At 43.3% G+C, this 71374-nt stretch overlaps 1 long non-coding RNA gene and 19 other non-coding genes across 41 annotated transcripts; all 20 read right to left on the bottom strand.

Moving 5' to 3' along the window:
- Window positions 1-35562: 35562 nt before the first annotated feature.
- LOC120919695 lies at window positions 35563-35633 on the bottom strand. The gene has a single exon (XR_005744629.1). It is a non-coding gene; the product is annotated as a small nucleolar RNA SNORD49 (small nucleolar RNA).
- A 945-nt stretch (window positions 35634-36578) lies between these two features.
- Window positions 36579-63781, bottom strand: LOC120918505. Of its 22 annotated transcripts, XR_005744402.1 has the most exons (19): window positions 60316-60697; window positions 59129-59196; window positions 57669-57720; window positions 56450-56502; window positions 55437-55489; window positions 53985-54036; window positions 51910-51972; window positions 50325-50376; window positions 49735-49787; window positions 47164-47216; window positions 45714-45765; window positions 44537-44604; window positions 43283-43331; window positions 42252-42304; window positions 41683-41736; window positions 40972-41024; window positions 39913-39965; window positions 38869-38919; window positions 36741-37313 (listed from the first exon to the last, which is right to left on the bottom strand). It is a non-coding gene; the product is annotated as an uncharacterized LOC120918505 (long non-coding RNA). The 22 variants fall into 22 exon arrangements; XR_005744397.1 differs by lacking the exon at window positions 42252-42304 and having other exon boundaries at window positions 60316-60694; XR_005744389.1 differs by lacking the exons at window positions 40972-41024; window positions 41683-41736; window positions 42252-42304 and adding an exon at window positions 36579-36616 and having other exon boundaries at window positions 37261-37313; window positions 60316-60686.
- LOC120919714 lies at window positions 36748-36820 on the bottom strand. Its single transcript, XR_005744647.1, has one exon. It is a non-coding gene; the product is annotated as a small nucleolar RNA SNORD65 (small nucleolar RNA).
- On the bottom strand, window positions 37697-37769 carry LOC120919720. Its single transcript, XR_005744653.1, has one exon. It is a non-coding gene; the product is annotated as a small nucleolar RNA SNORD65 (small nucleolar RNA).
- LOC120919719 lies at window positions 39042-39114 on the bottom strand. Its single transcript, XR_005744652.1, has one exon. It is a non-coding gene; the product is annotated as a small nucleolar RNA SNORD65 (small nucleolar RNA).
- Window positions 40848-40920, bottom strand: LOC120919713. The gene has a single exon (XR_005744646.1). It is a non-coding gene; the product is annotated as a small nucleolar RNA SNORD65 (small nucleolar RNA).
- On the bottom strand, window positions 41163-41235 carry LOC120919715. The gene has a single exon (XR_005744648.1). It is a non-coding gene; the product is annotated as a small nucleolar RNA SNORD65 (small nucleolar RNA).
- Window positions 42129-42201, bottom strand: LOC120919712. The gene has a single exon (XR_005744645.1). It is a non-coding gene; the product is annotated as a small nucleolar RNA SNORD65 (small nucleolar RNA).
- LOC120919721 lies at window positions 42872-42944 on the bottom strand. Its single transcript, XR_005744654.1, has one exon. It is a non-coding gene; the product is annotated as a small nucleolar RNA SNORD65 (small nucleolar RNA).
- Window positions 44673-44741, bottom strand: LOC120919694. The gene has a single exon (XR_005744628.1). It is a non-coding gene; the product is annotated as a small nucleolar RNA SNORD49 (small nucleolar RNA).
- Window positions 46314-46386, bottom strand: LOC120919711. Its single transcript, XR_005744644.1, has one exon. It is a non-coding gene; the product is annotated as a small nucleolar RNA SNORD65 (small nucleolar RNA).
- LOC120919710 lies at window positions 47603-47675 on the bottom strand. The gene has a single exon (XR_005744643.1). It is a non-coding gene; the product is annotated as a small nucleolar RNA SNORD65 (small nucleolar RNA).
- LOC120919709 lies at window positions 49612-49684 on the bottom strand. Its single transcript, XR_005744642.1, has one exon. It is a non-coding gene; the product is annotated as a small nucleolar RNA SNORD65 (small nucleolar RNA).
- On the bottom strand, window positions 49920-49992 carry LOC120919718. The gene has a single exon (XR_005744651.1). It is a non-coding gene; the product is annotated as a small nucleolar RNA SNORD65 (small nucleolar RNA).
- On the bottom strand, window positions 52041-52109 carry LOC120919693. The gene has a single exon (XR_005744627.1). It is a non-coding gene; the product is annotated as a small nucleolar RNA SNORD49 (small nucleolar RNA).
- LOC120919717 lies at window positions 54579-54651 on the bottom strand. The gene has a single exon (XR_005744650.1). It is a non-coding gene; the product is annotated as a small nucleolar RNA SNORD65 (small nucleolar RNA).
- LOC120919708 lies at window positions 56327-56399 on the bottom strand. The gene has a single exon (XR_005744641.1). It is a non-coding gene; the product is annotated as a small nucleolar RNA SNORD65 (small nucleolar RNA).
- On the bottom strand, window positions 57078-57150 carry LOC120919722. Its single transcript, XR_005744655.1, has one exon. It is a non-coding gene; the product is annotated as a small nucleolar RNA SNORD65 (small nucleolar RNA).
- Window positions 59265-59333, bottom strand: LOC120919692. Its single transcript, XR_005744626.1, has one exon. It is a non-coding gene; the product is annotated as a small nucleolar RNA SNORD49 (small nucleolar RNA).
- LOC120919716 lies at window positions 60504-60576 on the bottom strand. Its single transcript, XR_005744649.1, has one exon. It is a non-coding gene; the product is annotated as a small nucleolar RNA SNORD65 (small nucleolar RNA).
- Window positions 63782-71374: the final 7593 nt, after the last annotated feature.

Raw genomic sequence — 71374 nt, 5'->3', positions numbered from 1 at the left:
GTAAAAAAAAAATTAGTATATTGCTGTTTTGTGCCCTTAGGAAAAATTGTGTAAAGCGCTGCAAATAAACGATTAAATAATGTTGGAAGCGACACGAATGTGCTATCTCCAATCCAAACGCTAGTTTTACCTATGTTGGTCTCCAGTGTCTAAGTTTTTGACAAGTTTCTTAGCATACACACGACCGAGTTTCTCGTTTAAAAAACAGCCCGATGAAGAACTCGTCGAGCCAAAATCCACTGCCATCGAGAAAATAGAGAACCTGCTCTCTATTTGCTCGACGAGTTCCTCGGCGGCTCCATCGGGCCAAAAATGTACACACGACCGAGTTTCTCGACAGAATCCGGCTCTTCACCGAGATTCTCGACGAATTCTGCCGAGAAACTCTGTCGTGTGTACGAGGCCTCAATGTGAGATCTGAGGTCTTTTTGACCCCAGAGCTCATATTAAAGAGGCCCCGTCCTGCTTCTTTCTATTACAAGTGATGTTTACATTTCTTGCAATAGGAATAAAAGTGATCACATTTTTTTTTTAAAGGGACAGTGTAAAAATAAAAAGTCAAATAGATTTTTAAAGCGCCCAGTCCCTCCGAGAGTTTGTGCGCAGAAGCGAACGCATACACAAGTCACTCCCACATATGTAAAACGGCGTTCAAACCACACATGTGAGATATTGCAGCGATCGTTCTAGTACTAGATCTCCTCTGTAATGCTAAACAGGTAACCTGTAAAAAAAATGTAAAGCATCACCTATGGAAATTTTGAAGTACCGTAGTTTGTCGCCATTCCAGGAGCGTGCACAATTTTCACATATTCATTTGTAAAAATAATTTCAAATTTTAGAATTGGCCGAGTCCTGTGCAGACTTCCTGTGTTATCTCAAAGAGTCTAACTAGCCCTCTTGGGGTCAGATTCACAGAAGAGATACGATGGCATATCTCCTGATACGCCGTCGTATCTCTGTGTTACGGCCGTCCTAACTATGCGACTGATTCATAGAATCAGTTACGCATAGCTAGCCCTAAGATCCGACAGGTGTAATTGACTTAGGCCCCGTACACACGAGAGGATCGATCCGCTGAAATTGATCTGCGGATCGGTTTCAGTGGATAGATCCGCTGGTGTGTACGATCCAGCGGATATTTATCCGCGGATATATTTCGGGCCGACCGATTTCCAGCGGATAAAAATTTCTTAGCATGCTAAGAAATCTATCCGCTGGAATCGGCTCCAGCGGATCGATCCGGTGGTCTGTACAGACTCACCGGATCGATCCGTCCGAACCCATCCCTCGCATGCGTCGTAATGATTCGATGCATGCGTGGATATCCTTATATGACAGCGTCGCGCACGTCGCCGCGTCATCATCGCGGCGACGGCGCGACACGTCACCGCGGTGTGAATTCGGCGCGGATTTCGATCCGATGGTGAGTACACTCCAGCGGATCGAAATCCTCAGAGGATTTATCCGCGGAAACGGTCCGAAGGACCGTATCCGCGGATAAATCCTCTCGTGTGTACCCGGCATTACACTGTCGGATCTTAAGGATGCAATTCTAGGCCGGCCGCTAGGTGGCGAGGCCATTGTGGTCGGCGTAGAATATGCAAATGAATAGTTACGGCGATTCCCGAACGTCCGCGCTGCCCGTCGATCTAACTTTACGTCGTTTCCGTCGAGTTACGCCGCGTAAAATTAGGGTTGAGCTCTAGTTGTCCTAAGCCATGTTAAGTATGGCCGTCGTTCCCGCGTCGAAATTTAAAAAACAACGTCGTTTGCGTAAGTCGTCCGTGAATGGCGCTGGACGCCATTTACGTTAACGTCTAAACAAATGACGTCAGTGCGACGTCATTTAGCGCAATGCACGTCGGGTAATTTTACCGACGGAGCATGCGCAGTACGTTCGGCGCGGGAACGCGCCTAATTTAAATGGTGCCCGCCCCATTTGAATTGGGCGGGCTTGCGCCGAGCGCATTTACGTTACACCGCCGCAAGTTTACAGGTAAGAGTTCTGAGAATCAGGCACTTACGCTGTAAACCTGAGGCAGTGTAACGTAAATCACATACGTTACGCTGCCGAGGAGCAACGTAATTCTATGTGAATCTGGCCCCTAATTCTTATCTTGGGAGGAGAGAACAATTCGTTCCTATATTGTAGAGATCTGAAAAAGGCAGTGGTTGAATAATTTAAAGACATTAGATGGACTGATACCACTCTATCCACAAAAAAAAAAAAGATTTTGTTAGCCCAAAACAGGGCTTAAAGGGATTGTAAAGGAAAACATTTTTTTTCATAATAAGCATCCTTTACCTGCAGACATTCCTCTTTTCACTTCCTCATTGTTCGTTTTTGCTCAGAAGTTGCTCTATTTCTTCTCTGTTCTGTTCACTTCCTGCTTGTCTGATTTTACTGACCATAGTGAAGGGAGGCTTTACTGCGGTGGTGGTCAGTGACGTGCTCACCCCCTCCTGGGAACTACATCTGTGTGGCAGGACGCTCTCTACGTGTTAGAGACTTCAAGGAGGTGTGAATTACTGGGCGTGCCGCAATGCATACTGGGAAATGTAGTTCTTACATGAACGAGCGCCGCAAACCAGGAAGTGAATGAGAGAACAGAAACTAGAATGCCGGAGGATTTTAATAGGTATTTAATAGGTATTTACTTGTTTTTTAACAACTCCTTTAAGAATACATGTCTGAAAGGTCAACAGGTATTTTTCTGTACTTTACTAGTAGGTTATGTCTACAGGACAAGGCTTAGACCACTTTCACACTAAGGCGGTTTTCAGGCGCTTTAGCGCTAAAGATAGTGCCTGAAAACTGCCTCCTATTCATTTGGGTGCTTTTACACTATTTTTTTAGGCTGTACATTATAATGTATAATCCATATTTGCAATCCGGTTTCCGGGTACTTCTCCCGTGGGAGTAGGCGTTTCCAAGCTGAGCCGCAATGTAATCTGGGCGTTCGCCCAGATGATTGATGTCTATCAGAAAATGTTCCCCCCAGCGGATAAGGCCCCGCCCCCCGTATTGCGTAGGCGCGTCACGGAGTTTCCGAAAGGAGCCGAACATGTAAAGGGGCGAGTCGTTCTACACGGCGCCTGCTCACCCACTAGGAGCCGTGTAGAGCTGACTGCGCAGGCGCCGTATAGAGCCGACTCGTAGCTTTACCTGTTCGGCTCCTTTCGGAAACTCAGTGACGCACCTACGCAATACGGGGGGCGGGACCTTATCCGCCGGGGGGAACATTTTCTGATAGACATCAATCATCTGGGCGAACGCCCAGATAACATTGCGGCTCAGCTTGGAAACGCCTACTCCCGCCGGAGAAGTAACCGGAAACCGGATTGCAAATATAGATTATAAGGTATGTACAGCCTGAAAAAATAAAAAAGTGCAGACTTTACATGCTGGTAGTATAAAGAATTTGGTCTTGTATAAATGTTATTTGGGTGAACCTCCGCTTTAAGGAGACTTTACAAGAAAACACTTTTCTGCTCTACAAAAAAACATATTGGGCCTGAAGAAGTGATGGAGCCCTCGCACAGAGCCTCTTACAAAAGCATTTGAAAAGAAACGTTTCTGGTGCAATTTGAATCTCCCCAGGGAAACACTGACAATATAACTTCAGGTACTTTGCACACTTTTATTCAGGTTCCTTTCTGTAATAAAATCCTTGACAAGAGACAATGGACTCCATTCACAAAAACAACTCGCAATCTCGCATGTGGTATGTAGGTGTTCCGGACACAATTTGCCTAAATATCGAATGTGATTCTGAAACTGCCTATTTACTATACCGATTTGTGGTATTTACTGCAAAACGCTCAAAACACTAGGTAAATAACACATGAAAAGGAATTAAACTCAGATAAATAATTACATGCATGTGGCAATTAATCATTGGTCCAGGTATTTAAGCTCTTGCCCTCAGAAATATTTACCCCCTTCATGACCAGACCATTTTTCTGCGATACGTCACTGCGTTTTTTAACTGACAATTGCACAGCTGTGCGACGCTGTATCCAAATAAAATTGACGTCCTTTTTTCCCCACAAATAGAGCTTTCTTTTGGTAGTATTTGATCACCTGTGCTATAAACAAAAAAAGACTAAGGCCGCGTACACACAGTCGGACAAAACCGATGAGAATGGACCGAGGTTCAGTTTCGGTCCAAACCGACCGTGTGTATAGCCCATCGGTCTGTTGTCCTTCGGTCTAAAATTTTAAAACATGCTTTAAAATCAAACCGATGGCCCGCTGCCTGATCGGTCCAAACCGATGGTTAGTACAGAAAGCATCGGTTCAAAACCCCGCATGCTCAGAATCAAGTCGACGCATGCTTGGAAGCATTTAACTTCGTTTTATTCAGCACGTCGTGTGTTTGACGTCACCGCGTTCTGACCCGATTGGTTTTTGGAACGATGGTGTGTGCGTACATCAGACCATCAGGCCACTTCAGCGGTGAACCGATGGAAATGGCCCGTCGGACCATTCTCATCGGTTTGGAACGACCGTGTGTATGTGGCCTGACAGTTTGGGAAAAAAAAACTATATTTTTCACTTTCTGCTATAAAACACATCTAATAAAAAAAATCCAACAAGTGTATATTGATTGGCTTGTGAAAAAGTTATAGCGTCTACAAGCTATGGAATTATTTATATTTTTTCACTGGTGGTGATCAGCGACTTATAACAGGACTACAATATTGCTACGGACAGTCAGACACTAACTGACACTAATATAGTGATCAGTGCTAAAAAAATATGCACTGTGACTGTACTAATGACACTGGCTGGTAAGGTGTTAACATCAGGGGCGATAAAAGATTTAACTGTGTGCCTAGACAGTACTTTTGTGTACTGTGGGAAGTGCTTTTACTAGGGGAAGGCATGGATCTGTGTCCCTGCTTTGCCAAAACAGGAAATGAGAGGAAATCACTCTAGAGGAAATCCCTGGTTGTCACCAGAACCAGAAGTCTTCATTGGAAAATGTCCCCTTTATTGCAGTTCTGGTGACAATCCAACAGCGATAAGGTTAAACAGGACAAATAGAGAGGGCGAATCTCCCTAATGGAGGCACAGACAGCACTAAAAACCTGATAGTGATTCTAATCCCTCTCAAGGCTATCCAAAACTAAAAATGTTGCTTTTAGTTATGTAACGGTCACCACCGTTTACGATATTCCCATTCCATCAACCACGACAGCTTATCTGACACTCCAACCATCCAACAGACACGATCCATATGGATTTCCCTAGAAAAAACGAGACAAGCTCCGTTCTCTGAGTCAAAATGTATGAATGATCTTTAATGGTTAGCTCTCAGCTTTTTATGCAGTACAGGCACATCACACAATGGGGGGGCTTCAATACACCTTCTCTTAGACAATGACATTCAGTTGAGTTAATTATTCCCCCAGACATTCCGTCTCCGACAATAAGTGATTCACCTGCATAAAACATATTCATTTACTAAACATAATTGACATGCTAATTCCCTACCCCTGAAAGGAGACATCTGACCCTTAGACTGCTAACTCACAACACATATCTATCATCAATAGCATCTTCACACAAACAGTGTTATTAGCATACATAATGAAAGGTCTTGGAGCAGACCCAATTAACACCTCAAAAGCGTGTGTCCTCACATTGAAGGAAACACTCTTATTGACCGGTTGGTGGTCAGAATGAAATCACCTGTACTATGTCTAGATCTCCTGCAATACATGAATTAACAGTAATGTCCCATCTCATGTAATTTATAATTAATATTTCCCAGTCACCCTATGCCCAAAAGGGGCATAGGGTGACCCTAGACCCAAGAGTCATTAGTGACGCTGGCACAGGAGTACCCCCCATCCTTCAAAAGTCTCTGGTTGTCACAGGTCATTCCGTTACAAGTTATACTTTAATTTAAAAAAAAAACAGGGAGTCTGGGTGCGTTTGTAATGAGCTTTAAAAACATTAATGCCATAGGTATGATGGTTCATGTTAGTGTTTGAATTATTTGCAAGTGTGAACTTAACCTTTGTCATCTGGGGTCTGTGCACTGTGTTACTGGTATCAGTGGGGGTCTGCATAGTGTCCTTAATATGAGTGGGGGTCTGTGTAGTATCCGCAGTATTAGTGGTGGTCTGCGTAGTGTCCTTAATATGAGTGGGGGTCTGCGTAGGGTCCTTAATATGAGTGGGGGTCTGCGTAGTATCCGCAGTATGAGTGGTGGTCTGCGTGGTATCCTTAGTATGAGTGGGGATCTGCATAGTATCTGCAGTATGAGTGGTGGTCTGCGTAGTGTCCTTAATATGAGTGGGGGTCTGCGTAGTATCCGCAGTATGAGTGGTGGTCTGCGTAGTGTCCTTAGTGTGAGTGGGGATCTGTGTAGTATCCGCAGTATGAGTGGTGGTCTGCGTAGTGTCCTTAATATGAGTGGGGGTCTGCGTAGTATCCACAGTTTGAGTGGTGGTCTGCGTAGTGTCCTTAGTTTGAGTGGTGGTCTGCGTAGTGTCCTTAGTATGAGTGGTGGTCTGCGTAGTGTCCACAGTATGAGTGGTGGTCTGCATAGTGTCCTCAGCATGAGTGGGGGTCTGCGTAGTGTCCTCAGCATGAGTGGGGGTCTACATAGTGTCCTCAGCATGAGTGGGGGTCTGCGTAGTGTCCTCAGCATGAGTGGGGTTCTGCGTAGTGTCCTCACCATGAGAGGTGCTCTGCGTAGCGTCCTCAGCATGAGTGGTGCTCTGCGTAGTGTCCTCAGCATGAGTGGGGGTCTGCGTAGTGTCCTCAGCATGAGTGGGGGTCTGCGTAGTGTCCTCAGCATGAGTGGGGGTCTGGGTAGTGTCCTCAGCATGAGTGGTGCTCTGCATCATGTCCTTAGCATGAGTGGTGCTCTGCATCATGTCCTTAGCATGAGTGGTGCTCTGCGTAGTGTCCTCAGCATGAGTTGTGCTCTGCGTAGTGTCCTCAGTATGAGTGGTGCTCTGTGTAGTGTCCTCAGCATGAGTGGTGCTCTGCGTAGTGTCCTCAGCATGAGTGGTGCTCTGCGTAGTGTCCTCAGCATAAGTGGTGCTCTGCGTAGTGTCCTCAGCATGAGTAGGGATCTGCGTAGTATCCGCAGTATGAGTGGTGGTCTGCGTAGTGTCCTCAGCATGAGTGGGGATCTGTGTAGTATCCTCAGCATGAGTGGGGGTCTACATAGTGTCCTCAGCATGAGTGGGGGTCTGCGTAGAGTCCTCAGCATGAGTGGGGGGCTGCGTAGTGTCCTCAGCATGAGTGGTGCTCTGCGTAGCGTCCTCAGCATGAGTGGGGGGCTGCGTAGTGTCCTCAGCATGAGTGGTGCTCTGCGTAGCGTCCTCAGCATGAGTGGTGCTCTGCGTAGTGTCCTCAGCATGAGTGGGGGTCTACGTAGTGTCCTCAGCATAAGTGGTGCTCTGCAACATGTCCTTAGCATGAGTGGTGCTCTGCGTAGTGTCCTCAGCATGAGTTGTGCTCTGCGTAGTGTCCTCAGCATGCGGGGAGTAGGCGTTCCTAAGCGAAGAGGAGTTGATTGACGGGCTGCTAAAGCGCGTCACGGCTTCCGAAAATACCCGAAGTGACACTCGGGTGTTTATGGCGCTAAACAGCGCCTGTGCCTGCCGTGTAGAGCTGACTGCGCAGGCGCCGTAAACACCCGAGTGTCACTTCGGGTATTTTCGGAAGCTGTGACGCGCTTTAACCGACCGTCAATCAACTCCTCTTCGCTTAGGAACGCCTATACCCGGAAGCGATCCCCGCTCGGAGCCGGATAACAAGGGCTCATAAAACGATAAGTAGCGAAAAAAAAAAAAGCATACTGCAGATGTTAGCAGTATGCTGGAACTAATGTCAGAGAGTTGATTTGGGGGTGAACTCCCGCTTTAAGTACCGAAGTTTGGCGCCATTTCATGAGTGTGCACAATTTTAAAGCGTGACATGTTGGGTATCTATTTACTCGGTGTAACATCATCTTTCATATTTTACAAAAAAATTGGGCTAACTTTACTGTTTTGTTATTTTTTTTAATTCATGAAACCATTTTTTTCCCCAAAAAAGGTGTTTGAAAAATGATTGCGCAAATACCATGCAAGATAAGATGTTGCAATGACCGTCGTTTTATTCCCTAGGGTGTCTGCTAAAAAAATATATATAATGTTTGGGGGTTCTGCGTAATTTTCTAGCAAAAGAATGATGATTTGTACATGTAGGAGAGAAGTGCCAGAATAGGCCCGGTATTGAGGTGGGTATAACAGCCCGGTATTGAAGTGGTTAATATTATTGTTAAAAATTTGTTTTTTTTTCTTAAAAAAAGATTACCAGAACTCAATTTTGTACCTTTTATACACCTACAGTGGCTCTTTGTATTAGTATTTTGCTTTATGTATTATAATTATTCTATTTGTATGTATGCAAATATGTATGTATGCATGCAGGTGCTGTATGTCAAAGATGTGACTTTTTCCTTTATAGATAAAACAGCAAATGATTTAAGTTACCTTACCAGAAAGCATAAATCTTCTTTATCTCCTAGGTTCACAGAAGGTTTAATATGCTGTGTATGTAAAGGGCCGCTCTTTGTGTAAACAAAGACACAATTGCTTCAAGACCAAGCGTTACTACGAGACACACCCAAAATAATTCCTGTGTTCATTCATGCTCACTTAAAGTGGTTGTAAACTCTGTTACACCACGTTTACCTACAGGTAAGTCTATAACAGGGCTTATGCCCCCTACACACAATCGGAATTTCCGATGGAAAAAAGTGACTTTTTCCATCGGAAATTCCGACCATGTGTATGCCCCATCGGATTATTTCCATTGGAAATTCCGAGGAATTCCTTCGGAGTTCAGATAGAGAACATCTTCGTTCTCCGATGGAATTCTGTCGGAATTTTGGTCAGACAAAGGTCCGACTGTGTGTATGGGGCTTTACCTGTAGGTACCTTGAATATCTCCTAAACTTGCACAGTTTAGGAGATATTCAGTATATGCGCTGCTGCTGATGTCATCGCGCGGGAGTGACGTCATCACGGCTCCGGCCAATCACAGCGCCGGAGCAGCAAACCTGGAATATGTCCACGCTATACTCGGAGGGCCGACACCAATCCAGGGCATCACTCTAAGGTATTTCATAATTGTTTTTTTTCTCCAAGGTTTACAACCTCTTTAACACATGCCGACAGGGCTGCCATCAGAAGGGTACAGGCAGTACACCTGTTAGGGATCCGGAGGTCCCCAGGGCAACCCCCCTTTTTATAAAAAAAAAAATAATAATATATTTTTATTTCATTTTTTATTAAAGGGCCATTTTTTTTTAAAGAGGTCCGGAGGTTCCCAGGGGCCCAGAGGCCCCCAGGGCCCCGGATGGCAACCCCCCTTTTTTTATATAAAAAAAATATATTTTTTTATATATATTTTTATTTTATTTTTTATTAAAGGGCCAATTTTTTTTATTTTCTTTAGGTGACCGGAGGTCCCCAGGGGCCCGGAGATCCCCAGGGCCCCGTATGACAACCCCCCTTTTTATTTATATATATATATATATATATATATATATATATATATATTATTTTTATTATTATTAAGGGGCCCAGAGGTCCCCAGGGCCCCGGATGGCAACCCCTTTTTTTTATAAAAAATAATATTTTTATATATATATATATATATATATATATATACACATATATATATATATATATATTTTTATTATTAAAGGGCTCAGAGGTCCCCAGGGCTCCATGTGGCCAACCCCCTTTTTTTTTTTCTATAAGGCTGTTTTTCGCATTGCAGCGTGGAGCCGCGGTGACGGTATAGCTGCGCTATTTGTAGCGCGGCTATACCGTCGTATTTACCGCGATATTCGGGCGCTAGCGGTGAGGTTTTAACCCCCGCTAGCGGCCGAAAAAGGGTTAATACCGCGGTATTACCGCGCTTTCCCATTGATTTCAACGGTAAGGCGCGGTATAGGAGCGGTGAACACACACCGCTCCTATACCGCGGTAAAGATGCGGCTAGCAGGACTTTTGGTGCGCTCCTGCTAGCGCACCGCTTCAATGTGAAAGCCTCCGGGCTTTCACATTGAACACTGCAGGGCATGATTTTTCATGCGGTATAGCAGCGCTATTTTTAACGCTGTACCGCATGAAAAACGCCCAGTGTGCAAGGGGCCTAAATGTTTATTTTTATTTATATTTTTTTTATTCATTTTTTTATTAAAGGGCCCAGAGGTTTATTTTTTTTATTTTTATTAAAGGGCCCAAAGGTCCCGGATGGCCACCCCCCTTTTTTTGTAATTTCTTTTTATAAAATTTTTTTTTATTAAAGGGCCCTTTTTAAAACTAAATAAATATATATTTTTTATTTATTTTTATTAAAGGGCCCAGAGGTCCACGGGTTGGCTACCCCCCTTTTTTTATATATATTTTTCTTTATATCCTCTTTTTTTTTTTGTAAAGGCCCCCCCCCCCCCGCTTCTCTGCTCCAGGGGGCCCATGCCTGAAGCTGTGTAAGGGGCCCCATAATTCCTGATGGCGGCCCTGCATGCCTTTGCCCCATGTTTAGGAGATAGCTGGGAAAGCTGGATCACATCTTACAGAGCAATTAGACACAGGATCTATTTTTTTCTATGACCTTTCGCAAATTGTGTGCATTTGGGGTCAATTTATGTAGTATATCTAATATGCTGTAGCTGTACAGCATGTCGTACCATACGCTGTCGACTCGGTTCACTCCTATGCGTTTATTAATGCCTTTTGCAGAAACATACTACATTTCATTTAACATTGTTTCCTATCTGACACGTTCACATCTATGCTTTTTACAGCCACTGCTTTTTGGAAAAGGCCATGGACTATTTTTTTAAAGCAAAACAGTGCATTTTTGCTTCAATAGACTTCCATGGAGAAACTGCAGAAAAGCATGTTATGTTTTTGCCACGATTTGCTTTTTCCAATCCACCCAACAACAAAAAAAAGCATAAATAATGCAAAACACTTCAAAAAATGTGCAAGAAATGCATCAATAAAATGTGTGTGCAAAAATGCAAATGGCACCGCAAAAAGCACGGCAGAAACGGATAAAAAACAAACTGCATAGGTGAGAACCGAGCCTTAAGCCACGTACACACGACCATTTTTAATGTCCTAGAAAAAACAATGTTTTTCTCAACGTGATTCTTGTCAAGCCTGCCTTGCATAAACACGATCGTGAAAAAAAATTGCTCGAGCAAAGCGCGGTGACATACAACACGTATGAGGGCAATATAAAGGGGAAGTTCCATTCAGATGGCGCCACCCTTTGGGCTGCTTTTGCTGATTTTGTGTTAGTAAAAGTTTAGTGAGAGACGATTCGCGCTTTTTAGTCTTTGTGCTTTTCAGTCTGTTACAGCGTGACGAATGTGCTATCTCTATTACAAACGCTAGTTTTACCAGAATGAGTGCTCCCGTCTCATAACTTGCTTCTGAGCATGCGCGTTTTTTTCCCTACACACAACCGTTTTTCACGATGTGAATAACGACAACGTGAAAAACAACGAGAAAAATTAGAGCATGTTCTAAATTTTTAATGCCCATTTTTCACGTCGAGAAAAATGCTCTAGAACCTACACACGATCGTTTTTAACCACTTAACGACCGCCGCATGTACATATACGTCGGCAAAATGGCACGGACAGGCAGAACGACGTGCCCACACGTCGCTGCCTAGACGTGGGTCGGGGGTCCGATCGGGACTCCCCCCGGTACATACGGCGGTCGGTAAGCCTCTGAGAGCGATCCGGGATGAGGGCGCGGCTATTCGTTTCTAGCCGCCCCCTCGCGATCGCTCCCCGGAGGTGAAGAACGGGGAGAGTCGCATGTAAACACGGCTTCCCCGTGTTTCACTGTGGCGGCTGCATCGATCGTGTGATCCCTTTTTATAGGGAGACACGATCGATGACAAAATTGGCGTCCTTTTTTTCCCACAAATAGAGCTTTCTTTTGTGGTATTTGATTACCTCTGCGTTTTTTATTTTTTGCGCTATAAACAAAAATAGAGCGACAATTTTGAAAAAAAAAATGAATATTTTTTACTTTTTGCTGTAATAAATATCCCCCAAAATATATATAAAAAAAAAAAATTCCTCAGTTTAGGCCGATACGTATTCTTCTACATATTTTTCGTAAAAAAAAACGCAATAAGCCTTTATTGATTGGTTTGCGCAAAAGTTATAGCATCTACAAAATAGGGCATAGTTTTATTGCATTTTTATTAATATTTTTTGTTTACTAGTAATGGCGGCGATCAGCGTTTTTTATCGGTACTGCGACCTTATGGTCCCACTTTGGACACTTTTGACACATTTTTGGGACCATTGGCATTTTTATAGCGATCAGTGCTATAAAAATGCATTGATTACTATAAAAATGCAACTGGCAGGGTAGGGGTTAACACTAGGGGGCGAGGAAGGGGTTAATTATGTTCCCTGTGTGTGTTCTGACTGAATGGGGGGTGGGACTGACTTGGGGAAATGACTGATCGCTGTTCATACATTGTATGAACAGTCAATCCATCATTTCTCCCCCTGACAGGACCGGGAGCTGTGTGTTTGAACACACAGCTCCCGGTTCTCGGCTGTAACGAGCGATCGCGGGTGCCTGGTGGTGATCGCGCCCGCCGGGCACGCGCGTCGGGACCAGGGGCGAGCGGGGGGTGCGCACGCGCCCCTATTGGCTGAATCGTGAGATAACATAATATTACATGATCTCGCGCAGCCGAGCCGAACTGCCGCGACTGGTCGGCAAGCGGTTAATGACCGTGGTATCACTGTGTTTGATTGGCCAGAAAACTCGCCTGACCCAAACCCCTTAGATAATCTGGGGGGCATTGTCAAGAGGAAGATGAGAGACACCAGACCTTACAATGCAGATGAGCTGAAAGCCACTATCAAAGCAACCTGGGCTGCCGCTTCCATAACACCTCAGCAGTGCCACAAGCTGATAGTCTCCCTGCCACGCCACACTGATGCAGTAATTCATTAAAAAGGAGCCACGACCAAGTATTGGGTACATACTATATGGACATACTTTTCAGTAAGCCAACATTTCTGTATTAAAAACCTTTTTTTTTTTTTTCATTGGTCTTATGTACAGTTATAATTTTCTGAGATACTAAATTTCAAGGTTTTCACTAGCTGTAAGCTTGAATCAGCCAAATTAAAAGAAAGAAATGCATGAAATATATAACTGTGTGTGTAATGAATCTATATAATATACAAGTTTCACTTTTTGAATTGAATTACTGAAATAGATTAACTTTTTGTTGATATTAAATTTTTTTTAGATGCATCTGTACTTACCTGTTTTTGGTCCTCTTCTTCTGGGGTCCCCCATTAGCACTCCTGGCTCCTCCTGCCTTCCAAGTGTCCCTATAGGAAGCTGCTTGCTATCAGGGCTCAATCCTGTGACTTGGCTCCGCCCTTACTTCCTCCTCACAGAATGTGATTGACAGCAGCAGGACCCAATGGCTCCCACTGTTCTTACTGAGTCCTGTGAGGAGGGAGAGAGAGCAGAGCTGGATCTGGCTGAGACAAGTATTTAAAGCGGAGGTTCACCCTCCAAATCAACCTTCCAGCATCCTTAACCTACATCAAATGTAAGAATCATAGCGTTGTCCAATTTTTTTGTTAATGGTCCGTTACCTGTATTTAGATGTGCTTCCTGGTTTCTATCCCAGCGGGGAGTGGGCGTTTCGCTACTTTCCCCGACGGCGCTGTGCATTGTGGGCGCTGTTTGCTATGTTCTGTTGCAGTGACGTGTAGGCCAATCAGATCACAGCAACCAAACTCTCTGCGCGTGTAGTCTCGCGCTAGCTGTGCTGTCATGTGACGCGGGAAGCGCGTCATGTGATGAGGGCGGATACATATTCGCCATAGTAAACAAAGGATCGCCATTACAGCCCTGGACTAGTGTTACATCACAGCGGGGCGTGTCCTTTTCAGGACACTGCCCGCCGTTGTGATGGCAACTGTGCAGTGTTGACGGCATGACTCGCCGTCAACACTGCGCATGCGCGGGATTTCGCGGTGAATGCTGGGACATCAGCATTCACCGAATCCCGGAAGAAATGCAGGAGGGCTTCAAGGTGCCCTCAATGAAGATGGCAATGTCCATCACTAGTTTTTATAAAATATCCTTTACTACAAAACAGCGATCGTGGCGGCTAAAAGATCGGCAATAGTAAGTCAAGAACTGTTTATTTGAATAGCAGCAGAGTAGTGTTAAAAAAAAAAAACGATTCCCAGCAGAACCACCGCTTTAAGGAGGGTAGCGAGCTGAAAAAGAGACCCAGAAGTTTTTTTTTACATTAATGCAGAGAATGCAATAAGGTAAAAAACACCTACCTTTACAACTACTTTAAGTTAGGTAGACCATGACAAAACTCTACTTTATGTGGAAAAATGGTATAGCATATACTGTACAGTATATTTCAGATTTTTTTGGGGGGGCTATTTATAAAGCAGTGAAGTTAATTTTTACAAAACATTCACTGGTGGTGACTTATTATTATTTAACCACTTAAGCACCTTTAGGCAGCTAAATGCCCAGGCCAGGTTTTGCGATTCGGCACTGCGCCACTTTAACAGATAATTGCGCGGTCGTGCGACGTGGCTCCCAAACAAAATTGGCGTCCTTTTTCCCCCACAAATAGAGCTTTCTTTTGGTGGTATTTGATCACCTCTGCGGTTTTTATTTTTTGCGCTATAAACAAAAATAGAGCGACAATTTTGAAAGAAAATCAATATTTTTTACTTTTTGCTATAATAAATATCCCCCAAAAACATATATAACATTTTTTTTCCCCTCAGTTTAGGCCGATACGTATTCTTCTACCTATTTTTGGTAAAAAAAATCGCAATAAGCATTTATCGATTGGTTTGCGCAAAATTTATAGCGTTTACAAAATAGGGGATATTTTTTTTTTTCTTTTTTTACTACTAATGGCGGCGATCAGCGATTTTTTTCGTGACTGCGACATTATGGCAGACACTTCGGACAATTTTGACACATTTTTGGGACCATTGTCATTTTCACAGCAAAAAATGCATTTAAATGGCATTGTTTATTGTGAAAATGACAGTTGCAGTTTGGGAGTTAACCACAGGGGGCGCTGAAGGAGTTGGGGTTCACCTAGTGTGTGTTTACAACTGATGGGGAGTGTGGCTGTAGGTCTGACGTCATCGATCGAGTCTCCCTATAAAAGGGATCACACGATCGATGACGCCGCCACAGTGAAGCACGGGGAAGCCGTGTTTACATACGGCTCTCCCCGTTCTTCAGCTCCAGGGAGCGATCGCGAGGGGGCGGCTAGAAACGAATAGCCGCGCCCTCGTCCCGGATCGCTCCCCGTGGGTTACCAACCGCAGCATGTACCGGGGGGGTCCCGATCAAACCACCGACCCGCGGAAAGGCGGGGACGTACATGTACGCCCATATGCCTGTACGTGCCATTCTGTGGACGTATATGTACTAGGGTGACCACGTGTCCCGGATTGCCCGGGACAGTCCCGCATTTTGCAGGTCTGTCCCGGGCACATTCATTCCAGTACAATACAGTGTCCCAGAATGAAACTGACACAGCCACCCCCCGGGCCAATCTGATGCCCCCAAAGAAGGCCGCCACATCACCGCTTCACTCACTGACAGTACTTGTCCTGGCCGGGAATGCCTGGAGGAGCACAATCCCACCCCCTGATTGTGATTGGAGAAATCATAAATCCCGCCTCTTGTGTCCAATCACTGTGCTCTGATTCGTTACAGCACAAGCTGATTTTTGGGAAGGGAGGGTGTCCCTGAATGGTAGTTTAGAAATGTGGTCACCCTAATATGTACATGCGGCGGGCGTTAACCGGTTAAAACACACACCTGGAAGAATCACCTGCAGTGAATGTTTGTTTAATAACAGATGTATATACACTCACCTGCCACTTTATTAGGTACACCTGTTCCATTGCTTGGTGAGGCCGGGTTCACACTGGTACGACAAATGCTCATGTTCATGACATGTGAAAATAAATGTTTCCCTATGGGAGCCGTCTTAACTGGTCCTACACAAGTCGGTCCTATTTTGAAAATGCTCCCTGTACTACTTTGGTCCGACTTTGGTTCTACTTCAGCCCATTGAATATCACTGAAGTCGGATAAAAGTTGAATCGCCATCTTGGCATGTGACTTCTACTCTGATGATCTTGAGGGGGAACTCAAAATAGAAACAAAAATGTCACCAGAGCTAAAATGTGGACATGTGTGAAAACAGAAAAAGGGGAGGGGGAAGTAATAGTCAATGGAGAGGGGTCTAAGCCTAGTGCAGCTGGATGATAACCATAGCTGGAGGGTACGGATCAAAACGCATCAATCCAGCGCTCAATGGGAAGAAAGAGCAGGCAGTCCCACAGCAGATGTAGAATAATAGATACAAACCAATAGATAAAAAACAGTCCTATGTTAAAATCAGGGAAAAAGAAGGGATGAGCTTATGGTGTCACCTGGAGTCCACTGAGCAACAAGGAGACGACAGTGTCCAGGTCGGGTCAGTTCTCTCACAGCGGGGGGTGGCCGTCAGTACACCTGCTGTGTAGTAGCCAGAGATGGAACACGCTGGCTGGCGTGTGGAGGGTGATCAGACGTGTGGGGAGAGCAGATGGGAGAAGCGTTCAGCGGGGGGATGGAAAGGTAACTCCGTCCCACGTGTGTCAGTGACGTCTGACGTGGGATGGGGAGGAGGCCGCGATGCTGCAATATGTGTCCTCCATGCTCCTCAATGTCTTCTCCCATCCTCTGCTATGATTGGATGCCTGATAGGCGTCCAATCACAGCGCCTGTCATTTCAGTCAATCAGGTGATGGATAACAGACCCGAGCACCTGATTGGCAGAGAGGCGGTTCAGTGTTAGGAAAGTGAATATTTATTTGTTTTTCTAACACAGCTGGGTGAACTGCGAGCGCCAAACATTGTGCTCACTGTTTACCTTTTTTGACGCCTATTAGAGCTATGTCTTTTTTCAACCTGACTAACTATGTAACTTCATGCTTCCCTCTGCTGGTCAGCTCTATATAGATGCTGATTTCTTTTTTCCAGCAGGACTTGGCACCTGCCCACACTGCCAAAAGTACCAATACCTGGTTTAATGATCATGGTATCACTGTGCTAGATTGGCCAACAAACTCACAGGACCTAAACCCCAAGCTCCCAAGTGTCCCTGATTTGAAGGGACTGTCCCTGATTTGGAGCAATGTCCCTCTGTCCCTCTTTCCTCCTCATTTGTCCCTCATTTTGGTCTGATCTATATAGTTGTATATAAAATGCACTTTATATCTATCAAAAAGTGTTTCCCAGTGCTAAACCTTTCATCCAAATTCTAAATTGCTGCATTTGTAAATGTTAAAAACCAATATAAAGGAATAGTAATGGTATAGACTTAATTTACTTTTTTTTGGTTAATTCTCCTTTAAGGGGGTGTGGCAGGGGGCGGGTCCTATGCCTACATACATTTGCTAGTAGGTGTCCCTCATTCCCATCTCAAAATTTTGGGAGGTATGCCTAAACCCCAGAGAATTTGTGGGGTATTATCAAGAGGGAGATGAAACAACAGACCCAACAATGCGGACGCGATGAAGGCCACTATCAATGCAATCTGGACTTCCATAACACCTCAGCAGTGCCACAGGCTGATTGCCTCCATGCCACGCTGCATTGATGCAGTAATTCATGAAAAAGGAGCCCTGACCAAGTATTGAGTGCATACTATACTGTACATGGACATACTTTTCAGTAAGGCAACATTTATTAAAAATCCTTTAGTGGTCTTATGTAATATTCTACTTTTCGGAGATACAGAATTTTAGGTTTTCACTAGCTGTAAGCCATAATAATCAAAATTAAAATAAATACTTGAAATATATCACTCTATGTGTAATGAATCTATATAATATGGATTTCACTTTTTGAATTGAATTACTGAAATAAATACATTTTTGGATGATATTAAATTTTTTTTAGATGAACCTGTATTGCATTTGTGTTCACCAAGACTAATGCCGCGTACACACGACCGTTTTTCAGGGTTGTAAAAAATTACGTTTTTTTTTTATGTCATTAAAAACGATCGTGTGTGGGCTCCAGAGCATTTTTCACGATGTAAAAAATGTCCATTAAAAATTTCGAACGTGCTCTAATGTTTCACAACGTTGTCAAAAATGGTCGTGTGTGGGCTTTAACGATGTGAAAAAAACGTGCATGCTCAGAAGCAAGTTATGAGACGTTCTGGTAAAACTAGCGTTCGTAATGGAGTAAGCACATTCATCACGCTGTAACAGATCGAAAAGCGCGAATCATCTTTTACTAACACGAAACCAGCTAAAACCGCCCAAAGGGTGGCGCCATCCGAATGGAACTTCCCCTTTATAGTGCCGTCGTACGTGTTGTTGTACGTCACCGCGCTTTGCTAGAGCATTTTTTTTCACGATTGTGTGTAGGCAAGGCCGTTTTAATGATCGGGTTGAAAAAAACTTTGTTTTTCTAGAGCATTAAAAATTTTATTTTTTACAACCCGAAAAACGGTCGTGTGTACGCGGCATTACTTTTGTGTATTTTTGTTGCTGAACGTTTTTGCTCAATAAAGCGTTGCGCTTGTATCTTGACATAAAAAATTAAAAAAAACTACGAACATTCAAATCTCTGGGGTCTCCGCTTTCTGAATATATCGGGTCGAATTCAGAAAGGAGATACAACGGCGTATCTCCGGATACACCGTTGTATCTCTGAGTGTGCGGGGTCGTAACTATGCGACTGATTCATAGAATCAGTTACGCATAGATTTCCCTAAGATCAGACCGGCGTAAGTGTCTTACACCGTCGTATCTTAGGCTGCATATTTACGCTGGCCGCTAGGTGGCGCTTCCGTATATTTACGCAATTAATATGCTAATTAGGTAGATACGCCGATTCAGAAACGTACGTCCGCCCGCCGCATTTTTTTACGTTGTTTACGTTAGGCTTTTTTCGGCGTAAAGTTACCCGTGCTATATGAGGCGTAGCCAATGTTAAGTATGGACGTCGTTCCCGCGTCGAGTTTTGAAAATTTTACGTCGTTTGCGTAAGTCGTTCGCGAATAGGGCTGTATGTAAGTTACGTTCACGTCTCTAAAGCAATGACGACTTGCGGCATAATTTCGAGCCTGCGCACTGGGATTTTTTCACGAACGGCGCATGCGCCGTTCGGAAAACACGTCAAATACGCGGGGTCACAGTGAATTTAAATAAAACACGCCCACATCATCCACATTTGAATTAGGTGGGCTTACGCCGACACACATACGTTACGCCGCCGTAACAAAGGGCGCAAGTTCTTTCTGAATACGGAACTTGCGCCCTAATTTACGGCGGCGTAACGTATCTGCTATACGTTACGCCCGCCGATAGATAGACAAATCTGAATCCGGGCCATAGTGTTTGAGGATTTTAACTAATCTTCAGGCCTAAAATAAGCAAAGAAGAAAAAATGCAACAAGGCTCTGGCTGCAAAAGCGTTAAGGCCAACATTAAAAAACAAAACTGCAATACCTCATTAAATACCATGGCTGGGAAATGCCCTGACCCTGTCTGTGAAGTGGCCGCATCTCTTTGATGTATACAACCTACAGCAAAATCTACATTTACAAAAAAAAGGAATGCTGTTGCCAGTAAAGGGCAGCACCCAGCTGCTTTACTTCTTTCTTGTAAACAAAGTGACTGGAATGTCCTTCATCTATATCAGACCATTATCCTACATGAGGATCTGAAATAGATAATAATGGGAAACCTACACACGCACAAAAATTGGCTTGGGATTCCTCCATAAATACAAACTCATCACTTGCAAGGTAAAGGCATTATGTGCTAGTAGGCATCACATACTAGCACATTATGGAATACTTAACTTAGAATAAAGTCCTCCAGTGGCACACTGTCACTGCTGAGGCTTCCATCTTCCCCCGGTCTTCCTCATGGGTTCAAGTGCTCAGGCCGTCTGGTTGGCCAAGCCGCAATGACATCACAGCCCATGGCAGAGAGCTCTGAAGGGATGGCACGGTTATGTGACATCACCAGCTGCATGCAGGGCGTGGATCTCCTAAACAGTACAAGTTTAAGAGATTCGCTGTATTTACAGGTAGGCCTTGTTATAAGCTTACCTGTAGGTACAAGTCAAAAATAAGCGTTGACTTAAATGAGGGTCTGGTATGGATGTCAAGGGGGACCCCACATAATCATGGGGGCCCTAAAAAAAAATTATACCAGACTTCTAAAAAGCAAGCAGCAAAAGGAAAAGGGGGGGGGGGGGCAAGCATGTGGCCTCCACCTTTTGAACCATACCTGGCCATATACCCTCAACATGGAGTGGGTCCCTGTGTTTCTACCTGCTGCCTGTTGCAGTGGATAGAACCAGAGTGAAATGGGTGACTATGTCTCCAATGGACCCAGTAGTGAGCGCAATACTGAAGACTCCTCAACCACTGTAGCTTTTTAGGAAAGCAAAGATCAAAGGTTTGAAGGTAAAATGTAACTCTTTAAGCTTCATTCACATAGGCCTGTAGTTTCTGAATGGGCTGTGTATGAGGCTTGAGACACCATTTGGCTGCATGCAGGCAGCTCATGACAGGCGTTAGTGGCTGTTCAGAGAGGCAGGGGCGTGATCTAGTAGTATAAGACATTTATTGGTGTGAAAAGGTGATTGTGTAAGTTGTCAAACCGTTAAAATAACTTGTTCTTTAGGTGGGTAACCTGTAAAGTCAAGAAGACGGTTAGGGGCTGATCACCTATACACCTGTCTAACTGTGACGAGCATCTGTGTCCGTACAGACATCATGTCCCCATACACTTACATGAGCTGTCTGCATAAGCCGCATAAACACAGACCAATTACAGGAAAGGGAAAGACGCCTCTAAGTGCAGTGGTTAAAAGATTACAGGCACAAGGGGATTAAGAACACTTACACGAGAGTAATAGGCAAAAGGAGATATATAGTTCTCATGCAGATAGCTGTAATCCATGTCTGCCTGGATGAGAAAGCCGTCCTGCAGCTATTAAGAGTCCCTGGCGACGTGGATTAGCAAGGTGAAGATGCAATGAGGTGGCCTGGGTTCTGGAACGCACGCGGTCAATGTAATATCAGGTGAACATGGTGGGCAAGCATGGGCGTAGGTCTGATGAAGGAGCCGTGCGTGCTTTAAAACCCCCGGGCCGTGGCCTTTCTGCAGCCGGGCCACGGGTGTGGGCGGGCAGCCAGCATGAGACAGCCGGGTGGCTGGCATATGAGCGTGGAGGTGGAAGAGATAAGTGGGCGGGCAAGCAGAGATGACCCTATCTGCCTCAATGTCGGAGGTGCGGCGGGGAGGAGAGAGATGACATCATCTCTCTCCACCCCAGCATCGCTGCTCTTCCGCCCTGTCAGCCTCAATGTCGGAGGTTCGGTGGGGAGCAGAGAGATGACATCTCTCACCTCTCTCCTGCCTTAACTCAGTCACCCTCCTGTGCTAAATGAACCAGTGCTGCCACCAATGCAGTGGCAGGCAGCATAGCAAGTAACATTCCACATCTTGTGGCAGGCAGCGTGGCAGGTGACGTGGCAAGTGACATTCTGCATCTGCTGACAGGCAACATGGCAGGTGATGTGGCAAGTGAAATTCCGCATTTTATGGTAGGTGACGTGGCAAGTGACATTCCCCATCTGGTGACAGGCAACGTGGTACATGACGTGGCAAGTGACATTTCGCATCTGGTGATAGGCAACGTGGTACGTGACATGGCAAGTGACATTCCGTATCTGGTGACAGGCAACGTGGCAAGTGAAATTCCCCATCTTGTGGCAGGCATGTGACATAATCTCTCACCGCTTTACTGCCTTCACTCGACCACACCTCTGTGCTAAATGGACTAGTGCTGCCACTAGCAGTGGCAGGCAGCATGGCAAGTGACATTCCACATGTTGTGGCAGGTGACATGGCAAGTGACATTCTGCATCTTGTGGCTGGCAGCATTGGAGGTGACATTCCGCATCTAGTGACCGGCAACATGGCAGGTGACGTGGCAAGTGACAATCCACATCTGGTGGCAGGCAACATGGCAGGTGACGTGGCAAGTGATAATCCACATCTGGTGGCAGGCAACATGGCAGGTGACATGGCAAGTAGAATTCAGCATCTGGTGGCAGGCGACTTGGCAAATGACACACTCAAGGCTCCCACTGATTCTGCATTATGGTGAGTTGAACTATTTTTTACTTCTATGTAATAATAGAAATAATGCATGTGCCGACAAATTGCCCACGAAAAATCGATTACCCGCACGTGACAAACCCCCTCCCCCCCCTCAATCTGGCCTTGGTACAATTTTCTTCCACGCAGCCGATCCCCGATGCCAAAAAGGTTGGGGACCACTGCGTTAGATGACTGTCAAACAAAAATCTCAACTGCTTTTATCTTCCGGTTTTAGAATATGTTCTCAAAAGAACCACAGTGTTGAAAATTTGTGCATTTCCCATCCTGGTCCTTTTAAAATTTCTAAGCATTAGTGGGGTCAAATCAGTGATGGTTTCTAAACACAATGAATGAACATTCTTAAAAAAAGTAAAAAAAAAAATCTGTGTGTAAACTGTATTGCCAGTATTACAGGCCGTTTTATATATATATATATATATATATATATATATATATATACATATATATATATATATATATATATATATAAATATATATATATATATATATATATAAAATTAAATACAGTTGTTGCTTTAACTTTTAGTTGGCGTCAAATATACAAAATAAGTTACCAACGAGACAGTGCCATCTATTTTTTGGCAACAGTGACCCCTGCTGGTACAAAGCTACAACCAATTTGAAATGAAAACCTATACTGAGACAAGGATGTAGGCTTCTATCACAGAGCTTTCTCTTTCAGAAATACCTATTGCCTGGCTGTCATGCCAATCAAAAAGCATGAAATGCACAAGACTAAATAAAAGCAACCAATGTAAAATATTCAGGTGGTCAATGGTGGTAACATCAATATGGGAAAGACACATGTAGGAGAAATGAAAAAGCTGCACAACCCGAAAACGGATCATATGGAAAGGTTTCCCCAATGGGGCTTTAAAACAGCAATGTAACAGGCGTCCACAGTGTGGACTTTGTAGGCCCCTCGGGGTGGACTCCTCTCTCCTGGGGAGGTGGGGGCAGCCATGAAGCGCTCTGGATCTTTCAACGGCTTTTAATATTTCTGGTCTCAAGATTACTCATTCCCCCTGAAGAGACCGCATACAGGTCAAAACGCGTCATGGTTCACACACCATATAACATTATGTAATACAACAATATGCATAATTGTGTTTGTTTACTGCATTGTGGAACACGTATTGTATTACGGCACCAGATTTTATATTCTGTATTTAACTGTACTATATCAGATAATTTTTAACATTCAGTTTTTTATTTCGTTATCAGAACATAAAATAACAAGTAAAGACATTAAGAAAAGTATAATAGGATTCACACCATTACAGTTACATAGTATAGCGAATGCATTTTTGATAAATACATTAAGTCAGTAGGATAATCGTGAATAATCCTTCAAATTCATATCTGTAAATTCAGTTTCTAGCTAGTAAACCTCCAAGAATAAACCCATTCACCCCTAGGGGAGCAAACTGTGAACAAGTCTATTCTAACATGAATAAAAAAAAAGGGAGAACAGGATCGTCAAGTAAATCAATGTATTCTAGCGAGTCAAACCAAATCAATTAGGAAACAAAATCAGCATAAGTCTCTGCAAGGAATAAGTCATACCAACAGGCTACCTAGTGGTAGTAAAGAATGAGCGTACAAGTCTTTTAGTGCTGTAGATGCTTTAGGATGCATGATCCATATATGCCAGTGCTTATTAAAGGGGTGGTTCACCCTAAAAACTACTTTTTCTTATTCCACTGCCCCCCCACATTACAATCCGATTAAGGCTCTTATTATTTTTTTCATGCTGTACATACCTTAGTACAGCATATTCACCCGTGCATCCGGGTTGCGAGTCCCGCGGGAGTGGGCGTTCCTCACATGCTGGTGATTGACGTTTTGCCCAAAAACTAGCTCCCCCCCGTCGCGTAAGCCGCGTCACGGTTGGCGAAAGGAGCCGAACGGCGAGTCGGCGCTATACTGCGCATGCGCATCGCCGTTCGGCTCCTTTCGCCAATCGTGACGCGGCTTACGCGACGGGGGGAGAGCTCGTTTTTGGGCAAAACGTCAATCACACACATGTGAGGAACGCCCACTCCCGCGGGACTCGCAACCCGGATGCACGGGTGAATATGCTGTACTAAGGTATGTACAGCATGAAAAAAATAATAAGAGCCTTAATCGGATTGTAATGTGGGGGGGGCAGTGGAATTAGAAAAAGTAGTTTTTAGGGTGAACCACCGCTTTAAAGTGAATTACGTTATCATTTTTCAAGTGCTAACAGTAATTCGTAGTATGCCTGGGTGTTGACTTTAATAATGACATCACACAGGTTAGGGGCCTCAATGGATTTCCACATTTTCGTTAGATTATTCATCACTAATATTCTGTATTGAAATGGGAAAGTGTCAAGGTCGATACCTAAAAGGGCCATAGCAGGTGATAGTTTTAACAAGTTGCCTGTGAGAGAGGCAATAAAGGTGGATATTGAGTTCCAGAAACTGATGAGATTTTTACAATTCTGAAAAGAGGAATAAGGAACCAACTTGATCCGTACAACGCCAGCATAGTGGTGATGTAGATAGATATATTTTAGCTAATTTGTAAGGAGTTAGGTACCATGTATTAAATATTTTCTGGGAGTTGTCCCAATGCTCTAAGCAGGATGTTGCAGTTTGGTTTATTCTAATAGCATTGCACCAACATTTATCCGAAAAGGATTGTCCTAAATCGCTTTCCCATGTATACATATTAGGGTTCTTCTCATATTTAGGATACTGAGAAAAAACTTTATAGAAGAAAGCTATACTTTTAGGTTTGTTAAGGGTGAGGTGTGACCAAATTAAAGATGGAACTTCAAAACCCTGATGTGGATTAAAGCTTTGCAGACGGTTAAGCTTATTTAACTTATCATCAGTCGTTGCTTTGTATCCTGAGGGAAGGTGTACGTAAAAGTTAAAGCCCTCAGCAATCCATTTGTTCATCGAGAGTTGGCCTCTACAGTAGTCAAGGGCTCTGAGCGGTATAGGTATATTTTGTAAATGCCCTAGAGCAGGCATGTCCAAAGTCCGGCCCGTGGGCCAAATGCAGCCCCCCCTGTTGATTCGGATATATATATATATTGTTTGTGGCCCCCAGAGCCACAAAAGATATATACCGTATTTATCGGCACTGCCTTAGAGGGGACAGGACGAGCGCCATCGGATTACATGAAGAGAATCTTCTGTTTACTCAGCAGCGTCTGTATTGGAAGTCCCATCTCCTGGGATGCCATTGGACGACTGTCCTGTCTATCATAGGAGGCTGGACTTTGTATTAAAGAGGCCACAGAGTAAACAAGATATTTTTCTGTTTGTAATTTGTCAGCACTCGTCCCGCCCCCCTCCGAGGCTGCAGATGGGCATTGATCAGGCTGCACTGATGGCAGTGGTAAAGCTGCATTCATGGCACATGTAAGGCTGCATTTATGCCACATGTGAGGCTGCATTGGTTGCAATGGTGAGGCTGCATTGGTTGCAATGGTGAGGCTGCATTCATGGCAATGGTGAGGCTGCATTCATGGAAATGGTAAGCCTGTGCGTGTTATACGCCGATAAATACGGATTCATTGGGGCCACAAAAGAAATATATACAGTATATCCAAATAACAGGCCCAAGCTCATCTCTTCACCACACACAGCCACAAAGGTAAGAGAATTCTTGTTGGGCAGTGTATTAGAGCTCAGACGAACACACTTAGAGCGAATTTTAATGGTTCAAAGAATGTCAGGCAAAATAGTCGGCCCTCACACATGTTCACTTCATCAAATCTGGCCCTCTTTGAAAAAAGTTTGGACACCCCTGCCCTAAAGCATGGAAGTTTGAGACAATAAATTTCCATGCTAACAGGGTAGCTTTAATGGAAAGCAATTTAGGAACTATGACCTTACGGAATAGCATGTAAGCCACTGACAGGGCAAATAAATCATTCCCCTTGGTGATTACTCTTTCAATGGATAACCACAGCTTATCGTCATTTGGGAAAAAACAGTATTTCATTTAATCCAAAAGTGTTGCGTAGTAGTATTTATGCATATCAGGTAAGTTCCTATCCCCTTTGTTTTTAGAAGATGTTAAAATATAGAAAGCTACCCTTGGTTTTTTGTTATTGCAGACCAGGTTTCTCAATTTAGTATTTAGAATCTTGAAGGTATTGGAATAGGTATGGACCTAAAAAAGGTAGAGTATCTTGGGTAGCGTTTGCATTTTAAATACTGCAATTTTGCCTATCCAGGATAGGTGCGTATGTTTTATATTTTGAAAATCTTTAGAAATCAAGTCTAATAACTTAGGAAAATTAGCTGCATATAGCTATTTTCTGCAGGAAATGTAAGGTTGATACCCTAGATAGGTGAACAAAGATGCATCCCAATTATAATTATATTTTTCTTTGAGGATGGTAAAGGTATCGTTAGATATATTCATAGGTAGGGAAAAGCTTTTCCTATTGTTAGTTTTGTAATAAGATACTTTACTAAAGGAGCCAAGTACTGATTGTAGCACGTGCTGGGATTTGTTGGGATTAGTTAAAGATAGAATGATGTCATCGGCAAATAGTCAAATTTTATGTATTCTATCACCTATCTTTATTCCTGAAATATTTTAAGTGGACCTAATGGTTTCCGCTAAGGGTTCAATTACCAAAGAAATTATAATGGGTGAGAGTGGGCAACCCTGTCTGGTGCCGTTTGTGAGGTTAAAAGTGTTAGACAATATTCCTGAAGTGGAAACTTTTGCTGATGGTTGTGTATAAAGTAGCATAATTGCTTCATGGATAAATCCTGAATATCCAAACTTCTCAAGAGTCCTGGGGATATAGCTCCAATGCACATAGAAGGCGTTCATGTGTTCTCAACATAGTTAATCAAATTAATCATACTTCTTGTGCTGTCCGGGGCTTGACGAACCTTAACAAAGCCTACTTGTTCAGAGTCAACCAGGTAAGGGGTTATTTCTAACAAACGATTGGCCAATATTTTGGCATAAATTTTAATGTCCGAATTGAGCAACGAGATTGGTCGATAGTTTAAAGGAGATGTCAAGTCTTTGTCAGATTTCGGGAGAGTAATTATTACCGCTTCTAATAGTTCTTTTGGGCAACATTTGGCTGTAGCTATGCAATTAAACAGGATTGTTAAGTGCGGAGCTAAAATATTAATGAATGTTTTGTAATATTCATTGGCTAGACCGTCATTACTTGATTCATGCAGTGGAAGGTCTTTTATAACTTTCTGGGTTTCCATTAACAATATGGGTTGATTTATTGCATCAAGTGTATTGGAGTCAATTTTGGGTAAGTTCACTTTGTCTAAGAATACTGTAATGTCTTGTAATGTTGGTTGGATAGAATCTCCATAATAAGAGAAATCTGCTATTTCTTGTGGGTTTATTAATGCTTTCCCAGATTTATTATGATGAATTAAACTATCAATTAGTGTTCTTTGGTGGTGACATAGTACAGAGGCCATCAATGACTGCCCTATTATTTTGGGAGTTATAATTCAATTTGTCATTTGAGGTATTTGTCATGGTTAGTTAATAAAGTTGACCTAAGCTCATTCCTTTTGTTGTTGAGTTTTTGTAATAAGTTACAACTATCTGGAGATTTATGTTCTTTCAAGATTAGATATATCTTTTAAAAAGGGTATTAAAGTTTAGCCTCTTATCCCTAGATGCCATCTGGATAGGGATATCCTAAAGGCTTTGAGTACACCACAGATTTGTAGTGGGTGTAGAGCCATCATTAAAATCAAAGCATTGTCAATTTGTTCTTCATCGCAAACACATATCTAGAGAGAATAGAAATGTATTATTCTTCCAAAGAGTTGATGTTAGGCCTTGTTGTAAAAGACAGCGATTGGTCCGACCAAGTGATATTATGAATTCGTACATTTGAAATTTTTTGGAAGAGCATTTTGTCTGCAATCAAGAAATACGTTTTATGTACATTACAGAAAAATGTGTAGTCTTTCAGTAGTGTGCAAACACCTCCATGGATCATATAAATCTTCCTCAGCGAAAATATTATCAGAACTCAATCTATTTGTGCTGTCTATTTTAGTATCTAAATTAGGATCCATCAAGGGCATTAAAGTTTCCACAGATAATATGCCCTTTCTGTACCTTTCTCAACAGCTTACGGATGAATTTTTGTTGATGCTCGTTAGGAGCGTAAATGTTGGCTATTGTGTAAGTAACATTGTCTATATTAGCAACTAGAATTATATACTGACCATAGACATCTATTACCAAGCCCAAAATGTGGAATGAGACTGTCCCTTTGATTGCTGTTAGAGCAGAAAATATGAGGGAAAAGACGACGAAAAATATTAGGTGCTTTATGCTTTGCAAAATGAGACTCTTGTACTCATATGATGTCACTGAAGTTTGATAGCATCAGTCCAGAGAGCTTTTCTTTTATGAGGACTGTTACACCCGTTGGCGTTCAGAAAGTTAAGTTGCAACATTTTTTTAAGGTGATAAGTAGCAGCGACATCCTATTGTGGATAAGCTAAGATACATAATGATCATGTTCCTGAGTGGAGAGACCAACCTTGAAGTAGGAAAAAGATTCTCATAGAACGTATGAGACATTTTGAAATACTGGGGAGGAAAAGCAGGATTTTGGGGAGTAGGTCAGACCTTTCCAAAACCCCTGCAGTTCAGTATTTGACAGTTTCTGGGATTCCTCCGATTTTTGATATTGCACCTGTCCTCAAAAACCAACACTTTTAGCTTAAGTTGCCTCAAAGTTGGCTCCAAATGGGAGACTACCAATTCATTACATGCGTCAGCAATATCCTCCATTTTCCATGTCATCGATTCTTACTCCTAGACCCATTGCCACATTAGTGTTGTGCATATATGACTGCACATCTTGTTAAATCACTCCTCAGTGACAGAAGCATTTCTTTGATATCTGTATCAAGTATAGGCTGTCCAGATGTGGAGCAGGTAAGCAGTTTATCACAGGGATTATTAACAGGTGGCTGATCATAATCAGGCAGTGAACTACTGGCATTTTCACCTGAGGGGGAAATACTTTACCTCTGAGGTTTAACAATTTCCTCCCCATGTCAGGGTCACACATCTGCGGTTTTCAGTGTTACCAAGCTCACTGTCACCGAGGCGTGCTGGCTGCTGTCCAGCATTCTGAGGTAAAGCTGTGCCATTTCTCCCCCTCACAGAATCACTATAAGGATTCTTAAAGACCCAATTTCCTGTGTCCTCCAGTCTCCCCCCCCCATTGTGATACTGGAATATCTGGAGTATAGTGTATCTTTTGTGCCCTCAAAACATTTAGTTGCTGTGTGCCGCTTCAGGGAAAGTGCAGATAGCAGCCATCTTCCTTCACTGCCAGGCCACGCCCCTTTCTACATTTTCTTGACCCTGTTACTTTGCCATTTTAAAGCCCCATTGGGGAAACTTTTCCATATTATATAGTGGTAACATCCATTTCTAAGTAGAATAGGGGTTAATCTGCGCTTAGGCTCTAGCCAGGCTAATATATATGACAGTAGATACTAGACAGATGTCTAATCAAATCCAGGAAAACCGATAAATAAAATAATCAGAATAATTGTAATAAAAATATTCAATAATCAGGCTGCAGCCCCCCAAAAACAAATCCCCATAGGAGATAGTAAAAGGACTGGATGAACGTGTGGAGGGGTAGTGGCGCTGCCCTACCTGCAACTGGGCACAGCAATAATTGTGAACAGTAACCCAAATGGGTGTGAGGTGATGTGTAGTGGTCAGTACAGTAAGTAAACCAGACCTGTATACCGACAAAATATTAGGTGAAAATACAATATTAAAAAATTATAACATAAAATGCCCCACCACATATAAATATGTGTTATGGGGTGGGGATATATGCAAATATCACTGGTAGGCTATAAACTAGCCTGTGAAGATTCCAATGTGCTATAAGTAAAACAATAATGCAAATACATATACATGTGACAAAAGAAAAGCATGTAGCCAAAATAAAAATGTGGTACTTATAAAAAATATATAAAAAATGTATATATAGTAATAGTCCAATAATGTGCTTATATAGAAAAAATATAATCCAGCAATATGGATGCGGTGAAAGTACTTTTTACAGCAATAATATGAAAAAAAGCCATCCAGGGGGTGATAAAGTCCGTGCTGTGATAGGTGCACCTGTGAAGGTGAGTGCTCAGGTATGCAGTAGTGGAACTTGCACGCAGTGTTCACGGTGCTCCCCCTTGTGGGTCCCCACTTACCAGAGGCACTAACCCCTGCAGGGGTAAAGTGCAAAGTAGTCAGCCTCGGACGGCTCAGTGGTCTCCCGTAGTTCCTCAGTTGTACTTGGGACCTCCTAGATGTAGTAGTGGTGTGTTATCCGAATCCAAGGTGGGTAGTTGTTTTTTTAAAACAGGATAAAACAGGATAAAAACAGGATATGACAAGCATTATCTATCACGCCACTTTAAAGAGGTCCACCACCAAGACCCTAGTGGTCTGATCTTTTACGGTATAGACCTTGTAAAAGATAACTGGAGGGGTGGTAATAAAACTACAGCTATTTCCCAGAACGAAACCAGCTGGATCTACCGTCTGGGATCACTGGCACCCCACGGGTTAAATAAGGACATTGACCTAAATTGCTTCCTGGCTAACCCCTGAATTATATCTCCAGGATAATTATATTGACATCCTCACATACTAATGTCTCCAATGCCTTATTCATTTATTTATTATTTCCATACAGCAATCTCTTCAAGGCCAATACCTATTCCCCCCAAGAGGGTATACACTATTTATTGACATACACATTCACAATCCCTATATTACGATATGTCTTTGCCTGATGTCTCAGCCTATATACCATAGATAATTGACGACCACCTACCTTATACATAGTCAATACACTATTATTTATTTATATTTTTCTCACCTTTATGCGCAGTTGCATCTTTTATATACACTTTCCTATATACCCCCCCTTTTTTGTATTATCCAGATGTAACTTCACAACACCTCTCTAAGAAGGCTAGGAATTTTAGCCTTCACCCAAGTGAAGCCACCTCTAACTAGTATCAACTTGTAGCTATTGAACCCTTTATGGCTACCTTTTGGGATTAGCATTCCCCTATGATTTTTACGTATGCATCTCCAGATGGATAGTTCTACCATGTCCCTAATAAACATACCCAATTATCTGTGCTGGTAATATAGCACATTGTATATATAGATTTTCTCCCATGGCCTGAGCTACCCATGATCAGTTTGGCTGTACCCCTTTAAAACAGGGCTTATGTTAATTGACCTCACGCCTGTGTCTCTAATATATATAAGATTGATACCTAATATTCAACCACCTTACTTTCATTTTATTATGTTTTATATATCTGTTTTTTGATTTCTGTAAAGAACCGCTAGTTAATGGCGCAAGTAGCAGATTAGGTTGCCTGTCTCTATATGTATCGAGTTTTACTGACTGTGGTGATGGCAGACCCGCATAAACACTGTGGATAATATGGCTATGATACAATACGGCCACAGTCAGGATAATAGGGCGTAAATATGCAAATAGGACAAACCCAAGGTTACACCTCCACTACGATCGAATTCGATGGGAATTCCGCATGAAAAATACGATTGGCTACCGCTGTTAGTGGGTGGGGGGTTTGCATATTGAAACCTATTATTTAGGCCACCCTCTGCTGGATGCGTGCACCCGCTTCTGAAGACGTATTACGACGAAACACGTGTAAAGCGGATACACGCAGACACGCACGCACTTCCGGTTCTAGCTGGAGTATCAGTGGAACGCACGCCGCTCCCAGGCGATAGCCGATACTTCCTGACATACCCAGTGCAGCGACGGAGCCATGCTAACAGGCTGTTAGCTGCTCCACAGATATCTTTTTGTTTTTAACAAACTTTTATCTCTTTGAGCAACCACCCCCGCTCTAAACCTATTTTTATGTTCATATTTTTTACTATTTTTTATTATATATTTTTCTGATATACCCTGCATGCTTTTGTGAGTGCTAAATAAACCAAGCACCTATTCCAAACATACCACGCTATGTCAGTGTGTTTTTTTCTCCGGAGGGCTGCTGGTTTTTAAAAAAACAACTACCCACCTTGGATTCGGATAACACACCACTACTACATCTAGGAGGTCCCAAGTACAACTGAGGAACTACGGGAGACCACTGAGCCGTCCGAGGCTGACTACTTTGCACTTTACCCCTGCAGGGGTTAGTGCCTCTGGTAAGTGGGGACCCACAAGGGGGAGCACCGTGAACACTGCGTGCAAGTTCCACTACTGCATACCTGAGCACTCACCTTCACAGGTGCACCTATCACAGCACGGACTTTATCACCCCCTGGATGGCTTTTTTCATATTATTGCTGTAAAAAGTACTTTCACCGCATCCATATTGCTGGATTATATTTTTTCTATATAAGCACATTATTGGACTATTACTATATATACATTTTTTATATATTTTTTATAAGTACCACATTTTTATTTTGGCTACATGCTTTTCTTTTGTCACATGTATATGTATTTGCATTATTGTTTTACTTATAGCACATTGGAATCTTCACAGGCTAGTTTATAGCCTACCAGTGATATTTGCATATATCCCCACCCCATAACACATATTTATATGTGGTGGGGCATTTTATGTTATAATTTTTTAATATTGTATTTTCACCTAATATTTTGTCGGTATACAGGTCTGGTTTACTTACTGTACTGACCACTACACATCACCTCACACCCATTTGGGTTACTGTTCACAATTATTGCTGTGCCCAGTTGCAGGTAGGGCAGCGCCACTACCCCTCCACACGTTCATCCAACATCCATTTCTTCCACGGCTGCTAAAAGCTGCAGTTTTACATTTAGCTCTAATGGGTTGTGTCACCACTACAACATCTACCATATCCAGGTACCATTACATTTAGAGTAGTACATTCAGTATACCATCTATCTTCAGTCTGGGGAGAAGCTTCCAGCTGTACCGTGTGTCAAGTCTCCTGTAGAAATCTGTTAACTCCTTACGGTGGCCACACAGACTTTGAAAAAAAAAAAAAAAGATTTTCCAGTTAATACAATTGCCGATTCTACTGTGCATCTGTTTAGATGCATTTGAAGACCACCAATTGGCATCTGGTTCTCATCTTTGACCAAGTAATTTGCTTCGTCTGACTAGTTCAGCAAAAAGCCGATGGGCAGGGCCGACACCACCCTGCCCACAATTCAAAATGATGGGCTCACAGCACCCATATACTAAACACTGTTAGTGTGCAAGCAGCCGTTCACTTTACCCCGCAATGAGTGTTTCAGAGAAAACGGCGCAATGAAGTGAGACACACAAGACTAATAAAGCCAAGTGCAAAGGTACCAATAAAGTGCCTCAGCACTTAGAAGGCCATAGTTTAAACTGCTCTCATGGCAACCGCCATGTGACTGACTGTTCTGGTAGTGTCAGAATGTGTGCCCCCCCCCCCCCAAAAGTCCTTAGCGTGTTCACAAGACTGCAGATATTTGTTAAACACTCAAGGACTGGAAGGATTTTCCCTTTTAATGACAAGGCCATTTTTGCGATACAGCACTGCATCACTTTAAGGCTCCATTCACATAGTTATGTACAAAATTGCAGTAATTTGCAAAGGTCAAAGTAAAAATGCCTGTAATCTGCCCAAAAAAAAAAAACTCATTTAGGCCAATATGCATTTTACATTTGTGGCTTTAAAAAAGCTGCAATAAGCATATATTTGTTTGCACAAAAGTTATGTCACCTACAAATTAGGGATAGCTTTATGGCATTATTGCTGATCACACCATTACTAGTAAAGGTATTTTTAGCAGGACTGCAACAAACTTTGGGAGCAGTGCTATAAAAACAGATTACTATATAAATGGCACTGGCAAGGAAGGGGGTTAATGCTGGTCATTGAGGGGTTAAATGTGTTCCCTGGTTAACTGGGGGGGGGGGGGGGGGGTGTACTTACTGGAGGTGAGATCACTGTTCCTGATCACTAGGAATACTACTCCCTCATGCACACTGGCGCCGCGGGTTTCCCTTTCAAGACTGCGCATGCCCACTGTATTCATTGCATGAACCGATGTACAGCGATTCATGCAATAGAGTCAACCTGCTGCAGTAATGACGGCTGCTGGTTGGCAAGCGGTTAAAGACAAAGTACATGAACAAAGGTTTCATATTTTAGGGTGAAACATGTTCAGAATTCTCCCTATGACTCAGCCACATCAGCGTTCAGTATACTACAAGTACCATCATGGCAGACGCCTTGTATGTCTCAAACTGCAAGGGTGCTGTCAAGTGCGCTCATTGATCTTCCTGCAGTTCAGTAGCTGGTCATACAGGAGGTACACATGCTCCTGGCATTGCACACATGATCTACTACTAATCAAAGGTGCAATGCTTTGCAGGCTTAAGGAAATGTAGACAATTTAGTAAAGCAGAAAAAGTTGCAGAAACAGTTACTGGTTATTGATCACATTTTTATTTATGAATTAATCAGAACTAGGAATCACAATCAAACAAGTCTTCATAAGATGAAATGTACATGTATTCCTAGATGAGAGCTGCTCCACCTATAATAAAAAGGAAACAGGCATTAGTACACACATCCAGAAACGATTTGATCAAGTATTTCATTTGATTACTCAAATGTTAGCCATATTCTGCAGCCATTAAAGGGTGCACAGATTTTCTGCACAACTGTCATTCTTCATTACAAAGCCTCTGAAGCACATGGCTAGATCTTTCCAACAGTTGTAGGATTCAGATATGGTTGGCTCTGCAACACTTCACATCCATGCCGACTTTCAGGAGCCTTATAGAAGAGAAACCAGCAGAACACATCTGTGCACCTTGTGAGGTTTGCTCCTTGCAAGCCAATATTTATTGTTGATGCAGAATAGGCTTTTAGTACCACCGAAATACAAATGTTTTCCAAACCCACATTGTAAAAAAATCAGGCACATGCATGCAATCAGTTACAGAGCCATCAGTAGTAGAATGTGTCATCATGACTGAAATCAGACAGGGATAACAAGCATCATTGGCTCACAAAAAAAAAAAAAAAAAAAAAAAAAGTGGTTATAGATGCACAATTACCTGACATGGCTTGACTGGTCATCTCTCGCTGGACCAACATCCACTACTGCCAGGCTTTCATCCTCCTGTAACAGGACAGAGCTAGTAAGGCAAGGAATGCATACACCATTTTCCAACACAAGTAGTCAATGGGTGCCAATCAGAATATGAGATCGTCAGTTATCGCATCGGACGGCACTTCCTATATATCTCAAATCTCATCATGTGACACCAACACATCAAAGCCACCCAAAGCCCAATTAAGCCCTGTCGTGTGGCAGTTGAGCTTGTTTGCTTGCTTTCTACATCTCAGGACTGCAAAACATACATGTGCTTCTTTGCTCCACCAACGGCCCCCAAGTAAGTGTGTAATTATATATATTATATCTTTTATTTATTTAAAGGGATATATACACTGGGGAAGGAATGTTCTTCAGGCTTAAGGATTTTTATCTTCATGCATGAAGGTATAATATATATATAAAAAAAAAAAAAAAAAAAAAAAAAAGAAACACACACACACACACCTTCCTTCTGTGATTTAGGCTCCCCTATACTTACAAGCCCAATATCACCCAGCATCATGACAGATCAGCAGCTCTCCCTCACAGGGCAGAATGATAGCCACAGGGGCAAATGGCTCCCAATACTATCAAATTCGGGGAAGGCCATGCTGTGTCTACAAATGCAGGCAGCATGGCTTGGATTTAAGCCCGCACAAGTACCCCCATAAGAAATGCCTTCCTGTGGTGGCACTTGAAGAGCAAGGAGCGCCAGCGGGGGACCACAGAAAATGGGTTGGGCTGCTCTGTGCAAAGCCAATGCACAGAGAAAAAAGTTAGAAACACTTTAGAGCCAAGAGCAAAACAAATCTTTAGCCCTGTAGCTCTCCAGTGAGCACATTACAGGTAATGAAAGCAGATGTTCTATGTTCTAGGGAACAAATGGTATTGGTTCCCAAGTAGACCCTTTTCAGAGCTCAGTTACATAAACTTGTGGCTTTGAAGAGCAATACGTGCGTGATATATATATATATATATATATATATATATATATATATATATATATATATATATATATATATATATATATATATATATATATATATCTCTCTCAATAAAAAAAAAATCTAAAGATCAAACAGGAGGGGGAAGTATACCTTAAAGCCAGGAATGGTGCAGCACGGCATTTAAGTGTTCCTTATGCAAGTCCCTGCAAAGAAAAAAAAAAAAAGTACCATTACTACAAGTTACTGAGCCACTGGGCCTAATATGTGCAACACTGGACCTCCCCCCCAAACTTACTAAACAGCAAAAGCATTTAATGAATGGAACTGGATGTGTGCTCAGAAAAACCCTTCTCACCACCAACAATCTGACGGTAATTCCAGCTCTTTTTAGGTTAATTTCATCACAGCGCACTCCCTATATCTGCCCGAGATCAGCCCTGCCAATAGAGCCAAGTACAGACCCCCCTGTGAGGATCAGTTATGGTGAGCCAATAACAAGGAAGTTACATTTGAGGGAGTTGTGTACAGTACACCTCCAGGAAGACATTTTACAGAAAATTCTAGTGTTGCATAATTAAAGGAATTGTCATTAAAATTTTTCTACAATGGCAATTTATTCCAAGTAATGGTCATTTTAACATTCCAATTTTTCCCCATAAAATGGAGTTGCCAATTAATGATTCCTTGTCATGTCTAACAATTTAAATGTCCACACTTGTCATTTCAAACAGCAAGCGCTTTGCTAGATGATGTCTACAGGCTCTTTCTACAGCTGTCCCAGGAGCTTTGAATTACTGAGATAAGAAATATCACTGATGACCTTTAGAAAACAGAAGGGGAAGTATACCTTAAAACCAGGAATGCTGTGACTTGGCATTCAAGTGTTCATTATGGAAGTTCCTGCAAAGAATAAAAAGTTCCATTACTACAATTTAATGAACTGGCCCAATATGTGCAACACTGGGGCCTCCCAACATGTCAGGCTGACCTACATGCGCTTTGCGCCACCAACTGCCCCAAGCATAGATTTAAATGGGCCCAACATCGGGAAAGAATAGTTCTACAGGTTTAAGGGTTTTTAATCTCAGGTAAAAATCCTTCTGTGATGTAGGAGCTCACTAGAATTACATGAGCCCGATCTCACCCAGCACTGTGCCCGGGGGCAGCGGCTCTTCTCTCCCTCACAAGAAAGATTAATAGCAGTGGGAGCCATCATTTAATTGGGCGATTATACACTTAAGCAGCAAAAGCATTTTTAATGAATGCTACAGAACTGGATGTGTGCTCAGAAAAACCCTTCTCACCACCAGCAATCTGACGGTAATTCCAGCTCTTTTTAGGTTAATTTCATCACAGCGCACTCCTTATATCTGCTCGAGATCAGCCCTGCCAATAGAGCAAAGTACAGACCTCTGTGTGAGGATCAGCCATGGATCTGTCACATGACTTCAGAGCCAGACTGTCCAACAAGCCACCACATAAAAGGCTTTTATCCAGGAAAGATTTTACACTGCCGAAGAACTAATTTTTTTTTGAACGAATAAACTCTTGGTAATCAATGTACATTGCAGGGATTTTGTTGCAGATTTCCAACTGTTATTCTGAAGGAATAGCTTTGTGTCCATGTGCAGAGGGTATCTGTGTCTGTAGTTTTATAATCAATTATCTGCTGTGCCTGCAGGGCTCCAATGGAGGAAAGCTGCAGGGTTTGCAAATATTTCGATGCGATATCCATTTGGTAGCATCTCAAATTATTTTTGCGGCAAGGGTGGCAAAAATTTGACTTGCATCTTTGTGCAGACTTCTGGGGAAATCAGTGAGCCAATCACACAAGGAAGTTACATTTGAGGGAGTTTTGTACAGTACACCTCTAGGAAGCCATATTTTACAGAAAATTCTAGTGTTGCATATTTAAAAGGAATGGTCATTTAAAGGGGTTGTAAAGGTTGGTTTTTAATTTTCTAAACAAGTTACTTTAAGCTAGTGCATTGTTGGTTCACTTACTTTTTTTCAATTTCCCTTCTAAATGTTTTTTTTCTTTGTCTGAATTTCTCACTTCCTGTTACTCCTCAGTAAGCTGTTCTAAATGACTTTACACTGCTCGGATGATGGTGGAAAGCTTACCGAGGAGAAACAGGAAGTGAGAAATTCAAAAGAAAACACATTTAGAAGTGAAATCGAAGGAAAGTGAACCAACAATGTACTAGCTTAAAAGGAACCAATTTAGAAAATTAAAGATGAACCTTTACACCCCCTTTAACATTTAAAATTTTCCCACGTCAATTCTTATTAAATTTGAGTTACCCTCTAGTACCAATATAAATGTCCACACGTGTCATTTTAAAACAGAAGATGGAAGTCTACAGGCCCTTTCTACAGCTGTCCCAGCTTTGAATTACTGTGATAATACCATCACTGATGACCTTTAAAAAGACAAACAGGAGGGGAAGTATACCTTTAAACCAGGAATGGTGTGGATCGGCATTCAAGTTCATTTTGGAAGTTCCTGCAAAGAAAAAAGTCCCATTACTACAAGTTAATGTACCACTGGGCCTAATATGTGCAACACTGGACCAACCCCCACAAACTTACTAAGCAGCAAAAGCATTTAATGAATGGAACTAGTGTGCTCAGAAAAACCCTTCTCACCACCAGCAATCTGACGGTAATTCCAGCTCTTTTTAGGTTAATTTCATCACAGCGCACTCCTTATATCTGCCTGAGATCAGCCCTGCCAATAGAGCCAAGTACAGAGCTCCCTGTGAGGATCAGCTATGGATCTGTCACATGTCTCCAGACTGTCCAAGAAATCACATAAAATGCTTCCATTTAGTCAGGCAAGACTTACTTTACACCACTGAGAATGTAGAACTAAAGATTAACTTTATTGGCTCAACACTTCTCTTGCTGAAGAAATTACATGGGGGGGGCTTTTGTTGGATTCCTACCTTTTGTTATGCTGAAGGAATAGCTTTGTACCCATGTGCAGAGTGAATTTGTATGGAGTGATTTTATAATCAACTGCTGCACCTGCAGGGCTTTAATGAGAAAAGATGCAGAGTCTGCATATATCTAGATGCGATATCCATTTTGATATTTGTGCTGCCAAAAACCTGACTTGCATCTTTGTGCAGACTTCTTGGGAAGACAGCAAGCCAATCACAAGGAAATTACATTTGAGGGAGTTGTGTACAGAACACCCCTGGCAGCAAGCAAAGTTTTACAGAAAATTTGAGTGTTGCATGTTGAAAAATAATGGTAATTTTTAACATACTAATGCCAATTTCCCATTACAGTGGATACCCTTTAATGGATTCCTAGTCAGGTCTAGTACCAATTTAAATATCCACGTGTCATTTCAAACAGCAAGCTCTATGCAAGATTGAAGTCTACTACAGGCTCTTACTACAGCTGTCCCAGGAGCTTTGAATTACTGAGATTTTAAGAAAAATACCATCAGTGATGACCTTTAAAAAGACAAACAGAAGAGGAAGTATACCTTAAAACCAGGAATGTTGTGTCTTGGCATTCAAGTGTTCATTATGGAAGTTCCTGCAAAGAAAGAAAACAGTCCCATTACTAGATATTAATGAATTTGCCTAATATATGCAACACGGGAGCCTCCTGCCAGCTTCCTACCCGTCAGGCTGACCTACATTGACTTTTGCTCCATCAACTGCCCCAAACAGATTTAAATTAAGGGACACACTGGGGGAAGAATTGTTCTACACAGCGGTGTTAAAGGGTTAAGAGTTTTTAATCCCAAGGTAAAAACCCTTCTGTGATGTAGGATCTCTTAGAATTACATGAGCCCAATCTCACCCAGCACTGTGCCCGGGAGTAGCGGCTCTTCTCTACCTCACAGGGAAGACTGATCGCAGTGGGATCCATTACCATTTAAGTGGGCAATTAAACACTTAAAGCGGGAGTTCAACCATTTATTAAAAAAAAAAAAAATTTCCCCTTAGATTCCTGCTCGTTTGGTCTAGGGGAATCAGCTATTTGTTTTAAAATATGAGCCGTACTTACCGTTTTCGAGATGCATCTTCTTCCGTCGCTTCCGGGTATGGGTCTTCGGGAGCGGGCGTTCCTTCTTGATTGACAGTCTTCCGACGGTCGCATCCATCGCGTCACTCATAGCCGAAAGTCGGTGCGGCTCTATACTGCGCACCGACGTTCGGCTTCTTTCGGGAAATCGTGACGCGATGAATGCGACCGTCGGAAGCCTCTCAATCAAGAAGGAACGCCCATTCCCGCAGCCCATACCCGGAAGCGACGGAGAGGATGCATCTCGTAAACGGGTAAGTACGGATCATATTTTAAAACAAATAGCCGATTCCCCTAGACAAAACGAGCAGGCATCTAAGGCTAAAAAGTGCTCTAAGGGTGAACCTCGGCTTTAAGCATTTATGATTGCTACAGAACTGGATGTGTGCTCAGAAAAACCCTTCTCACCACCAACAATCTGACGGTAATTCCAGCTCTTTTTAGGTTAATTTCATCACAGCGCACTCCTTATATCTGCCTGAGATCACACAAACAGGAGGGGGAAGTATACCTTAAAGCCAGGAATGGTGTGGCTCGGCATTCAAGTGTTCTTTCTGCAAGTTCCTGCAAAGAGAAAAAAAAAAAAAAAGTCCCATTACTACAAGTTACTGAGCCACTGGGACTAATATGTGCAACACTGGACCCCCCCCCCCCCAAACTTACTAAACAGCAAAAGCATTTAATGAATGGAACTGGATGTGTGCTCAGAAAAACCCTTCTCACCACCAACAATCTGACGGTAATTCCAGCTCTTTTTAGGTTAATTTCATCACAACGCACTCCCTATATCTGCCCGAGATCAGCCCTGCCAATAGAGCCAAGTACAGACCTCCCGTGTGAGGATCAGCTATGGTGAGCCAATCACAAGGAAGTTACATTTGAGGGTGTTTTGTACACCTCCAGGAAGACATTTTACAGAAAATTCTAGTGTTGCATAATTAAAAGGAATGGTCATTTAAAATATTCCTACAATGGCAATTTATTCCAAGTAATGGTCATTTTAACATTCCAATTTTTCCCCATAAAATGGAGTTGCCACTTAATGATTCCTTGTCATGTCTAACAACTTAAATGTCCACAAGTGTCATTTCAAACAGCAAGCTCTATGCTAGATGGAAGTCTACAGGCTCTTACTACAGCTGTTCCAGGAGCTTTGAATTACCGAGATATTAAGAAAAATACCATCACTGATGACCTTTAGAAAACAGAAGGGGAAGTATACCTTAAAACCAGGAACGCTGTGTCTTGGCATTCCAAGTGCTCATTATGGAAGTTCCTGCAAAGAATAAAAAAGTTCCATTACTACAATTTAATGAACTGGCCCAATATGTGCAACACTGGAGCCTCCAACATGTCAGGCTGACCTTCATGCACTTTGCACCACCAACTGCCCCAAGCATTACAGATTTAAATTAAAGGGACATACACCAGGAAAGAATGGTTCTACAGGCTTAAGGGTTTTTAATCTCAGGTAAAAATCCTTTTATGATGTAGGATCTCCTAAAATTACATGAGCCTGATCTCACCCAGCACTGTGCCCGGGAGCAGCGGCTCTTCTCTCCCTCACAGGGAAGATGGATAGCAGTGGGAGCCATTACCATTTAATTGGGCGATTACACACTTAAGCAGCAAAATCATTTCTAATGAATGTTACAGAACTGGATGTGTGCTCAGAAAAACCCTTCTCACCACCAACAATCTGACGGTAATTCCAGCTCTTTTTAGGTTAATTTCATCACAGCGCACTCCTTATATCTGCCCGAGATCAGACAAACAGGAGGTGAAGTATACCTTAAAGCCAGGAACGGTGCAGCTTGGCATTCAAGTGTTCCTTATGCGAGTTCCTGCAAAGAAAAAAAGAGTCCCATTACTACAAGTTAATGAGCCACTGGACCCCCCCCCCCCCCAAACTTACCAAGCAGCAAAAGCATTTAAAGGGGTTGTAAAGGTAAAATATATGCCTAAATAGCTTCCTTTTCCTTAGTGCAGTCCTCCTTCACTTACCTCATCCTTCCATTTTGCTTCTAAATGTCCTTATTTCTTTTGAGAAATCCTCACTTCCTGTTCTGTCTAACTACACACCGTAATGCAAGGCTTTTTACCTGGTGTGGAGAAAGCCTCTTGAGGGGGCAAGCAGGTGTGTCAGGACGCCCACTAACACACAGCTCCTTTTGCCATCTGCAAAGTAGAAAGCGTCCTGACACTCCTGCTTGCCCCCTCAAGAGTCTCTCCACACAAGGTAGAAATCCTTGCATTACTGTGTGGAGTTACAGACAGAACAGGAAGTGAGGATTTCTCAGAAGAAATAAAAATTTAAAAGCAAAAATCGAAGGGTGAGGTAAGTGAAGGAGGACTGCACTAAGGAAAAGGAAGCCATTTAGGGAAAATAAAAGCTACAGAACGGGATGTGTGCTCAGAAGAACCCTTCTCACCACCAACAATCTGACGGTAATTCCAGCTCTTTTTAGGTTAATTTCATCACAGCGCACTCCTTATATCTGAGATCAGAACCTCCAGGAAGCCATATTTTTTGCATTTTACAGAAAAATTATAATATAGCATATTGAAAATGAATTGTCATGTTTAACATTCTAATGATAAATTCCCCATAAAGTGGAGTTGCCCTCTTTTTAAACAGATTCCTTGCCAGGTCTAGTACCAATTTAAAATGTCCACATTTGTCATTTCAAACAGCAAGCTCAATGCTATATAAAGTCTACAGGCTTGTACTACAGCTGTTCCAGGAGCTTTGAATTACTGAGATACTTTGAAAAATACCATCACTGATGACCTTTAAAAAACAAACAGGAAAGGAAGTATACCTTAAAACCAGGAATGGTGCGGCTCGGCATTCAAGTGTTTATGAATTTTCTGCAAAAAAAAAAAAAATCCCATTACTACAAGTTAATAAACCAAGTAAGCAGTCTGGCATATTCGACAATAACGTTGCCCGTGTATAAACCAGCATTCCTTCCGTTAGGAAGAGATCACTTGACCACTGGCCCATTGTAGGAGAAAACTAAACCCATCACACAAGAGGCTGGGTTGTAGAATAACCACCACCAGAAAGTCTATTTTGGAGTCAAATCCCAATCTTACAGTCTTACTAGAAAACGGCACAGCTCTTCCACCATGACACATCAGAACTATGTATGGAAGATAGTTCAGAAAACATTCCCTTTTTCCTATTTAATATGAGTAGATCTGATTGAAGCAACCACCCAAACATTCTAGGACAATATGCCATCTGTAGCACTTGACTTCAATCCCTGAACCCTTCATTTCTTAGAGTCCCAGTGCTATAGAGCTTCCAAAGCTCAGATGAAGGGAAGCTTGCCAACTCAAATGTTAGCAGCAACATCTTGTATAGTCTCAATACATTTTAATAAGTTAGATTTCTAGCCACCATACAATGTGGTGCTCCCTTTGCTTTTCTAAACATTTGTTGCTCCCAGGAGGCCCTGACATATGCAGGTTGCCTTAGAAAATCATTGCGCACCATGAAATGAAACCTACCCCATCACAAGCAGAAACTATTTGATCAAGTATTTCATTGCCTTCAAAACATCAGATTTTGCTTTAGTAAAATATTTCAAGCTACTCAAATGTTAGCCAGTCTGCAGCCATTAAAGGGTGCATGGACTTCTGCACAACTGTCACTCTTCCAGTTACAAAGCCTCTGAAGCACGTGGGTAGATCTTTCCAAGAGCTGTAGAAGAGCCAACCCATGTCTGAATCCTACAAGACTTACACGTCATTGTCTTACTCAACTTATACATCATTATGTGGGAGCATGACTACATTCTGACTTTCAGGAGCTTTTCAGAATCTGTACACATTATTTTTTGCCAATTTCAAGCTAATATTTATTGGTGATGCAGAATAGGCTTTTAGTACCATTGACATGTCCAAATGCGCAAATGTTTTACAAATTCTCACATTGCAAAAAAAAAAAGGCACATGCATGTGATCAGTTAGAGCCATCAGTAGTAAAATGTCCTCATGACTGAAATCAGACAGGGATAACAAGCATCATTGGCTCACAAAACAAAAACAATTATAAAACACACAATTACCTGACATGGCATGACTGCCCATCTCCTCTCGCTGGACCGACATCCACTACTGCCAGGCTTTCATCCTCCTGTAACAGGACAGAGCTAGTGAGGTAAGGAATCCATACACCATTTCCAACACAAGTCAATGGGTGCCAATCAGAATATGAGATCGTCAGTTATCGCATCGGACGGCACTTCCTATATCTCAAATCTCATCATGTGACACCAACACATCAAATTCACCCAATTGAGCTTGTTTGCCAGCTTTCTACATCTTGGGTAGATGTACACTTTTCTTTGCTACACCAACTGCCCCAAACATTGAGATTAAAAGGGATGTACACTGGGGAAGGTTTGGTTCTACAGGCTTAGGGATTTTTAATCTTAATTCATCAAAGGGGTTGTAAAGGTAAAAGTTTTCACCTTGAAAACAATCCGAGGAATAGGAGGCCCCCCCCCCCCCCCCCCCCCCCCGTTTACTTACTGGGCCCTGCGAAAGTCCTCACGCAGGCTTCTCGGGTCATTTATTGGCTGAAAGCAGTGCAGCCATTGGCTCGTTCTGCTGTCAATCATACCCAATGACGCAGCGTCCCGGGGCCGAGTGATACAGTGAGTGGCTATGGCCGCCGGCTATCACAGGAGCGCGCCCGCAACAATTCGTCACCATGCAAGCTTGCATGAAGGTTATGAGTTCTTGCAGAGGGAGCCGAGACAACTGCCGAGGGACCCCAGAAGACCAGGTTTGGGGCCACTGTGCAAAACGAGCTGCACAGTGGAGGCAAGTATAACTTTTTTTTTTTTAAACCATTACATTTACATAATCTTTAAGGTAAAAACCTTTGTGATGTAGGCTCCCTATACCTACATGAGCCTGATCTCACCCAGCACTGCCCGGGAGCAGCTCTCCTCACAGGGCACACTGATAGTATCGGGAGCCATTGGCTCCTACTAGCAAATGCAAACCAGGGGCAGGCCATGCCGTCTACAGATGCAGGCAGCATGTCTTGGGTTTGAGCCGGCACAAGTACCCCCATCTGCAAGTGCCCCACAAGAAGGCATTTCCTAACAGGGGTATAGAGCAGGGGGCACAAAAGGAAGACAGGGGCTGCTTTGTACAAAACAGGCAAGTAACAAGCTAAAAAAAAAAAATTTAAACACTTTACAGAAAACTTGTAGCTCTCCAGACAACACTTACCACAATCCTAAACAGGCGGATCTGAAAGATCAGAAACCCCAAGTGATCAGACCTGAAGAGAACAAAACAAAGTGTAAGACAATCTAGATGGCATTTTTCACTACTGCAGTTTCAGAAAGCCTGGTACCAAGAGGGCGATTATACACATAAAGCGGAATTCCAGCCTTCTGTTTTTTGCAATGCTCCCACCCCTGGGGGCACATTTGGCACTTTTTTTGGGGGGGGAGCAGATATAACAGGCATTTGCTCCCACTTCTGGGCATTGATAGCCACAGATATCTATGCCATATCCTGCCACTCAAGTCTTCTGGGAGACAAGTCCCAGAAGACAGCAGGGACCATTCAAATCATGCAGCGTGACTTGCGCATGCGCAGTAGGGAACCAGGAAGTGAAGCCACAAGGCTTCACTTCCTCATTCCCTAACCAAAGATGGCGGCAGCAGCCGAGAGCCAAATCTGCTTCAGGTGCCAACATTGCAGGCACCCTGGACAGGTAAGAGTCCATATTTTAAAAGTCAGCAGCTGCAGTATTTGTAGCTGCTTACTTTGAAATAAAAATTCGGAATGCTGCTTTAAGCATTTCTACAGAACTGGATGTGTGCTCAGAAAAACCCTTCTCACCACCAACAATCTGACGGTAATTCCAGCTCTTTTTAGGTTAATTTCATCACAGCGCACTCCTTATATCTGCCCTGCCAATAGAGCCAAGTACAGAGCTCCCTGTGAGGATCAGCTATGGATCCGCTACATGTCTCCAGAACCAGACTGTCCAACAAATCACAAAATACTTCCATTTAGCCAGGCAAGACTTACTTTACACCACTGAGAATGTAGAACTAAAGGTTAACTTTATTCGCTCAACACTTCTCTTGCTGATCAAAGTACATGGGGGGGGGGGGGGGGGGGGGAAATTTGTTGGATTACTACCTTTTGTTATGCTGAAGGAATAGCTTTGTACCCATGTGCAGAGTGAATTTGTATGGGAGTGATTTTGTAATCAACTGCTGCACCTGCAGGGCTTTAATGAGGAAAGCTGCAGAGTCTGCATATATCTAGATGCGATATCCATTTTGATATTTGTGCTGCCAAAAACCTGACTTGCATCTTTGTGCAGACTTCTTGGGAAGACAGCAAGCCAATCACAAGGAAATTACATTGAGGGAGTTGTGTACAGAACACCCCTGGCAGCAAGTTTTACAGAAAATTTTGAAAAAGAATGGCAATTTTTAACATACCAGTGCCAATTTTCCATTACAGTGGATACCCTTTAATGGATTCCTAGTCAGGTCTAGTACCAATTTAAATATCCACGTGTCATTGCAACAGCAAGCTCTATGCTAGATTGAAGTCTACAGGCTCTTACTACAGCTGTCCCAGGAGCTTTGAATTACTGAGATATTAATACCAACAGTGATAACCTTTAAAAAGATAAACAGGAGAGGAAGTATACCTTAAAACCAGGAACGTTGTGTCTTGGCATTCAAGTGTTCATTACGGAAGTTCCTGCAAAGAAAGAAAAACCGTCCCATTACTAGATGTTAATGAACTTGCCTAATATATGCAACACAGGAGCCTCCTGCCAGCTTCCTACCCATCAGGCAGACCTACATTGACTTTTGCTCCATCAACTGCCCCAAACAGATTTAAATTAAGGGACACACTGGGGGAAGAATTGTTCTACACAGTGGTTTTAATAAATCCCAAGGTAAAAACCCTTGTGATGTAGGATCTCCTAGAATTACATGAGCCCGATCTCACCCAGCACTGTGCCCGGGGGCAGCGGCTCTTCTCTCCCTCACAGGGAAGACTGATAGCAGTGGGAGCCATTACCATGTAAGTGGGCAATTAAACACTTAAGCATTTATTGATTGCTACAGAACTGGATGTGTGCTCAGAAAAACCCTTCTCACCACCAACAATCTGACGGTAATTCCAGCTCTTTTTAGGTTAATTTCATCACAGCGCACTCCTTATATCTGCCTGAGATCACACAAACAGGAGGGGAAGTATACCTTAAAGCCAGGAACGGTGCAGCTTGGCATTCAAGTGTTCCTTATGCGAGTTCCTGCAAAGAAAAAGAGTCCCATTACTACAAGTCAATGAGCCACTGGGCCTAATATGTGCAACACTGGACCCCCCCCCCCCCCAAACTTACAAGCAGCAAAAGCATTTAAAGGGGTTGTAAAGGTAAAATATATCCCTAAATAGCTTCCTTTACCTTAGTGCAGTCCTCCTTCACTTACCTCATCCTTCCATTTTGCTTTTAAAATGTCCTTATTTCTTCTGAGAAATCCTCACTTTCTGTTCCGTCTAACTACACACCGTAATGCAAGGCTTTCTACCTGGTGTGGAGAAAGCCTCTTGAGGAGGCAAGCAGGAGTGTCAGGATGCCCACTAACACACAGCTCCTTCCGCTATCTGCAAAGTAGAAAGTGTCCTGACACTCCTGCTCACCCCCTCAAGAGGCTCTCCACACCAGGGAAAAAGCCTTGCATTACTGTGTGGAATTACAGACAGAACAGGAAGTGAGGATTTCTCAGAAGAAATGAGGACATTTAAAAGCAAAAATCGAAGGATGAGGTCAAGTGAAGGAGAACTGCACTGAGAGGCATGGAGGAGCTCAGCTATGAGGAAAGATTAGAGGAACTGAATTTAGTCACTCTTGAGAAGAGGAGAATTAGGGGGGATATGATCAACATGTACAAATATATAAGAGGTCCATACAGTGGACTTGGTGTTATTCACTTTACGGTCAACACTGACGACAAGAGGGCACTCTTTACGTCTAGAGGAAAAGAGATTTCACCTCCAAATACGGAAAGGTTTTTTCACAGTAAGAGCTGTGAAAATGTGGAACAGACTCCCTCCAGAGGTGGTTCTGGCCAGCTCAGTAGATTGCTTTAAGGCCTGGATACTTTCCTAAATGTACATAAAATAAATGAGTACTAAGATTTGTAGGTAAAGTTGATCCAGGGTAAATCCGATAGCCTCTCGGGGGATCAGGAAGGATTTTTTTCCCCCTGCTGTAGCAAATTGGATCATGCTCTGCTGGGGTTTTTTGCCTTCCTCTGGATCAACTGTGGGTATGGAGTTGGGTGTATAGGATTGTACTGTGGTTTTTATTTTGTTTGTTTATTTTTTGTGGTTGAACTGGATTGACTTGTGTCTTTTTTCAACCTGACTAACTATGTAACTAAGGTAAAGGAAGCTATTTAGAGAGAAAAAAAAAAAAGAAATTTCCTTTACAACCCTGTTAAAGCGGGAGTTCACCCATAAATGTTTTTTTAACCTTAGATGGATGCTGGATTTAGTCTAGGGTGGGGATATGCAATTAGCGGACCTCCAGCTGTTGCAGAACTACAATTCCCATGAGGCATAGCAAGACTGACAGCCACAAGCATGACACCCAGAGTCAGAGGCATGATGGGACTTGTAGTTTTGCAATAGCTGGAGGTCCGCTAATTGCATATCCCTGGTCTAGGGGAATGGGCTAGTTTTAAAATCCGAGCAGTACTTACCGTTGTAGAGGGCGATCTTCTCTGCCACTTCCGGGTATAGGTCTTCGGGACTGGGCGTTCCTTCTTGATTGACAGTCTTCCGACAGTCGCATCCATCGCGTCACGAGTAGCCGAACGTCGGTGCGGCTCTATACTGCGCACCGACGTTTGGCTACTTTTGGAAAATCGTGACGCAATGGATGCGACCGTCGGAAGTCTGTCAATCAAGAAGGAACGCCTAGTCCCACACCCGGAAATAGCGGAGAAGATCGCTCTCTAAGTACAGCTTCGATTTTAAAACTAGCCGATTCCCCTAGACTAAATGAGCATCCATCTAAGGGTAAAAATAGCAATTTACCGGTGAACCTCCGCTTTAATGAATGCTACGGAACTGGATGTGTGCTCAGAAAAACCCTTCTCACCACCAACAATCTGACGGTAATTCCAGCTCTTTTTAGGTTAATTTCATCACAGCGCACTCCTTATATCTGCCTGAGATCACACAAACAGGAGGGAAAGTATACCTTAAAACCAGGAATGGTGTGGCTCGGCATTCAAGTGTTCCTTATGCAAGTTCCTGCAAAAAAATAAAAAAAGTCCCATTACTACAAGTTAATGAGCCACTGGGCCCAATATGTGCAATACTGACCACCCCCCCCCCCCCCCAAACTTACTAAACAGCAAAAGCATTTAATGAATCTGGATGTGTGCTCAGAAAAACCCTTCTCACCACCAGCAATCTGACGGTAATTCCAGCTCTTTTTAGGTTAATTTCATCACAGCGCACTCCTTATATCAGCACCGCCAGGAAAGCATATTTTTTGCATTTTACAGAAAAAATAAATAAAAATATAGCATATTGAAAAGGAATTCTCATTAACATTCCAATGATAAATTTCCAATAAAGTGGAGTTACCCTCCCTTTAATGGATTCCTTGTCAGGTCTTGTACCAATTTAAATGTCCACGTGTCATTTCAAACAGCAAGCTCAATGCAAGATGGAAGTCTACTACAGGCTCTTACTACAGCTGTTCCAGGAGCTTTGAATTACTGAGATACTTTGAAAAATACAATCACTGATGACCTTTAAAAAGAAACAGGAGGTGAAGTATACCTTAAAACCAGGAATGGTGCGGCTCGGCATTCAAGTGTTCATTATGAATTTCCTGCAAAGAATAAAAATCCTATTACTATAAGTAAATAAACTATTGTGGCGCAACATGTGCAACACTAGGCCGTGCCTACTTTTGTGCCAATAAAACGGCAAGTAAGCAGTCTTGCATATTCTCCAATAATGTTGCCCGTGTATAAACCAGCATTCCTTCACTTGACCATTGGCCCATTGTAGGAGAAAACTAAACCCATCACACAAGAGGCTGGGTTGTAGAAGAACTTTACACCAGAAAGTGTCCATTTGAGTCAAATCTCAATCTTACAAGTTGGGAAACACTAGAAAACTGCACAGCTCTTCCACCATGACACATCAGAACTATGTACGGAAGATTGGAAAAAAGAAAGTTTGCTGAACTTCTATTCAATATGAGTAGATCTGATTGAAGCAACCACCCAAACATTCTAGGACAATATGCCATCTATAGCACTTGACTTCCATCCCTGAACCCTTCTCATTTCTTAGAGTCCCAGTCCTATAGAGCTTCCAAAGGTCAGATGAAGGGAAGCTTGCCAACTCAAATGTTAGCAGTAACATCTTGTATAGTCTCAATATATTTTAATAACTTAGATTTCTATCCACAATACAACCTGGTGCTCCCTTTGCTTTTCTAAACATTTGCTGCTCCCAGGAGGCCCCGACATTTGCAGGCCGCCTTAGAAAATCATTGCGCACCATGAAAAGAAACCTACCCCATCACAAACACAACAAGAAACTGATCAAGTATTTCATTGCCTTTAGAGCAGGGGTCTCCAAACTTTCCAAGCAAAGGGCCAGCTTAGTGACCTTGGGGCTTTAGGGGGGCCAGCCTGTGGCCAATGGGAGCAGAGATTGATAATGCACCAGCATTAGTGCTCCATCATTGGGTCCAATAGGAATAGTGCCCTATTGTTGATATTAAGAATGCCCCATTCATGGGGTTGTAGGGGAATGGTGCCCCATCATTGGTGTCAGTTGGCTGAATAGTGCCCCGAGGGCCAGATAAGGGCAGGCAAAGGGCCACATCTGGCCCCAGGGCTGCAGTTTGGAGACCACTGCTTTAGAGCATCACATTTAGCTTTATTAAAATATTTCAAGCTACTCTCAAATGTTAGCCAGTCTGCAGCCATTAAAGGGTGCATGGACTTCTGCACAACTGTCACTCTTCCAGTTACAAAGCCTCTGAAGCACAGGGGTAGATCCAAGAACTGTAGAAGAGCCAACCCATGTCTGAATCCTACAAGACTTACACGTCATTGTCCTACTCAACTTATACACCATTATGTGGGAGCATGACTACATTTACAGAATATGTGCACCTTATCATTTGCCAATTTTAAGCAAATATTTATTGGTGATGCAGAATAGGCTTTTAGCACAATTAACATATCCAAACGCGCAAATGTTTTAAAAAAAAAAAAAAAAAAAGGCACATGCATGTGATCAGTTAGAGCCATCAGTAGTAAAATGTCCTCATGACTGAAATCAGACAGGGATAACAAGCATCATTGGCTCACAAAACAAAAACAATTATAAAACACACAATTACCTGACATGGCATGACTGCTCCTCTCGCAGGACCGACATCCACTACTGCCAGGCTTTCATCCTCCTGTAACAGGACAGAGCTAGTGAGGTAAGGAATCCATACACCATTTCCAACACAAGTCAATGGGTGCCAATCAGAATATGAGATCGTCAGTTATCGCATCGGACGGCACTTCCTATATCTCAAATCTCATCATGTGACACAAACACATCAAATCCACCCAATTGAGCTTGTTTCTTGCCAGCTTTCTACATCTCGGGTAGACCTACACGTTTCTTTGCTACACCAACTGCCCCAAACATATTGAGATTAACCCCTTAACGCCCGCCGCACGACTATTTACGTCCGCAAAATGGCAGGGACAGGCAGATGGGCGTATATATACGTCCTTGCCTTCTAGCGGGTGGGGGGTCCGATCGGAACCCCCTCCGCTGCGTGCGGATTTCATCGGGGGAGCGATCCGGGACGACGGAGCGGCTATTCGTTTATAGCTGCTCCGTCGCGATCGCTCCCCGGAGCTGAAGAACGGGGAGAGCCGTATGTAAACACGGCTTTCCCGTGCTTCACTGTGGCGGCGTATCGATCGATCCTTTTTATAAGGGAGACTCGATCGATGTCAGTCCTACAGCCACACACACACACACACTAGGTGAACCCTAACTCCTACAGCGCCCCCTGTGGTTAACCCCCAAACTGCAACTGTCATTTTCACAACAAACAATGCAATTTAAATGCATTTTTTTGCTGTGAAAATGACAATCGTCCCAAAAATGTGTCAAAATTGTCCGCCATAATGTCGCAGTCACAAAAAAAAAAAAAAAGCAATCAAACTATCCCCTATTTTGTAAATGCTATAAATTTGGCGCAAACCAATAGATAAACGCTTAGAGATTTTTACCAAAAATAAGAAGAAGAATACGTATCGGCCTAAACTGAGGAAAAAAAATGTATATATGTTTTTGGGGGATATTTATTACAGCAAAAAATATTGCACTTTTATCAAAATTGTCGCTCTATTTTTGTTTATAGCGCAAAAAATAAAAACCGCAGGTGTTCAAATACCACCAAAAGAAAGCTCCATTTGTGGGGAAAAAAGGACGCCAAGTTTGGGAGCCACGTCGCACAATTGTCTGTTAAAGCAACGCAGTGCCGAATCGCAAAACCTGGCCTGGGCATTAAACTGCCTAAAGGTCCGGGGCTTAAGTGGTTAAAAGGATGTACACTGGGGAAGGTTTGGTTCTACAGGCTTAGGGATTTTTAATCTTAATTCATTAAAGGGGCTGTAAAGGTAAAAGTTTTCACCTTAATGCATTAAGGTGAAAACATCCGAGGAATAGCAGCCCCCCCCCCCCCCCCGTTTACTTACCGGCCCTTCGAAAGTCCTGTGAACATGCAGGCTTCTCGGGTCAGTTATTGGTTGAAAGCAGTGCAGCCATTGGCTCGTTCTGCCGTCAATCATATTCAATGACGCGGCGTGCTGGGGCCGAGTGATACAGTGAGTGGCAATGGGCGCCGGCTATCACAGGAGCGTGCCCGCAACAATTCGTCACCATGCAAGCTTGCATGAAGGTGACGAGTTATTGCGGGGGGAGCCGAGACAGTCGCTGAGGGACCCCAGAAGATCAGGTTTGGGGCCACTGTGCAAAACAAGCTGCACAGTGGAGGCAAGTATAACCTTTTTTTTAAACAAACATTACCTTTAAAGGTAAAAAACCTTTGTGATGTAGGCTCCCTATACTTACATGAGCCTGATCTCACCCAGCACTGCCCAGGAGCAGCTCTCCTCACAGGGCACACTGATAGTATCAGGAGCCATTGGCAAATGCAAACCAGGGGCAGGCCATGCTGTCTACAGATGCAGGCAGCATGTCTTGGCTTTGAGCCGACACAAGTACCCCCCATCTGCAAGTGCCCCACAAGAAGGCATTTCCTAAGAGGGGTATAGAGCAGGGGGCACAAAAAGACAGGGGCTGCTTTGTACAAAGCAGGCAAGTAACCAGCTTAAAAAAAATAAAAAATAAAATAAAAATTTAAACACTTTACAGAAAACTTGTAGCTCTCCAGATGGCACTTACCACAATCCTAAACAGGTGGATCTGGAAGATCAGAAACCCCAAGTGATCAGACCTGAAGAGAACAAAACAAAGTGTAAGACAATCTAGATGGCATTTTTCACTACTGCAGTCTCAGAAAGCCTGGTACCAAGAGGGCGATTATACACGCAAAGCGGAATTCCACCCCAAAATGGAACTTCTGTTTTTTGCAATCCTCCCACCTCTGGGGGCACATTTGGCACTTTGGGGGGGCAGATATAAAACAGGCATTTTCTCCCACTTCTGGCCATTGATAGCCACATATCTATGCCATATCCTGCCCCTCAGTCTTCTGGGAGACAAGTCCCAGAAGACAGCAGGGACCATTCAAATCATGCAGCGCGACTTGCGCATGCGCAGTAGGGAACCAGGAAGTGAAGCCACAAGGCTTAATTTCCTAACCAAAGATGGCGGCAGCACCCAGAGACAAATCTGCTTCAGGTGCCAACATTGCAGGCACCCTGGACAGGCAAGAGTCCATATTTCAAAAGTCAGCAGCTGCAGTATTTGTAGCTGCTTACTTTAAAATAAAAATTCGGAATGCTGCTTTAATCATTTCTATAGAACTGGATGTGTGCTCAGAAAAACCCTTCTCACCACCAGCAATCTGACGGTAATTCCAGCTCTTTTTAGGTTAATTTCATCACAGCGCACTCCTTATATCTGCCCTGCCAATAGAGCCAAGTACAGAGCTCCCTGTGAGGATCAGCTATGGATCTGTCACATGTCTCCAGAACCAGACTGTCCAACAAATCACATAAAATGCTTAAATTTAGCCAGGCAAGACTTTACACCACTGAGAATGTAGAACTAAAGGTTAACTTTATTCGCTCAACACTTCTCTACTTCTCTTGCTGATCAAAGTACATGGGGGGGGGGGGGGAATTTGTTGGATTCCTACCTTTTGTTATGCTGAAGGAATAGCTTTGTACCCATGCGCAGAGTGAATTTGTATGGGAGTGATTTTATAATCAACTGCTGCACCTGCAGGGCTTTAATGAGGAAAGCTGCAGAGTCTGCATATATCTAGATGCGATATCCATTTTGATATCTGTGCTGCCAAAAACCTGACTTGCATCTTTGTGCAGACTTCTTGGGAAGACAGCAAGCCAATCACAAGGAAATTACACTGAGGGAGTTGTGTACAGAACACCCCTGGCAGCAAGTTTTACAGAAAATTTGAGTGTTGCATGTTGAAAAATGGCAATTAACATACTAATGCCAATTTCCCATTACAGTGGATACCCTTTAATGGATTCCTTGTTAGGTCTAGTACCAATTTAAATGTCCACGTGTCATTGCAACAGCAAGCTCTATGCAAGATTGAAGTCTACAGGATCTTACAGCTGTCCCAGGAGCTTTGAATTACTGAGATATTAAGAAAAATACCATCAGTGATGACCTTTAAAAAGACAAACAGGAGGGGAAGTATACCTTCAAACCAGGAACGCTGCGTCTTGGCATTCAAGTGTTCATTACGGAAGTTCCTGCAAAGAATAAAAAGTTCCATTACTACAATTTAATGAACTGGCCCAATATGTGCAACACTGGAGCCTCCAACATGTCAGGCTGACCTTCATGCGCTTTGCTCCACCAACTGCTCCAAGCATTATAGATTAAAATTAAGGGACATACACCGGGAAAGAAATGGTTCTACAGGCTTAAGGGTTTTTAATCTCAGGTAAAAACCCTTCTGTGATGTAGGATCTCCTTAGAATTACATGAGCCCGATCTCACCCAGCACTGTGCCCGGGAGTAGCGGCTCTTCTCTCCCTCACAGAGAAGAATAGCAGTAAGAGCCATTAGCAATTAATTGGACAATTACACACTTAAAGTGGAGGTTCACCCAAAAACGTAATTTTTAACATTAGATTGAGGCTCGTTTTGTCAAGGGGAATCGGGTGTTTTTTTTTTTAAATCGAAGCCGTACTTACTGTTTTAGAGATAGAGGTTCTCCGCTGCTTCCGGGTATGGGCGTTCCCATTTGATTGACAGGCTTCCGACGGTCGCACACATCACGATTTTCCGAAAGTAGCCGAACGTCGGTGCGCAGGCGCCGTATAGAGCCGCACCGACGTTGGGCTTCTTTCGGCTACTCGTGACGCGATGTATGCGACCGTTGGAAGCCTGTCAAATAGGAACGCCCAGTCCCGAAGATCTCTAAAACGGTAAGTACAGCTTCGATTTATATAAAAAAAACAAAAAAAAAAACCCAGATTCCCCTTGACAAAATGAGGCTCAATCTAATGTTAAAAATTGTTTGGGTGAACTTCCGCTTTAAGCAGCAAAAGCATTTTTAATGAATGCTACAGAACTGGATGTGTGCTCAGAAAAACCCTTCTCACCACCAACAATCTGACGGTAATTCCAGCTCTTTTTAGGTTAATTTCATCACAGCGCACTCCTTATATCTGCCCAAGATCAGACAAACATGAGGTTAAGTATACCTTAAAGCCAGGAACGGTGCAGCTCGGCATTCAAGTGTTCCTTATGCAAGTTCCTGCAAAGAAAAAAAAAAGTCCCATTACTACAAGTCAATGAGCCACTGGGCCCAATATGTGCAACACTGGACCCCCCCCCCAAACTTACCAAGCAGCAAATGTATTTAAGGTAAAATATATCCCTAAATAGCTTCCTTTTCCTAAGTGCAGTCATCCTTCGATTTTGCTTTTAAATGTTTAATTCTTCTGAGAAATCCTCACTCCCTGTTCTGTCTTTACTACACACAGTAATGCGAGGCTTTTTACCTGGTGTGGAGAAAGCCTCTTGAGGGGGCAAGCAGGTGTGTCAGGATGCCCACTAACACAGCTCCTTTTGCTATCTGCAAAGTAGAAAGTGTCCTGACACTCCTGCTCGCCCCTTCAAGGGTCTCTCCACACCAGGTAGAAATCCTTGCATTATGGTGTGTAGTTAGACAGAACAGGAAGTGAAAATTCCTCAGAAGAAATAATTTAAAAGCAAAATGGAAGGATGAGGTAAGTGAAGGAGGACTGCTCTAAGGTAAAGGAAGCCATTTAGGGAAAATAAAAAATTTCTTTACAACCCCTTTAATGAATGCTACATAACTGGATGTGTGCTCAGAGGAACCCTTCTCACCACCAACAATCTGACGGTAATTCCAGCTCTTTTTAGGTTAATTTCATCACAGCGCACTCCTTATATCTGAGATCAGCACCACCAAGAAAGCATGTTTTTTGCATTTTACAGAAAATTATAATATAGCATATTGAAAAGGAATGGTAATTTTTTAACATTCCAATGATAAATTTCCAATAAAGTGGAGTTACCCTCCCTTTAATGCAGTGGTCATCAACCCTGTCCTGCAGGGCCCACTAACAGGCCAGGTTTTATGTATTACCTTGGGGAGATGCAGTCTAGAATACTCCAATCACTGAGGAGCAAATGATATCTCCTGCGATGTATTTCAGTTATCTTGCAAACCTGGCCTGTTAGTGGGCCCTGCAGGACAAGGTTGATGACCACTGCTTTAATGGATTCCTTGTCTAGTACCAATTTAAATGTCCACGTGTCATTTCAAACAGCAAGCTCTATGCAAGATGAAGTCTACAGGCTCTTACTATAGCTGTCCCAGGAGCTTTGAATTACTGAGATATTAAGAAAAATACAATCACTGATGACCTTTAAAAAGAAAAACAGGAAGTATACCTTAAAACCAGGAATGGTGCAGCTCGGCATTCAAGTGTTCATTATGAATTTCCTGCAAACAATAAAAATCCCATTACTACAAGTTAAACTTTTGTGGCGCAACACTATGCCGTGCCACTACTTTCGTGCCAATAAAAACGGCAAGTATGCAGTCTTGCATATTCTCCAATAATGTTGCCCGTGTATAAACCAGCATTCCTTCCGTTAGGAAGAGATCACTTGACCACTGGCCCATTGTAGGAGAAAACTAAACCCATCACAAGAGGCTGGGTTGTAGAAGAACTTTACACCAGCAAGTGTCTATTTGAGTCAAATCCCAATCTTACAAGTTGGGAAACACTAGCAAACTGCACAGCTCTTCCACCATGACACATCAGAGATGTATGGAAGATCAGAAAAAAGGAACGTTTTCTGAACTTCTATTTAATATGAGTAGATCTGATTGAAGCAACCACCCAAACATTCTAGGACAATATGCCACCTATAGCACTTGACTTCAATCCCTGAACCCTTCTCATTTCTTAAGAGTCCCAGTGCTATAGAGCTTCCAAAAGGTCAGATGAAGGGAAGCTTGCCAACTCAAATGTTAGCAGTAACATCTTGTATAGTTTCAATGTATTTAAACAAGTTACATTTCTAGCCACCATACAACGTGGTGCTCCCTTTGCTTTTCTTAACATTTGTTGCTCCCAGGAGGCCCTGACATATGCAGGCCGCCTTAGAAAATCATTGTGCACCATGAAATGAACCCTACCCCATCACAAACACAAGAAACTGATCAAGCATTTCATTGCCTTTAGGAGCAGGGATATGCAAGTAGCGGACCTCCAGCTGTTGCAGAACTACAAGTCCCATGAGGCATAGCAAGACTGACAGCCACAAGCATGACACCCAGAGGCATGATAGAACTTGTAGTTTCGCAACAGCTGGAGGTCCGCTAATTGCATATCCCTGCTTTAGAGCATCAGATTTTGCTTTAGTAAAATATTTCATGTTACTCTCAAATGTTAGCCAGTCTGCAGCCATTAAAGGGTGCATGGACTTCTGCACAACTGTTACACTTCGTTACAAAGCCTCTGAAGCACATGGGCAGATCCAAGAGCTGTAGAAGAGCCAACCCATGTCTAAATCCTACAAGACTTACACGTCATTGTCTCACTTGGCTTCTACACCATTATGTGGGAGCATGACTACATTTACAGAATCTGTGCACCTTATAATTTTTTTGCCAATTTCAAGCAAATTATTGGTGATGCAGAAAAGGCTTTTAGTACCATTGACATGTCCAAATGCAAATGTTTTACAAATTATCACATTGCAAAAAAAAAAAAAAAAAAGGCACATGCATGTGATCAGTTACAGAGCCATCAGTAGTAAAATGTCCTCATGACTGAAATCAGACAGGGATAACAAGCATCATTGGCTCACAAAACAAAAACAATTATAAAACACACAATTACCTGACATGGCATGACTGCCCATCTCCTCTCGCTGGACCGACATCCACTACTGCCAGGCTTTCATCCTCCTGTAACAGGACAGAGCTAGTGAGGTAAGGAATCCATACACCATTTCCAACACAAGTCAATGGGTGCCAATCAGAATACGAGATCGTCAGTTATCGCATCGGACGGCACTTCCTATATCTCAAATATCATCATGTGACACCAACATGTCAAATCCACACAAAACCCATTTGAGCCGACTGGTGGCAATTGAGCTTGTTTCTTGCCAGCTTTCTACATCTCGGGTAGACCTACATTCGTTTCTTTGCTACACCAACTGCCCCAAACATTGAGATTAAAGGATGTACACTGGGGAAGGTTTGGTTCTAGAGGCTTAGGGATTTGTAATCTTAATTCTTTAAAGGGGTTGTAAAGGTAAAAGTTTTAACCTTAATGCATTAAGGTGAACACATCTGAGGAATAGCAGCCCCCCCTTTACTTACCTGGCCCTTCGAAAGTCCTTGCGCAGGCTTCTCGGGTCATTTATTGGCTGAAAGCAGTGCAGCCATTGGCTCGTTCTGCTGTCAATCATATCCAATGACGCGGCGTGCTGGGGCAGAGTGATACAGTGAGTGGCTATGGCCGCCGATCAAAGGAGCGCGCCCGCAACAACTCATCACCATGCAAGCTTGCATGAAGGTGACGAGTTCTTGTGGGGGGGCCCCCCCCAAGACAGCCGCCGAGGGACCCCAGAAGACCAGGTTTGGGGCCACTGTGCAAAACGAGCTGCACAGTGGAGGCAAGTATAACTTTTTTAAACAAACATTACCTTTAAAAAAGGTAAAAACCTGTGATGTAGGCTTCCCTATTACATGAGCCTGATCTCACCCAGCACTGCCCGGGAGCAGCTCCTCACAGGGCACACCGATAGTATCAGGAGCCATTGGCTCCAACTAGCAAATGCAAACCAGGGGCAGGCCATGCTGTCTACAGATACAGGCAGCATGTCTTGGGTTTGAGCCGGCACAAGTACCCCCCCCATCTGCAAGTGCCCCACAAGAAGGCATTTCCTATGAGGGGTATAGAGCAGGGGGCACAAAAGGAAGACAGTGGCTGCTTTGTACAAAGCAGGCAAGTAACAAGCTTAAAAAAAAAATTTAAACACTTTACAGAAAACTTGTAGCTCTCCAGACGGCACTTACCACAATCCTAAACAGGCGGACCCGGAAGATCAGAAACCCCAAGTGATCAGACCTGAAGAGAACAAAACAAAGTGTAAGACAATCTAGATGGCATGCCCCACTATTGCATTTTCAGAAAATGTACCATTTAAATGGACGATTATAAACTTACTAAGCATTTCTAATGAATGCTACAGAACGGGATGTGTGCTCAGAAAAACCCTTCTCACCACCAGCAATCTGACGGTAATTCCAGCTCTTTTTAGGTTAATTTCATCACAGCGCACTTCTTATATCTGCCCGAGACCAGTCCTGCCAATAGAGCCAAGTACAGACCCCCCTGTGAGGATCAGCTATGTCTCCAGAGCCAGACGAGACGGTCCAACAAATCACTGATTATTAAGCCATCATAGAAAATTATTCTATTTATCCAGGCAAAAAAAAAAAAAAAAACAGTCCTGCACCACTGAGGATTAAAGAGCGGCTGCTTTTTCCAGGGAACTCGTTTGTTACAATCCTTGCAATGTACATCAATCACAAACTATTGCAGATCTACCTTTTGTTAGACAAATAAATTAGGTCCAAGTCTGTTATGGGGAAATTTGCTTCGATATACAAGTGCTTTGGATTACAAGCATGTTTCAGGAACGAATAATGCTCACAGTCCAAGGTTTTTTGAGCCGGTTCACACCGGGGCGACTCAGCCGCCTAACAAGTCGCGCTCTGTTCTGTACTATGGAGCCGTTCTAATTGGAGAAACTCAGGGCTACTTGCTTTGACTTCAATACAGAAGTAATTTTGCAAGTCGCCTCTGAAGTCGTGTGCAGATCGCCTTGCCGCTCGGCAAGTCGTGCCGCCCCTGTGAACCAGCTCTTACTGTAGTTCGGGTCAAGCTTGCCAAAAATAATTTCCTCTAACAGAGTCTGCTGTGTGCACAACAAACTCCACGTAGCCTAAGCTACATACAGTATTGTGTTCTGGAGTTACACGAGACCTTCCTGTCTCACCAGAAAAAAAAAAAAAATTGGAGTGGCACTCAGCCATTCATCAGCAGCTTTGTATTCTATTAAAGCGGGGGTTCAATTTTTTTATCCTTCCGCCGCACTTACCTTGTTAAAATAGCCACTCGTGTGTGCCAATCTTAGAGCCCGCAGCATTTGTTTTGTCCCGAAACGGAGATTTAATAAAATCCATAGATGGACGTTTCCATCTTTATTGTGGACACTGAAGCCCACCAGCATGTCCTTCCTGGATACGGTGAATGCTGACGTCCCAGCATTCACCGCTCTATCCCGCGCATGTGCAGTGTTGACAGCGAGCGTCGCCGTAAACACTGCACTGTTGGCCATCACATGACCCGTGAGATATCGTGGGATTACAGCACGTCTCCTGGGATTCTCATCACTCACTCCCAGGAGACATAGCGCTTGTTGGGGAAAATGTAATAAACGCCCACTACCGCTGGGAAACGCTGATTGACAGAAGATTAAGAGCTGGATTAAAAAGGTAAAAATGCCGAAAAAAAAATAGTGGATGTGTAATGGTTTAATTAACCACTTAAGCCCCGGACCTTTAGGCAGCTAAATGCCCAGGCTTTGCGATTCTGCACTGCGTCGCTTTAACAGACAATTGCGCGGTCGTGTGACGTGGCTCCCAAACAAAATTTTCCCCCACAAATAGAGCTTTCTTTTGGTGGCATTTGATCACCTCTGCGGTTTTTATTTTTTGCGCTAACAAAAATAGAGCGACAATTTTGAAAAAAAAAAAAAAAATTTTTTTTTTTACTTTTTGCTATAATAAATATCCCCAAAAACATAAAACATTTTTTCCTCAGTTTAAGCCGATACGTATTCTTCTACCTATTTTCGGTAATAAAAAAAAAAAAAAAAAAAAAGCAATAAGCTTTTAACGATTGGTTTGCGCAAAATTTATAGCGTTTACAAAATAGGGGATAGTTTTATTGCATTTTTATTTATTTATTTTTTTACTAATGCCTGCGATTTTTCATGACTGCGACATTATGGCGGACACTTCGGACAATTTTGACACATTTTTGGGACCATTGTAATTTTCACAGCAAAAAATGCATTCAAATTGCATTGTTTATTGTGAAAATGACAGTTGCAGTTTGGGAGTTAACCACAGGGGGCGCTGAAGGAGTTAGGGTTCACCTAGTGTGTGTTTACAACTGTAGGGGGGTGTGGCTGTAGGTCTGACATCATCGATCGTGTCTCCCTATAAAAAGGGATGACACGATCGATACGGTGCCACAGTGAAGCCGTGTTTACATACAGCTCTCCCCGTTCTATAGCTCCGGGGAACGATCGCGACGGAGCGGCTATAAACGAATCTCTCCCTGAGGCTTACCGACTGCCGTATGTACCGGAGGGGGGTGTCCCAAGCGGACCCCCCGCCAAGGCAGCAACGTCGTTCTGCCTGTCCGTGCCATTTTGCCAACGTATATGTACATGCGGCAGGCGTTAAGCTAAAGTTGTCATTTAGGGTGAACCTCCGTTTTAATGAACCCAAAGCTTCCTCTGATTGGCCGAGTAGGAACAAGCATGACCATGCATTGTATATATAGCTGCCTATAAATGGATGAGAGCTGCTCAGATTAACCATTTGAGGGGGAGAGAAAAAGTAGACGCTCAAACAGGAGTATAATGTACAAGAGGCCTTAAAGTGATAAAGTTCCATTACAAACCCATCACAAGGCCTGTATCAGCCACTGAATTGCCCCCGGCAAACAGGCACTGAGAAAGTGACTACTACATAGCTGGGCATACACATACCAACTATGTATGTATACTACAAAGCTAGAAGATCTAGGAGGAGATTGTCCAATCATCATGGTCTGCATTAGGTCTATACCATCATTTATGTAGTACAAAAGTCCTGTCTATCTGGATACAAACAATGGATTGTTCACATTTGGCCTCAGATTGTATGGTATATGGTCAGCTTTACAAGTGATAAAGCTATGCAATTAAAAAAAAAAAAAAAAAAGCCTGCATCCAATTACATTGATCCTTGTGCTCTGACCCCAAGGAGATCACACAAAGCACATGCATGGCCACCTTCCAGCAGACCACACACACACACTGCAATCTGATGACAGATCTAAAGGAGACATTCGATTTACTGCAATGATCAGCATGTTAATTGGACCTCTACCAGGTTTGGGATTTATGAAGATCGTACAATCACATTGGAAAGTGAATGACCAACTTTAATTCTAACAAGCAATAGCTATATAGAAAATTAGCATGCAATGTAAAGGATTCTAGACACAATCTACTACATAACGCGGCCCGTCCACTGATCACCCACCTTCTGCTGGCAGCCATGAGGACGGAAGAGATCTCACCACGCCGCTCCCTTCCATTATAAAGCTCCCAAATCTCGCGATACCGCCTGCGGCATTCTGGGAAATGTAGTCTCCCTCTGTGTCAGCCGTTGACGCTTCTTATTTTTGTTTAATTCATGTTTTTTCATATCGAAACGATTACAGTCCTTGAAAATTGGCAGGTTCGGGATACAACAGTGTTCAATTGAAGAAAAAAACACGATTAATTGACATAATAGAATTCGTGAGCCTGTAGTATTATCAGGTGAACACTGGGTGGCAGCAGAGCTCTATGAGAAGAGCGCAGTCTGTTTTGATATTTTTGAAAGATTTGTTGTGCTGGGGTGTGTGTAGTACTAGACGTTAGACACTGGGTGGCGGCAGAGCTTTATGTGAGAGGCACCTTGAGGGAAATTTATTAATGGTAGCCATAACCCCTTCAATAAATAGTTACATAAACACAAGTCCATCTACTTCGACCAATAAAAAAATAAGTATATTTATATACACATGTATAGCAGTGTTGCCAACCTACCAGACTGAAATTTACTGACACAGCCATATTTTTACAGGCATTTTCAAAAGTTACAAAATCACAGTTTTAAGTACAAATTTCAGTATATGAGCTACAAAAAAAGTACAATATGAAATTAGAAATGTGATTTTTAGGTAGATGTTAAAGCGGAGCTCTGCTGAAAAAAAAATTAAAAGCCAGCAGCTACAAATACTGCAGCTGCTGACTTTTAATATTAGGACACTTACCTGTCCTGGAGTCCAGCACCGTCCGCAGCACAGGACGAGCGATCGCTCATCACTCTGCTGCCCTCCCCCCCGCCATCCTCGGTGAGGGAACCAGGAAGTGAAGTGCTCCGGCTTCACTGCCCGGTTCCCTACGGCGCATGCGCGAGTCGCACTACTCCAGACGATTGGCTCCCGCTGTGTACTGGGAGCCAATGGGGCGGGGGACGGGAGGTGACGTCATGCCCGCAGTCTGCCCGAGACTGTGTGGCCGGAAGTGGGTGCAAATACCTGTCTTTAGACAGGTATCTGCACCCCCCTCCCCCCTGAAAAGTGTCAAATGTGACACCGGAGGGGGGGAGGGTTCCGATCAGCGGGAGTTCCACTTTAGGGTGGAGCTCCGCTTTTAGGCAAAAAACATATTTCTTATTTTATTTTCATTATAGTAAGTAAGTAGCTCAGGGACAGGACTCAGGAGGGAAAGAAATTATAATGGACGGCACACATACATGATATGAACTCTCACAGTGACAGTGACCGCAGTGTGCAGCAGCACAGATCAACCACATGACGCGTCCCCTCCTGAGTCACAGTGACAGTCTCTCTCCACACCAGGTGGTCCCTCCACTCCAAACAGCACTAACAGTCCGGCTCCTGGCTTGCCTTGCTCCAGTCCCTCAGATCCGCCCACTAGGCTCCGGGTGCTCCACTTGGCTCCCTTGCACCATGACATCACATGACAATCTCAGACACAGCCTCCACCAGTTCATCGCTTGCTGGCACCGATTGAACACACTGTAGCAGGCACTCGGACGGTCTCAGCCTCCTCCAGACCCAATCTGCGCATGCGCAGTTCCGAGCCGAGTGTCACAGACATATTTTTTACTGGCAACCTTTTCCTCTTACTGGCATTTACTGGCAGGAGAAAAGTGCCCATTTTTTACTGGCTGACAGTAAAAATACTGACGCTTGGCAACACTGATGTATAGTCCTGTATATACAACCCTGTATCCCCAGTTGATTTGGGGAAGGAAAAAAAAAACCCAGCAAAGCATGATCCAATTTGCTACAGCTCGGGAAAAATTCCTTCCTGATCCCCCGAAAGGCAATCAGATTTTCTCTGCATCAACTTTATCTACAAATCTTAGTACCCAGTTATATTCTGTACATTTAGGAAAGAATCCAGGCTCTTCCTAAAGCAATCTACTGAGATGGCCGGAACCACCTCTGGAGGGAGTCTGTTCCACATTTTCACAGCTCTTACTGTGAAGAAACCTTTCCGTGTTTGGAGATTATATCTTTTTTCCTCTAAACATAAAGAGTGCCCCCTTGTCCTCTGTGATGACCTTAAAGCAGGCATGTCCAAAGTCCGGCCCGCAGGCCTATTGCAGCCGGGTTTAATTTTTCGGCACTGCCTTGGAGGGGACAGGGAGGGGGCAGGACAAGTGCCGTCAGATCAGGGCCGGCCTTAGGTGTTCAGGCGCCCTGTGCAAGCTAATCCTGTGGCACCCCCCCCCCCCATCTTCACCCCTCGCCCCCTGGTCACCTAAACATACACAAAGAGGACCCCTTTACATTACACAGCACTCTGCATCACTGGACCCCTTTACATTACACAGCACTCTGGACCCCTTCACATTACACAGCACCCTGCATCACTGGACCCGTTTACATTACACAGAACCCTGCAGCTCTGGACCCCCTGCATGTTACACAGACCCCCTTCAGTGCAGACCCCCCTTCGGCGTATCCACCCCTTCAATGCAGATCCCCCCACTGTTCAGAGTAGCCCCCCCGTTGCCGGTCTGACACCCCCCCCAGTGTGTGGTACGCTCCCAAACCCACCTAGTACGCCTCTGGATGGCCGCACAGTGCCCCTGTTGCCCATGGCGCCCTGTGCGGCCGCGCAGCTCGCACACCCCAAAGGCCGGCCCTGCGTCAGATTACATACAGTAGAATCTCCTGTTTACTCGTCGGCCTCTGTAGTAGGAAGTCCCATCTCCTGGGCTGGCATTGGACGATACCCAGATGATTGTTCTGTCTATCATAGGAGGCGGGACTCTGTATTAAAGAGGCCGCCGAGTAAACAGGAGATTCCCCTGTATGTAATCAGTTATGTAATCTGCTCGTCTCGCTCCCCTCCCTGTTCCCTCCAAGACTGCAAATGGGCATGGATCAGGCTTCAATTATGGCAATTGTGAGGCTGTATTCAGGGAATGGTGAGGCTGCATTCATGGCAATAGTGAGGTTGCATTCATGGCAATGGTGAGGCTGCATTCATGCCAATGGCAAGGCTGCATTCACGGCAATGGTGAGGCTGCATTCATGGCAATGGTGAGGCTGCATTCGTGGCAATGGTGAGGATACATTCATGGCAATGGTGAGGATACATTCGTGGCAATGGTAAGGCTGCATTGATTGCAATGGTAAGGCTGCATTCATGGCATATAAGAGGCTGCATTTATGGCACTGGTGAGGCTGCATTCAGGCCATGGTGAGGCTGCATTTATGGCGATGGTGAGGATACATTTATGGCAATGGTAAGGCTGCATTCAATGCATTGAAGAGGCTGCATTTATGGCACTGGTGAGGCTGCATTCGTGGCCATGGTGAGGCTGCAGATGGGTACTGATTAGGCTGCATTGATGGGCACTGACCCTCATTTTGCTTCACAGTTCTTTATTTAAAATAATTTTTTCCCCCCTGAAACTTCCCTCTTAAAGTGAAGGTGCATGTTATACGCCTGGGAGTGTTATATGCCGATAAATACGGTATATACAAAAAACACACCCAAGCTCATCCTTAGTACCATTTCCAATGTTTTAACATAGGAACCTTCATATCATCTGCCATAGCCCTCCCTCCATATTCCCCCATTCCTCCAACCAATAGGGAGAATTATACAAAAAAAAAATTGTTAAACACACAAGTCCATTTTTTTTTTTACCTGTACTAATTCTTTATACTGTTTTTTGAAATGTACAAATGCAGAAATTTAGTAATTGGATGAAAGGTTTAGCACTGGGAAACTCTTTCTGAAAGATAAAGTACATTTTTTAAACAGTACATCTATATAGACAAGACCAAAGACCAAAATAAGGAGGGCGCACTGATAAGAACAGACACTACACTTGATCTTAGCCAAAAACAGTGGCAGCTGGTGGTATATTTTTTTGAGGGGCGGCAAACAATCCACCCTTCAACACCCCCCCTCCCCCGGTCTGTCACCAGCCCCGCACTTACCCTATCTTGGTTGCGGGCAGTGTTCTGCGCCCTGAGCCCACCCTTTTTCTAAGCCAATTAGAGCCTCAGGCTCTAACCATGTGCTTCTAAAAAAAAAAGACAAACATTGGAATCAATATGTCCGGCGCCCTGCATGTTAATTATGGGCCGGGTGCATGGGTTGGGGAGGCGGCGCCCCTGTGCCCCATAGGGACGGGCCGCCACTGGCAAAAAGGCTAGTTATTAATGAAAAGCAAGGGAAGGCTATTAAATCAGTTTCTGATTTGATCAAATTGATTGAACTGCACAATGATGTTGCAGCTGTGCATGGCAACCAATTAACTTCCAACAGAAGACAGATAGCTAGATTCAGAGACAGTTACGCCGGCGTATCAGTAGATACGCCGTTGTAACTCTGAATCTACGCCGTCGTAAATTTAAGCGTATTCTGGAAACCAGATATGCTTAAAGCGGAGTTCCGGCCACAATTTCACTTTTTAAATATAAATACCCCTGTAATACACAAGCTTAATGTATTCTAGTAAAGTTAGTCTGTAAACTAAGGTCCGTTTTGTTAGGTTGTTACAGCATTTAGACACTTTATAAAATAGAAATTGACTGGGGCCATCTTAAGGCCCCGTACACACGACCAAACATGTATGCTGAAACTGGTCCGCGGACCAGTTTCAGCATACATGTTTGGTCGTGTGTAGGCGCGAGCGGGCAGATTTCCAGCAAACATTTGCCCGCCGGGCCTTTTCCCAGCAGACAAATATTCCTGGACGTGTTTTAAAACCGTCCGCTGGAATCCTGCCCGCTCGGACATGTACGGTCGTCAGTACAGACCTACTGTACATGTCCGAGCGCCCGCCGTCCCTCGCATGCGTCGAATGAGTTTGATGCATGCGTGGAAGCATTTAAATGGCAGGCCCGCCCACGTCGCTGTGTCATCGTCGCGGCGACCGTACAGAAGCCCTCGGGCAGACATGTACGGTGAAAATGGTCCGACGGACCGGTTTCATCGTACATGTTTGCTTGTTAGTACCCGGCCTTAGTGTGGGCGTCATGAAGCCAGACTGTATGACTTCCTGGATTTCAGCCTTGCAGATCTCGCACATGCTCAGTGCTGCACAAGCAGTGTCAGATCAGGTTTCAGCACCTGTGCTGTCCAAGTCACATGATTCTTTGAGACTGGGGAGTGCACAGACTCCTGGAAAGTTACACCCACTACATTCCCAGGAGTCTGTGCGGTGTAGGTTAGGAAGCATTAAGCACCTAGGTGCAGGAAGTGGGAAGATTAACTATTCTGCCTAGCAACAACACTTTGAAGGCATCTAAAAAAAAAATGTTTTTTCGTAAAGGACTAATGAATTTTTTTTTAAACTACTGCTGTAATGTTATATTTATGGGTGGAACTCCACTTTAAATTAGGCTAAGATACGAGCGGCGTAAGTCTCCTACGCCGTCGTATCTTAGGGTGCATATTTACGCTGGCTGCTAGGTGGCGCTTCCGTTGAGTTCGGCTTAGAATATGCAAATGACTAGATACGCCGATTCAGAAACGTACGTGCGCCCGGCGCATTTTTTTTACGTCATTTACGTAAGGCTTTTTCCGGCGTAAAGTTAGTCGAACAAATAGCTGGCCTAGCCGTCGTTCCCGCGTTGAAATTTGAAAATTTTACGCCGTTTGCGTAAGTCGTCCGTGTATGGGGCTGGACGTAATTTACATTCACGGTGAAACCAATACGTCCTTGCACCGTACTTTGGAGCAATGCACACTGGGATATGTCCACGAACGGCGCATGCGCTGTTAGTTAAAAATGTCAATCACGTCGGGTCACTAGTCATTAACATAAAACACGCCCCCCTGTTCCACATTTAAATTAGGCGCGCTTACGCCGGCCCATTTACTCTACGCCGCCGTAACTTAGGAGGCAAGTGCTTTGTGAATACAGCACTTGCCTCTCTGACTTACGGCGGCGTAGCGTATATGCAATACGCTACGCCGCCTCAAAGATATGCCAGTCTATCTGAAACTAGCTATTGGACTTTTGCAGGCTGTTGGACAGTGGGTGGCAGCAGAGCTGTCGGTGAAGAGTGGCCTATGTTTTGTTCTACGATAGATTGGACATCTTGGACATTTGCAGATTGTATTACTACCAGTTGGACACTGGGTGGCCATAGAGCCATGAAAGTGTGTCATGTATTTTTTTCTATGAGATACTGCATTTCTTATCTTAAAGCGGTAGTTCACCCTAAAAAAAAATTTTAAGATTAGATTCATGCTCATTTTGTCTAGGGGAATCGGGTAGTTTTTTTAAAAACTAAGCAGTACTTACCGTTTTAGAGAGCGATCTTCTCCGCCGCTTCCGGGTATGGTCTTCGGGACTGGGCGTTCCTATTTGATTGACAGGCTTCCGACAGGCTTCCGACGGTCGCATCTATCGCGTCACGAGTAGCCGAAAGAAGCCGAACGTCGGTGCGGCTCTATACGGCGCCTGCGCACCGACGTTCGGCTACTTTCGGAAAATCGTGACGCGATAGATGCGACCGTCAGAAGCCTGTCGGAAGACTGTCAATCAAGAAGGAACGCCCAGTCCCGCAGCCCATACCCGGAAGCGGCGGAGAAGATGTATCTCTAAAATGGTAAGTACAGCTTCGATTTAAAAAAAAACACCCGATTCCCCTAGACAAAAGCCTCAATCTAATCTTAAAAATTGTCATTTCCGGGTGAACCTCCACTTTAAAGAAGAACTCTCATGATCAGTAAAAATAGAATACTACTGCATAAATGCATGTACAGATGCCTTGCTTTGTCTCTACAATCATCCGTTAATGTATTTTAAAAGAAAATCTCATCTTTAGTGAATGGCTTCCTGCTTCTCAGCCCTTCCCCAACATAACATTAACCTCTTGACGTCCGGAAGATTTACCCCTTTTAATGACCATTTTTTGCTATATGGCACTGCATTACTTTTACTGACAATTGTGGGGTCAAGTTGTACCCCAAATCAAATTTATATAACTTTGTACCTCAAATAAAGCTTTCTTATGGTAGTATTTTATCACCTCTGCGTTTTTTTGATTTTTGCACTATAAACAAAAAATGACCGACAACTTTGAAAAAAAGAAACATGTTGTACTCTCTGCTATAAAAGATATCCAAAGAAAAAAATAAAAATAAAATAAAATTTCTTAATAAAATTAGGCCAATACATGGTTTTTGGTTAAAAAAAAATCCCAATAAGCATATATTGATTGGTTTACGTGAAGGTTATAGAGTCTACAATCGATATTGGTATATATAGTGGAATTTTTATTTATTCTTTTTTTAATGACGGCGATCAGTGACTTATAGCTGTGTGTAATCACCGGTACATGCGTGTCCCCTAGACAGAAGTGCAGAATCACATATATATATATATATATATATATACACATGATTCTGCACAGGAGGGCTGCCCTGAAGCAGTAAATGTGCTATTGGGTGGTCCTAAACTGGTTAAAAAGGAAATCACAGCCCTGAATCAGCCCTGAATCACAGTCAGTGAAACCGGAGCCTTGTTCTGATACTCCAGTCTCCCCCAAAATCCACACCTCCCAAGGTTTGAGATGGAAATGAGAGACTCCATTTAGCAAAATTATGGAGGCATAGGACACACCCCTTTGCATGCCCCCTTAAGGGAGAAATATACAAATAAAAAAGATTTGTTAAATCCACAAGGGCTTTTTTCTATCACTACTATTCCTTTATATTGGCTTTTGACATTTACA

This window comes from Rana temporaria, chromosome 12 (genome assembly GCF_905171775.1).
Source record: "Rana temporaria chromosome 12, aRanTem1.1, whole genome shotgun sequence".
In the NCBI taxonomy this organism is placed as follows: domain Eukaryota; kingdom Metazoa; phylum Chordata; class Amphibia; order Anura; family Ranidae; genus Rana; species Rana temporaria.
This window is presented reverse-complemented; position numbering and strand designations above follow the sequence as displayed.